This window comes from Ceratosolen solmsi, unplaced genomic scaffold, assembly GCF_000503995.2.
Source record: "Ceratosolen solmsi marchali unplaced genomic scaffold, CerSol_1.0 scaffold6, whole genome shotgun sequence".
Taxonomy (NCBI): Eukaryota; Metazoa; Arthropoda; class Insecta; order Hymenoptera; family Agaonidae; genus Ceratosolen; species Ceratosolen solmsi.
The window spans coordinates 449,314-507,204 of NW_011948414.1; the positions used below are offsets into that span (position 1 = coordinate 449,314).

Consider the following 57,891-nt stretch of genomic DNA (forward strand, 5'->3'; position numbering starts at 1 on the left):
TTATTAGGTTTGTCACGTAATCAAATATTTAAATTAAGTATATAATTTTCTAATTGTCGATTAATTAACTTTGAATTCGAGTTATGACTTGTTAATTTCTGAAAACATGTCAAATAATTCAAAAACGTTCAATAATATTAAACATTATTGCGATGCTTTAAATATTGTTCATGCTGTAAGATGTCCCTTAACTATTTCATTATAAATACGAATAAACTTACATAGTTAAAACATATCACTCAAAGACGAATCTTTTTACAAAAAAAAAAAAAAAAAAAAAAAAAAAAAGACGAAAAAAAAAGTGACTTAGAAGCTATTAACTAGTAAGTGGCTTTACAATTTGTACTGTCTTGCGTCGGTACATTTTCCGGCTTTAAGAATCGCTCAAAGCGAAAAAATATCACTAAAGTTGCATATATTTTACATTCATCATAACCGACTATACTAAATACGATAAATAATAATAATAATAATAATAATAATAATAATAATAATAATAAAGAAAAAAAAAATAATAATAATAATAAAAAATAAAAAATAAAAAATAAAAAATAAAAAAAATTTAAAAATCGGTAATAAGGAATTTATGAGCAACATTAATGTCGTTTGAAGTTTCACGTTTAACCGCGGGTAACTTTGAGAAGTCTCGGCATTTTTTAATAACTACCAAGAGATTTTTATATAAAAATACTCTTCCAACTTTTAACTTTTTACAATAGTTCAGATCTATTAGTTCACGTACGTCGATCTGATCTAGTATTGTTGCGTATAAAATATTATGCGTTTAAGTTTCTTTGATTCGCCAACATTTTGTTTAAAGGCACGTAAAGTATTCTTTAATGGTACTTATTGTAGTCTATTGGCGAGCCATTGATATCATAAAGTTTTGGTTTTGTTAACACAGCTTATCACGCGAGATTCCCGTGAATACGAAATCTGTAGAGGCACGTATATTCAAGCTGTCCATGGTTGCTGTGAATTCTCAGTTCAACATATTCGTACGGAGTTTTGACCGATGCATTCTGTATAAAATATAATGTACAAACATATATATATATAGATAATTATAAATTTTTAATCAGATTATTATTCAAATGAATGCTAAAATATTTGAAAGTTATTTTAAATAATATAACTTACTTGAACTGGAAAATATTGTAAGTTTTCATGGGAGTCTGAAAATTCATATTCGCCAAACAGCACAGGTTCCAAATCATTTTCCGCTTTTAATCCCTAAAATTTTATTATTATGGATAAATAGATGCTACGAGACATGTATATGAACATTAAAAATTAATCAACAAATATAAATAGAATATTCATTTGCTTCTCAGGTGATATATAAATATTGTCTTTAATTTTTCTTCTTTACTTATAAGTAGATTAATCAACGAATATAAAAGAAAGTTTTCAAGTGGCTTTGACATATTTAAAGATTCATACCCAGACATTAAATTTCTTAGGCGCACTCTTCATCTCCCCATTGGGCAAATTTAATCTCGATGCATGCTCAATCGTAAAACCCGTCACATAGATCTGACTACGTAGTTTAATTAATAAATAACCAGGAAAATCTTGGAAGGCCCAACACATGCCAGGTTGCAGGTCATTACCTTGTATTACGGTACGCGGATCATTAATGTCAGAGTTATAGGGTATCAGTCCTACAATGTGAAAGACTCGTGTATTCACGCTATATTGTTGGGTGCAGCGAATGCTAATCACCTGTCCACCTGCAAAATAAAACGAAATTATCAATCACCGTGTTAATTCTAATTTTAATTTAAACAAAAACAAAACAAAAAAAAAAACAAAAAAAAAAAAAAACAGTCGAATGTCCATAAGATGGTATGAATGGTATGTATGGTAGTGAATAAGAATTTGTTATTAATATTAAAACATCTTAACCTGCTGATTCCAATGCATAATCGACTCGACCAGTCTTATCAGCGTCATATACTTTCAAAATTCCCAAAATCATTTTACGTATCTCATCATTATCTAAATTTGATCGTTTATTGATATAATTTTCAGATGCTTTTACTTCAGTAGACTTTTTCATATCTTCTTGCTGAAGTTTGTTATTCATGGTTTTGAATATTCTGGCAACGTCTTCTTTTGAAAAAGAGTTCCCAAAATAACCGGCAAAAATTTGATCCGTCTGCTTTTGAATACTCTCGTCACTCATCGTACGTAATGTTGTATCGCAACAAGATTTCAATTGCGTGTAAAGCCGTTTTAATCTTTGAAATCCAATCTTTATATGATTGAACTCCTCAGTCTTACAATTTTCCTTCTTCCTATTTTGATCCTCCAATACTTGTTCCAAATTCAATAATTTATCCTATAAAATCAGTCGAGTAAGTTGCTTATTAAAGTATTTATTTGTAAATAATTATTTTTAAGACATACATCGTAATGTTTCCATATGTTACTATCACTATGCTGAAGTTCTTCTAAAACTTGCGTAATATTTAATAAGTGTTCCTGTGAATAAATATAGTCGATAACAATCTATGCTCATTGTAATAATTTCACAATCATTTATAAAAATTTAAAATAAAACCATCGATTCAAAATAGTATTATGATTAACAATAATAGTTTTAATCTTAAATTACATAAATGTATAATTACCGATTGTTCTACTTTAGTAGTCTCTAAACGTTGAACACGACTAATCAAGTGATTTACAATATTCCATAGTTCTTGATTTGTTTTCAAATCGTCTTGAGGGTAACTTTGTACTATTTTTCTTTCTTCCCTAACTTGAGATAATTGAGATAGCATCTGTTTAATGGACAATGGAATGGCAGACAAAATGTATGGCAGAAACCAGCAACCTGAAATAGGAAAAGATAAGTAATATAAATACTATAATAGTATTGATGATTGTAAAATTTGCTTATAGATCTTGCATATATTCATGATAAGTCATCGTCGTGTACGCTAATGTCACATTATCAAATTCTTTCATTATTTAAGACAAACGCCAAGAAATTAATTTTTTAACATTCGTTTCGTTAATATTATATTGATGTCCGACATAGTAGTTTCAAGTATTTAAAAAGTTTTCGTTAATGCTTAAATTTAATAACAAACGATGCATTAAATTCAGGAATCTCATATGACTTTCCCTTAGATATTATATATTTGATATCGCAATGAAAGTGATGTACGATAGAGCAATCGTCAATCTTTATAATGAACAATTAATTATATCATATAATATGAACAATAGTGTTTGTCTGAAAAAGATTAAACTTTTGTATATTTCTCCAATAGGCTTCCAATGATTAAAAACATTTCTCTTCGTATTAAATTTCTATCATTATATTAATTATATTCACTTGTAAGTAACTCTTTATCATTGTATTTGTAAAATTTTCCTTAAATTTTTTATTAGCTTCCTAATTATTAATACAGTTCGCTGAATTATTTTGTGCAAACTTTAAATCTGATTACATCTAATAAATCTTATTGTAATAGAATAGATAATAATTTAAACGCAAAAACAAATATTATTAATTAATAATATTCGACAATTTAACATGTATCATTTGGAACTTGTAACATAAGCATAATAAATTCATTTATGGCAGTGAGTTTTGATATTTTAACGTATTTATTTGAATACTTTCATATTTAAAGGGAAAGCATAAAGTGATATCGATATATTGTATTATGAATCCTAACTCAAAATAAAAAGAAAAAACAAGCGGGCAAATAGATGATTTAATGATAACATTCGAGCTCATATTGGCTTTTCGCATTGCGTGTATCAAATTGCTGTATTACGCAGCTAATTTCATGCCCAATGTTTATTTAATTACAAAATATTTATACCTTGTTTTTTCAATTTTTGAATAGTTGAGAGAGAAGGATAGACGAAGTTTTTTAACTCACCCGGCGTCAGGGGTAAGCAGCACAGCATCGATTGCAAATTGCCTCGAGTCCATGCGCGCGAGAAACAGTTCGAGCCTTCCTCTCGATTATAAGCCGCCACTTTAAAGAATTACAACACACTCCCCTCTATCCTTCTCCCATTAATTTTATAGCCCTTTAACATGTCCACGATAATTCGCTGCGAAACGTTGTTTCCCATTTCAAAAGCCTCCCTTACTTCTAGATTAAAACGAATGTGAACGTGCTTGGTGCTTCTCGACTCTATTATTACATTTATTGCTCACTGGAGTTAGTTTTGCTTTTGTAATAAGATAGCGATAACAATAATATGCATGATATAAAGGAAATTTAATTTTGCCTAAAGGACAAAATTTCAAGATATGCTGATTAGTAGACACATGCAAACGTTAAAATTAGCACATAAATCAAACATTATTTAATTTACTTATTTAGTGTTGTGTAAGAGGAGGCGCACACAATTATTTTGAATTTTATTCTAAAAATGATATTCAATCGATCGGCTCATTCTTCGTAATTTTATTACATTAATGATTATATTATTGAATTTAATTTTTCAGGATTATTTATAATTTAATGAAAAAATGAGTTCATAAATTGAAAAGTGATTGGTAAACTTTAATCCATTGTATTAAAGTACGTTACATGATCCCTTTATCTCTTCTTCAAACACTACTCTTTCCTATATTATTTATTATCTGATATTTTATAAATATTATTTCTTCTGTAAAAATAATTTCATTACAAATCTTATAATATAATGTAGTAAATACAATTGAGTTCAATAAATGCGTACAACATTTTCCATTAAATTTTTTAAAAATCAACATACTTCTATATTTTATAACAGATTTAATATTAGTGTTCAATAACTTCAACCGTAATTAAATAAATAAGTAACATAATAAATAAAAGTAAATAAAATAATAAATACACAATGTAAAATATTAAATCATTGCGCTAAACTTTAAAAAACTAAAATTATTTATAAATCAATTAGTATTATTAAGAATCTTATTATGTGAGTATACATTATATTAAAATCTTATATTAACACGTAAATAATTATGTAACACAAATAATTGTAATAATTTAAACATATACGTTAACAAAACACACAAAATTCAAATGTAGTGTTTTTTGTAAAGCATTAATAGAGTATTGTATGTGTAACAATTCTTAAGCAAATAATAATAGTATGCGTGTCTTAATAAAGGTCAATTTGCTTTATGTAAATAGAATCCCATCTACCATACTTAACTCCCATACCAAGTAAAAGTATCAATTAACATAATTAAGCTCAAAATATTTATTAAAAGCAAGATATTATTAATGCGCCAATAAGATCATTTTTTTATTTATCTTTTGCCAAAATTTATGATGAAAAATTCTGAATTATGAACAATTGAATTACGTAGTAATTATAAATGGTTAGTAATAATTGTGTTAAGCTGTAAAATATATCATTAATGAATAAAATTTATGAATATAAATGCAGGTAACTTATGGTCTAGTCCCAGCCAAAAGTTGGCAGTGACGGTAAAGACACGTTCACAGTGCCCAAGTTTGAGAAAGATACGTCTTTTAAACTCAACAAATACTTGTAAAGTATTTCATTATCAATAAATGGAAAATCGACGACATTGTTAGCTGTTTCGCTTACACTTTTACGAACGTTTCGCAGATAATCTAGGCAAGTAAAAGTATGCTTATACGCAATGTAAGCACCTGAAACAAAAGTAGGAGATCCGAACTAAATCCAAAAAAATAAATCCAAATACGCATATATATATATATATATATATATATATATGCATATATACATACGCGCGCGCACGCAGGCAAAATATTGTAAAAGAATTAATTAAAACATAAATTTACGTTCAAATATGAATGTTAAAAATTTAAGGTATTTTACTATAGATTCATATTTTATTTATTTATAAAAGAATTCTGGAATAATTCAATAAAGTGTGTTTATAAAATTGATTTTTAAATTCCGTTTAGTATATTTTTAATTCAATAAATTATATAAAATATGAATTTAAAAATATTTTCTATTTTCTTTCTATTTCAAATCTATCTTTAAAATTTCAAGATATTTTTGAAAGATTATTAAAAATGGCATTCATTTTTATTTTCACGTTAAACAGAATGTATTTAAAAGAAAATTGAAATATTTTTTATATTATTTACATTAAAATAGATTTGAATTTCGATAAGATCTTTAAAATTGATTTAATATATCGATAAGATCTCGTAGACTCTTCGCTTTTGCTTACTACAATTATTGCATTTTGCACTCAATTGATCTTGAAAATAAAAGATAAATAAATAAAAGCAGTCCGTTTAAAAAATAATCAAATTTGATTTAATCTGATTTGATTATTACCGATAACAAGATTATGTTTATTTACCAATGATGAGAAATAATGGAAGAAGTATAAGCCAAAGTATTTTTGTGCGTCGCCCTTGGGCTCGTTCACGAATATTGGAAGCTCTACTTAGTAACCATGAGTCAAGAAGTACAATTTTGACAAACAAAAGATATATGTATTGCATAGCAATATCTATCTGTCGTCGAAATCGACTCCATTTTGTCCCTGAAAATTAAGATTATGTTAAGCAATAGTTTTCTTATAAACGTTCTTATCTAGAAGATAAGTAATGATAGGTAGATATTAGAGAAAAACCAATTATAAAAATCAATTTAGTAAAGATTTTATTAAACGAAGGAAAAATATATATATATACTTTTTTAATCCTAATGCCTATAATTGATTTTTCTTTTATGTATTATTATATTTCGATATTAAGTACCTTCATAGCGACGATAATAATGACTAGTTGCAGAATACTCTCGTTTTTTAAATTGACCAAATGTAAGAAAATGAAATAGTTTGAGAAATAATATCGAGGTGAGACTAGTAAATTTGCTAAGCCTTTGCGTATTTTTTAAATAGTATTTATGATTTGATACTATTGCTTCATCAAGCTCAGCATCAGAATCTGCACTTACCGCAGATCTGTAACAATTAGTTTTGTGAGAATTCAAAAGGGGATTTGCCCACGACTCGTATCTAAAAGATAATAATAATATTATTATTATAAAATTAGTATAATTTAAAATTTTTAATTTTGTGATGCTTTTAATGTACCTCTCATTAATTTGGTTATCCTTTGATGAATCATAAACGAACTCACGTCGAGTTGTATATTGTTCAACATGTGTCCTTTTATAAATAATTGACTGGCCTGCAGTATCCGAACCTCTAATATGCGGTAAAAGTTGCGGAACCATGTCCTGTAAAATATTTCATAACACATCAGAATATATCAACGTCATTCTTATAAATCATAATAATAATCGTCGTTTCTGATGAAGTGAAATTTTTTATATAGAAAATCAAGAGATTTTCCATACGAAATATTCTTGAAAAATACTTGGTTTTAATTCAGCTAATAATATGGCAATTGTCTTTACAATTTCGTTTAAGCATAAAATTAATAGTTGTAAAAATTACATGCACAACAGTATAAATATTAGACTCGTAATTGTTTACAACAAAGTTGAAAATAATTGCCATTGCGAAGGTTTTTCATCGTGATTACGAATGAAAATTTAAAACTAGGCGGTTATTATTTTTTTTTTTTTTTTTTTTGTTTTTTTTTTGTTAAACTTTTAACAGATATTATTAGCAAAACACTTTGTAAGTATTAAAAATAACTCGATAAGATTGAATACAAATTTGAATAATTGAAACTTCCATGTGATTCACGAGCGCGATAATATAAAAAAAAAAAAAAAAAAAATTATCTAATTTTATCATTTCAGAATGGATGCTTCTTTTCAAATTTCAACTTGAAAAATAAAAAATAAAAAATAAAATAACACATAAACTAAATTGATTATTTCATGTTATATAAATGTTACAAATTGATAAATTTCTCATTGGAAAATAAAATATTATTATAGATGGTGGATCGTTGCATCCTAATGCAAAAGAAGCGTATCAATTTTCCAACGAGTTTCAATAAAGGGCGATTACACGCACGCACGCACGCACGCACGCACGCACGCACACACGCACTTTAAGAAATTCTCGTGTATTCGCTATTAAATCACAATCTCTACTCTTTTTAAATATTTTCTTTTTCTTTTCTTTATCATCAGGTGTAAAAATAAGACGATAGTTGTGTCCGGTCACTCAGAAATAAATTACTCTGCTCCGCAATCCGGTAGTGCTCGAAAATATCAAAAATTTCTTCACATTGATTCATCCACGAGCACAAAAAACACTCTACGCGTACGCAAATGAAGTAAATGATAAATTAATCTCTAAAATGCCAATATAATGTTCGATTTCAATAAGCGGGCAGACTACTAATAAGACTTGCTTATCGACTAAAGTGCCTAAAGTACAACTCACTGATAAGTCTCGATGAATCTCGTCCATGTTGCTGCTGTTCTCGTTGTAGCTGTCCTTCGACGACTGGCTATTGCTTTGACTATTCGATGCCTCGACGCCCAAGAAGCTGTTGTCCGAGTGCAGCGAGCGTCGCGACATGTTAGGTATGGCCATGACGCCCGGTGCGACTTCGTATCGACATGTTGACGCTTGTGAATACGTGTAATCCGTTTTTGGAAATTTACTGTAAAAATTGTAGTAACGGCGTTATTCGTTAATGGAATAAAAAGTCAGTTGAGTTATCCACGCTAAGATGCGTCTGGCGCGATAAGGGTTACAGGTTCGTCGCTGCTTAAGTGCGACGAACTATACCGAGAGGTCAACTGTCTTGGGAAATGCCGCTGTTTGTAAACACAATTAAATAATTGCGGAATATTCGTATTATAGAATTTTGAAATAAAATTATTTTACTGGCTTCGATTATACAAATCAAATTATACACGACTTTTATCCTATTTATCCTTTCGGATATGACGATTTTTTTTTTTTTTTTTAATTTTGTTTATTTTTTATATTATACACGCACGCGCCCGCATATATATATATATATATGTGTGTGTGTGTGTGTGTGTGTGCGTGTGTGTACATATATATATATGCGTATAGATATGTGCGCAAACACGAGTCGATGACAAAGTATGTGCACGTTTTCTTTTCATTTTTACTTATAGATAAAAATTTTTCTTTAACTTCAGTAGTGCACCGAGGTCTTAACAAATAGTACTTAAAGAAATTTTAAATAAAACGTTATGGTCTTTGTATTAAATAAAAATTGTTAATTAACCATTATCATAATATTTTGTAATATTGTTAGTCGAAAGTCGCATTAGGGAAAAAATGTTATCAAGATTAATAATACACAATACATAATATCAATAGTGAGTATTAATTTTCTAATAAACACTACATTGACGAATGTAGAGTATAAATTAAAAATTTGTCACAGGATTATTAGGAATATCGCTTCACTTCAAGTTTCTTGAATATAAATAAGAGTAAAATTTAAGAAGCTATTTTATAAACACAAACATGATAATACTGTAATTATAATATTTTAAAAGCAAAAGTAACAAAGTATTAATGTATAATATTACATAAGACTTCACATAATGAGCATAAAAACATTACTATAATTATTGAATTAAACATTGTAATTGTAATTAATTCTACTTTTATGAAAGACATCCTATGACAAATATATAAGGCTTTGATTATACAACTTCTTATACGTTTGTAAATAAAAATTCTTGATAATTTTACTGTCATTTTATCACAATGTGTTGAATAGAAAAGTAGAAATTCTTTCAAATTCCTTGATACTTTTGGACGTGCATTACTTTAAATTATTCTCGTTCATTCAAATTATTAATATTTTATGCGAATATAAAAAATTTACGTAATTGATATTATATCATTAATTTTTTAACATTACCACGTTTTTTACTTTATTATTATTATTATGACAATCATCATCATCATCATCATCATCATCATCATCATCATCATCATCATCATCATCATCATCATCATCATCATCATCATCATCATCATCATCATCATCATCATCATCATCATCATCATCATCATCATCATCATCATCATCATCATCATCATCATCATCATCTGAATATCGTCTTTGATTGAGTCTAATTTACTTAATTTTAAGAAACAATTTCATACTAATTTTTCAACTTATCATTCTAGTGTATAAAATTTGTTAATTGAACGATGCTTGTACTGACAATTATTCTAAGAGCCCATGCAAAATTCTAATTTTTTTATACATTTTTTGCAAACTATGTATACAGTGGTACAAAATGCTATATCATATTGTTGTATTTGAACATATTGGATTTTTTTCCCTCTAGTACTCAAACTTATCAATAACCGTTAAATAATCGATAATTGTAAAGTAAATTAATTGAAATAATTTCAGTATAATTAAAAATACATAATGGAAATATTTGTATTTTGCAATACTTAAGTTATTGAAATTTTCATCATTTGAAAATTGTATATTTATATTAAGCTGGAAATTATTTTTAAAATGCAAGTTTAATGGTAGAATTAAAATTAAACGATTATCGAAAACTTACTTCCAATATTCGCCATGTTGCTTATAAAACTCATAAGCAGATCCTACCCTATTAGGAACATCATCCCTATCTCCCTCCTCCGATGAGTAATCACTCGTTATAATCCTTTTTGGAGTTACGCTTTCCCTCTTACTTTCCTTGGTTTCAGACTTTGCGTCCGAAGAATCATCTTTAATATCAATTTGTCCATTAGCAATCATTTGTTTCTTAATTCTTTGGCGCTCCGAGCGACGCTCCATCTTTCTACTGCTTTTGGTAACGATCTCTTGTTTCTCTGAACTTTTGCTAGGTACATCCAAATTATTATCTACTAATGTGTCATCTGTTTGTTCGCTAATAACATCCATAGTTTTGTTACGAGCCTTCACTACACTGCTTGATCTACAGAAATAATTAGTTTGAAAAAATTTCATTATTGTAAAATTGAAGTAGAGCGTATTAGTATTTAAATGAATTGTTGATGATACTAATAATGTGTTTAATTGGCATATCGAGAAAGATATGTAATCGATGAATTTTGAAATGAAACTTTAAAAGAAGCCCACAATTATATCAATTTATTGAACGATATATCGTATAATCTCTGGTCGATCAGAGATTCATAATAATAGATTCATTTACCAAAGATTGCACATATTTTATAAATATAATAGATATCATTGATTCAGTTTGTAAATTAAGTCAGATGAAAAAAAACTGGATGACATCGATATCAACAGAATAGATTCGTAAGTAGAAAAAAAGATCATTAGAATAAGCAGGCAGGCAAGTTATCTTGCGTCACCTTGCTACTATATCAATAAATAAAGTGTATCGAATTAAGCTAGGAAAATGAATTGACGAAAATTAATGAGTTTCAGCGCTATAATATAAATATGAATAACTTACAATGATCTCGAAGATGATCTTCTGCTACTGCTAACTTCTCCCGGAGTCACGGATCTATCTCTACTTATACTTCTTAATTCATAATGATGATCCGCGGCATCGTTCTCTATTACCGTGCGACTAATAATTTGCGGAGTCTCCGATCTGGATCGACTACGACTCCGTAGCTCATAATACTTGTGCTGCTCGTTCTCCATAATTTATTTCGCTCTATTGAAACCAATGAGAAAGGGGACGAGTTAATTATTTATTTATTTCTTTCTTTCTTTTTTTTTTTTTTTTTTTTTTTTTTTTTTTTTTTCTTTCTTTCTTTCTTTCTTCCCGCCACAATGGCAGCTGCGTATTGGAATAAATTGGAGAAGAAAGGAAAATGCACGTAACATATTCGCGTCGAGTTAGTTCTAAAAATACGCCCTGGCCTCACCCTCAAAGGCGGCAATATCATAAAAGCGCGACGAGCAGGAACGACAGAATGCGATAATAAAGCCTCGCTCGCTCGCTTCTAACGGCGCTTCGTGAAATTTGAACTCGAACAATCGAACAATAACATTGACAAGTCTTTCTTCGAACGCCCAAAATTTTGAAAACTCTTATCCTCTCTCTTCAGCGCTTTATTATGAAAATTAACCTCCAAAACAATGCTTGCTGGGGCAAAAATTTCACAAAAAAAAAAAAAAAAAACAAAAAATAAATAAATAAACAAATAAATAAATAAAAAAAAAACAAAAAACAAAAAAAAAAACAAAATAAAGAAAGAAAGAAAGAAAGAATGAACGAATGAACGAATGAACAAAAACACCAACGAACTTTAATTATAAATATTCAAAACCTATTCGATCGTAACAAAATCCAAACTTTCATCACTAATGGGTGTTTAATAAACTTGACGATATGCCAATTTAAAATTCAATTATTGTGGAACCGCGAACTCTGTCATTTATTTAACTTGCGTTACCGATAAAGTTTTAACCTATATTTCGACAGCGAGCGAGCGAGCGACAACGTTACAACAAACGTCAATTAATAAACTCTCTCTTGTTCGCGAAATTCCGACTGACCTCGCACTCAAAGCATCTCAGAACTCAGTAGGAGCAGCTCGACTCTTCGAGTCCCCCTATTCAGCGCTTAAAAAAAAAGAAAAGAAGTTTCTCTCAGGTTAAACATGCTACTACTACTACCGAGGCCCAAAGACTCGCACGACTGTTCACGCGCTTAACCGCCCAAAAACTGGCATATTATATCGATACGCCTCGCAATTACGAGCGAGGTATCCCTTCGTCGCGGGGGCAGCACGACGGTTAATGAAAATCAAAAATACGTAGACGCGGGAATCGCGGGCACCAACACCACCACCAACACCAACACCGACGCAGCACAAAAGTATTTATAATCATCGCGCGCGCGCGCGCGCGCGCTGTCTCTCTCTCTCTCTCTCTCTCTCTCTCTCTGTAGGCACACATGTAGGCGAGCGCCAGTAATATTGACTAGAAAGCAGAAGAAGTACGTCGGAAAAGTTAGGCAGGTGTTTATTAATAGAACATTCGTAGCCTCTTTGCACTTACGCGCTAGTCACCAACACGGTCCCTCCCCTCGCTGCCCTTAAGGCTAGCACCCGCGCACTCCAATCCCTTTCCACTCTCGGCCACCCTCGGCATCAACGAACACGGGAATCTCTCACTATTTATCCGGCTCTACTCCTACAATAATTGTGTATTATTATTTACTATTCGTGTATGGTCTGCGTTACTCCTCATATCTCGCTACCTTGTCACTCCATTAGGCATTAAGTCGACCCGCACGCGACGCTTACCGAGTCTCGACTGCCTCGGAGAAAAAAGGAGAACCGACGACGATGACGACTACGACGACGACTATGACGACGACGACTATGACGACGACTACGACGACGATGGCTATGGCTACATCGATATTATAGCCTTTGCATTGTCAAATATTTCACGACTTGTCGCTTCGTATTGAACGTCGGCGCACGCACGAATATTCACACCAATACATTTCTAGGCGAATACACGGCAGTGCCAGTCGTGGAATTTTCATCTCGGTTTGTCGAATCGAACGAGTAACTTCTTTAAGCAATTTAGCAATTCAAGCATCGTCGACCGATCGTTACTTTAGCCAAATAACGTCACGTCCATAATCCATTCGCGCAAATTGCCGATCATCTCGCGTTCCCGACGAGAGCCCGGAATTTAACGATGCTACCTAGGGGCTCGCGGACCTTTTTATCCCCCCACCCCCAATATCACTCCCATCGTCCCTCCCCCTCCCTCTAACGATATCAAATCAAATGTACGAGCGCGGTCGAAAGAAGGGCAAAGCTCGGGAAGAAATACCTGGTCAAAGTTCGTGCGATAACGCTCGAGTTATGATACATATTTATGATGTCAGGCTGACTAAGTACGCCGCTCGGCTCGCACGAACTTATGCGTAAATAATACAAGACCACACCTATAGTGCACCTAGGCGTGTGTGTTTGCGCATCCTTGCGGCTGCGTGTGCGTGATTGGACTCGGGATGTGCACGGACGTACCCACGCGTCTGGCAGCTTATATAGCCTTGGGATCATCCATTTACACGTGTGTAACGAGCCTCCGAATGCATCTAAGTACAGATATAGAAATATTTATTTGCCGTCGCGCTTAACGTAAACGGCCAGTCCCAATGCTCAATCGCCAATTCGTCCGTCGTCTGTTCAAGCGCAACGTCTACTTTATTCCTGCTTCCTTCCTTCCTCCCCCCCCCCTCCCCCGCCATTTAAATGCAAACCATTGTAATATCGCAATGTACGTTGCACACAACGGGAATGTTAAGTGTAACGAGACATCTTGTGGTACACATCGTCGTAACGCTTGACTTTATAGGAAAATTAGTTTCACTTTGGCTTGTGCGAAAACATATTGCGCATTAGTGGTAACAAATATGTCTCTACCCAATGTGGGGAAACATTTTTTTTTTTTTTTTAACTATGCGAATGCCTAGGGCAGTCAACATCGTTTACACATTTTTCTGCAAGGATAACGAGATAAGGAATATTTTCTTATCTACCACGATCGATAATCAATATGTACACTGCTTCATAGGTTGTGTCATGGTGTGAATCTTGTTTTTTTCCTTCTTTTTTTTTTTTTTAAGAATTTTATGTAAAGTCGTATAAAAAATCTGACATTTTTGTATTTATTATTTATTTATTTATTTATTTATTATTTTTTTTTTTTTTTTTTTTTACTTAAGTCTCTATTGTACTGGCACATACATGCGAGCGGGCGCGCGCGCACGCACACATTACGATAAGTTCCAAGTATGAAATGGTGGAGGATACTGCGTGATTGAAATTTCATTGAAGTTTGCCTTCGGTAAACAATTTCAGGAATATTATAATCATTGTTTATTTGAAAATTTTAATAAAAATTTTAATTTCATTAAAAATAAATACAATAAAGACGTCATGGTTATATAAGACTAATTTGACAACAAAAGTGCTCGAGCATTCAAAATTCGAAATTCCTATATCATTATAAACTTCTTAACATAAAATCAAATTCTTTATGTTGGTTCATTAACGAAGATTTTACTTTTAAAAATATAAATACATTTTTGTGGCTGTTTAAAATTCTTTAAAGAATGCACGGAAAATTTTATGCTGTTTTTTGAAAGAAAAAATGAAAAAAGAAAAATGAAAAACAACACGGGTAATGGAGTAACCATAAATGTAGACGAATCAAGTTAAAAAAGTATTTGTGAACAACGTGTTCGTGTGCGAGAAAATTATTGAGTACAATTTTTCAGAAATTTGTTATACATTGAGCGATTTAAAAATTCTTTAAATTGAATTATTACGTTCAGGAGAGCATTGATTTTTGTCGTAATTCCTTGAAACGTTGCTTAGCAACGGAACTCCATACTCACAATCTAATCGAACAGAATACAGAATAAATTCTTATAAATAATAATAAATAATTCTCATAAAAAGAAAAATTGATTAAATAATTGACGATGAAATCTGGACGATGAAATCTGGACACTTCAAATAATTCGAAACATAAATTTACTTTTCTGAAATGATAAAAATAATATGTAAATATATGTAAATGTAATAGTTGATGAATGTGCCGGTTTGTTTATCATTAGTGTGAAAAACGTAACAATGAAAAATAATTAAAGAATTATTTATATCGAAAAGGCGGTTTTTTCATACATTAATAAATTATCTCGACAAGCTGAGAAACTGAATTTCATCTAAGGACCTTGAAAAAAGAAAAAAATAATCTTATAAATAAAGCGCACACAATTGATTCTTAATTATTTCAATGTTTATTAATTTTTTTTTTTTTTTTTTTTTTTTTTTTTGTAAAGAAATTGAAATTGCAGAATAAAGAGATGAAAATTTAAATGAATGTAATATAATAAATAAATAAATAAGAATAAATATCAAAATTGTACATCTGGGCATTTTATTGAAAATAATAGGAGAAAATGAGGTATTAAAAAATTTTTATTTCACTAATGCGATAAAATGCTCGATGACTGACTTTTCCGCATAGCTACAACTTATATAATGTAATATTTTTTAATAAAAATCTAGAATTGATATAATGATGGTTTCTGGATTATTAAACGATTGTAATAGAATCAGTTACTTTAACATATGAAATTGTAAATATTTTTTTATAATCTTAACTTACTATGATTATTAGCATACAATACGAAATATTTAAAGCAAATATCAAAATCACTTTTCGACGTATAATCTCATCTTTTAAAAAATTAAACTTAATCATGAGCTTAGCACGTTAGAATCTTATGTTCGATTAATTATTAATTATTGTAATAAAATTTACGCGTATCTTCAATATGTAACGAATAATGCAAGGATTTGACATAAAAAATGTGTTTTATGTTTTATCGATAAGTTGTACGAATTATTAGTAAATGAATTTAAAGTAGCCGATTAGTGTAATGGAATAGTAAAATAGATTAGAGATAAGTAATTTCGATGATATTCACTTTCTATCTTATTCCTTGACATATAAGAATTGTATTAATGATAAATTACCCAACTTTATTGTTAAATTAAAAAAAAGAAAGAAAAAAGAAAAAAGAAAGAAAAAAAAAGATAAAAAACAATAACAAACGTACCAAATGTTTGTATTGATATCTTAAAATTTGATTAAGCTAAAATCATTATGAAATTAGATTTAAAAATTATTTTCTTGTGTTTTTATCAATATTGTAAATTTAATAAATCCTCTGTTGTCATGTAGCGAGCGATTTCATTTATAATAGTTTCTGGTAATGAAAATGATTTGAAAAGATACCCAAGTATCATAGACGAAGTTTCTAATACAATTTTTCTTTTTTCTGCTTTATAAAATCGTTGCCTTAATAAATCATAATAAATTGGAAATTCATCGGCGTGGAAATTAAACTTAAAGATATTTATTAAACATTCGTTTCTGCAATAAATCATCATCGTGTCAATATCTTTGGTTAAAACTTTGTACATTGATATATTGTCGGATAAATTTTTTCTCTTCATTTGCGCTAATTCTCGTTGACAATTTTCATAAAATACATTCAATTTCTCATTATCATTTATTATTCTGAGATTTTCTCGATTCACGTGCCTTAGTTTAGCTACGTACTTCAATAGCAATTGAAAAGTATTATTGCTGCATTTAATTTCTAAATTAATCGAAAAGAAGCCGATCCAGGGATTATATATACTTCGCATATAAGCTAATTCAAAGGCTAAGGACAGCGGAGTCTTACCATTATTATTAATAAAATTAACGTCCGCATTGTCCTCGAGCAGGATTTTTATTATAGATTCGTCTTCAACTTCAATCGCTACATGAAGAGGGGAATTGCCATTATTGTCCCCGTTGTTTATTTCGGCCCCTCTCTCCAACATCATTTTCACAACACTTTTATTGCTATACTGCACAGCCAGGTACAACGGACTTTTTCCGTCGCTATTCTTTGCATTTACATCGGCTCCGTGTTTCAAAAAAAGTTTGATTAACTTCTCGTCACCATTAATTATTGCGTAATGAAAAGCAGATTCACCGGAATTTGTACGATCGTTAACTTTAGCTCCTTTAGCCAAAAGAAGCTTAATTATACATTGCATTGTATTTTTATCTAAGTAGCTCAATTGAACAGCTAGATGTAGAGGAGTATTACCATAATTATCTTTTGCGTTGACCTTAACTCCACAATTAAGAAGTAACCGAACGCCTGTTTCTGACCGACATTCTACGGACGCGTGCAAGGCTGGTAAGCTTTGATACATTTTATCATTTAATTTTGCCCAATTTTTTTTCTGTTTTTTTCTTTTTTCTTTTTTTTTTTTTTCTTTTAATAATATTTATGCAATATTTCCATCATCAAGCTCAATGGCGACGTAGAGAAAACTTTCTCCACCTGTCGTTCTTCGAATTAGTTTTTCATACGTATTTGTAAAAGTAACTCGATCAGTTACTCATTGCCATGTCTAACCACATATATACAAAGTAGAACCTTAAAAATATAAAAATTGCAAAAATTAAATATCCACATTAATTTAATTTAATGGATGATTATTTTTAATGCATGCAGTAATTAATTGTCATATTTAAAATAAAAGAAACAATGAATTTTTTTCTTTTTTTTTTGACATTGTTTATATCGCCATTATTCATATATATATATATATATATATATGTTGTTGTCTAGCTATTTAACAGTTTAATCTTGTTTATATTTAATGCACATACGATGAGAGTATCTATTTTCAATAATATTGATGTCAGTTCTAATTTATACATGTAATTTCATTCTATTTCTAAGATCAGACGAAACTACAATGTATAATGATACGTTATTATCACAATTATTTGTACTGATATTCGAAACTATTGAAACATGCCTAAAAAACTTAAAAATACAACATAAAGATAACTTAATGATAAATTTGACATTAATGCAAGTATATATATTCGATCTCTTTTTAATCTCTCTATGTTTATAATTGGAGTTATACTAAATTCAAATAAATTTTCGCAATACTTTAAAAATATCCGTAAAAAATAATAATCCAACATTTTGTCAATTACAGCATTGTTAGCAATACATCATAGCCGTTATTATCTTTTTATATTAATAATGTATAATTAAACGATAAATCAATGTCATAAGATAATCAAACAACTTTAATTTAATAACAATACGATTAATTTTTCATAAAATATATATATCTTAGCGTGACAACATTTTTTTTTTCAGAAAGTTTAAATTATCGATCATTTAATCAATAAGTGTAAAAAAATATCAGCACAATTATAAGACTTTTAATTTTTCATCTAAAAACATTTTTAATAATACACTTCTCTGTTTATCTTAGTTATCGAATGAAAATGTATTTTATCTGTTTCATGTTTCTTCTATCCAAATATAATTTCGAGCTTGACAAATGGCAAAAGCAATATGCCTGAAAAAGTATTAACTTAAATGCCAAATTAAGATTTCACAAGAAAGAAACGCTGTAAGGCGTACAGAAAAAGGACTGCATTATAGAGATGGTGATTAAGTCTGTTAAATCATGAGAGAAATACGCGTGTGCGTTTCATTACACTAATTAGAAAAGACAAAAGGTGAAACAACGGTTTTAAGTCTCTCGCGAGTATTCTTAAAAAAAAAAAAAAACAAAAAAAAAACAAAAAAAAAAAAAAAACAATAATGTACTTGTTGTAGTAGTACAAGAGATTTGGAGCATACCTTACTCAAGGTCAAGCGTCAAGTCTCTCGTATTGAATGAGTAAAGATAAATAAAAAGAATCAGATATTTTTTATAAATGGCAAGAAATTTTAGCAGATATTTAGAAATAGAAAGCAACGTGTAACTGATCCAATTATGATTATTAATTAATTACATTGAATCAAGGAAAATCTATTATTTTATGGGAATGTACGTTAAGAATAAGTTTTTAACGAATATTTTAATGATTAATTTATGAAAATCGAACGATTTGTCTGGATCTTCTATCAACATTTTGTCCGAATAATAATTACTGCATGCACAAAAATTAAAAAAAAGAACAAAAAAAAGGAAAAAAAAATTAAAGCTAAGGAAATTTGCGCTACTCACCGTTGCAATTGCGAACAGGAAGTTGGTTAAATCACTCGATAAGAAAAGATAATTTTATAAATAAGACAAAAAAGAAAAGAAAAAAAAAAAAATAAATAAATACCAAATCAAATAACAAAATAACGTACTAAAGTAACTAGAGGAATCTTTCACGAATAAAAACACTCATCGCGCTATCATAGTTCGTTACAAATGATCTATATATTTCTTGTTTGAAAAAGTTTAGATCTAGCATTAAACATTAAAATGAAATTGATTGTATACGCATGTGCACAAACATTACTAGGCGGAACATTCAATTGTACGAATTACGTGGAAAATAGATGTTTCTAATATTAAAAGGAAATTAATTTTTCATTAGCATTTTACACAAATATATAATGTGATTTTATATTCGACTTGGAAAGTAAATGAAGAAAGGATTTCAAGTAAAGATCAACTAGAGTTTAGTGAGGATTATTGTATGATTAAAATAAGACATTAAATTGACAATTATAATTAATGTCTTTATTCTATCTTTGAAAATTTATAATAAAATTATACAATAAATACATTATCGGTGCAGATCAATTTCATAAACGTGATTGGAAAAATATCACATTAATGAAAAATATTATATAAATAGATGGATTTATAAATTACATTATCAAAATTACCATTACAATATATCTTCATTAGTGAGAATTTAATAGTTTTCAGCTACTTTATATTATGAAAAATCAAAGTAATAAAGACATATTAGTTACATAAAGAAATATTAGTATTTATATAAAAAGGAAGTTTTTGTAGCTTATTGATAATCCGTGGGTTCAACGCTTTTGTATTTTTAATGTATGTGCAGAGGAAAGGGCTGAGCAAAGGAAAGGTGAATTAACGTAAAAAAAAGAAAAACAGTTCCATTATTTAATATATCGCAGAATGATTTATGACAGATGGAATTTAAATAACCTTTAATTGACTTTAAAACCTACTTATATCGACATTTCTTTTATAAAATTCTATTTTTATACAATATATTAACAGCTAATTGATTAATAAGAAAAGTGAAAATATAGCGAAAACAAGCGGGACACGTACGTCGCTTTAGACTCAATGTCCTCGGTATATACAATGCTTGCACAAATTTTTTATCGATTCGGCGCAATGAAGTTTTGTATTATTTTCGCATGATAACCGCGCATTTTAAAATAAACAATAAAAGCGACCGCTTGCAATGCTTTAGGAAAAAAGTTCAAATTTCTATTATTATAAGTGTACATTGTTTCGCGTGAAAAAAAAAGAAAAAGTCCTTTAATGCGAATAATCTTCTAAAATATCATTCGAGATCCCGAATTATTAGCATTTGAGTAGTAGTTCACTACCGAATGGGCTGAAGCAGTTCGCTTGTAAAAAGTCACCAGATCTAGTTATTTAACTGGTAAGTAACTTGAAATGATAAGTCCGAACTCCGATGATATAACATGTCTAATAAACTTGCGAAAAGTTGCGTTGGTTCTGAACATTGGAATCCACTAGCTCTGATTTCGCTGTTCTCGTCTCTTAAGAATTTTTGCCTCAAACTCGGATTAACTCGGAGAAATGGTATGCATCCAGATATTCGCGTGCTGATATTCATCTTCACCGTGAAGTATACGGTCTGGAGTGTTTATTTATGGCGTAAGCTAGATAATATCAAACACAAAGGCGATGGTCAACGTTGAGAATTGAGCTGCGTTCACAAGCTGAAGGCAAGAAATCGAGTAGGTAAGTGGCAAAGTTTTGGTCGTAGAAGAGACTCATTGATCTTCCTATTAAAATATCTCACGTCTATTCATCTTTCTTTGTCAGGCTTAACGTATTGTTTGTCGACACACGTTACCCAGACTATTCCCTCTTCGTTTCCATCGCAATTGGAAAATTAATAGTTATCCTTATTCCGTAATTGCAAATTTAATTTTCCATTATTGTTATTACAGTGAGAAGAAGTTTAGGTTATGATATTGGTTTTTCTTGTTATTTACATCTTTATTTATTTATTATATTCATCGGTTTATCGCTAGTTACGGATAGGATAAAGAGCTTTTTATTGAATAGTGTGGTTATTCATTTGAATCTTAGCCTTCATTTTAGCCAAATGCATTTTATAGATGTAATGAAGCGAATGTTTCGAAAAATAAAGAAAACAATACATCGTGGCTTGTTAATTATATACAATTAATTATGATTTTCTAATTAATATCATTGTATTTAAATATTCATTTTTTTCTTTTACCTAAATTAAAGTAAAATAAATAGACTAAAATTAATAATGAACTACAAAAAAATTATAAAAGATTTGTTAAATTTTTCTAATCTTTTTCTTATTGTGTTTTTTATACAGAAGTGTGAAGAATAATCTCCGCCCTCCCGCCCTCCCCTTAATGTATTCCTTATGCATTACATTACATTTATGTATTTTACAATAATTTTACATTTGCATATGTATTTGTTTAAAATAATGATATTTTATTCTTTTCACAAAAGTCAAGGTCAAGGATATGAGGTGAAAGGGCTGAGACGTTGTACTGAAAAATATTTAAGATGTACGGCGATGGAGAGCTAGAAGTCTCGGAAGGATGGAGACAGATCAGAGACTTGAGTACAACAACAGATCCAAATATAAGTTCCACTGTTCACGAGGAGGAGCACTTTTGTAAATTAATATTGTACAAGGATATAAGAGATTCAAGGTCACTCATATTTTCATAGTTTATAATAATATTTTATCTCCTATTATCGATATGTTTCTATTAGAGATATAAAAGACAATTTACCATGACATTCTCTTTTATTACAGAGTAAGAATATGGGATGTGATTATTTTAATACCGAATCTTCTATTTCTTCTTTTTATTGCTGTAAGATTTAATCGAGCTAGGCTAAAACTCAGAGCGACAAGTAGTCCTATATATTTAGCATTTTATGGCCTTGTTATTTGTAGTGTTGTGATATCAGTTATTCGATGTGTAGTGTCAATGACAATTAATGCGGCTACGAGTGTCGGTGGTAAGGCGGATAAGGTGTTATGGGTCACGGTTAGATTTTTCTTACTGTCCACAGAAATGAGCGTTGTCATTTTTGGCCTTGCTTTTGGTAAGAATTTTTATTACTAATTTAAATATGAGATAAGATCCTTGGAGAAACATCCTACGAGCGACATAAATTCTAAATTTATTCTCAATTTCAAACTGATTTATTATAATAAATATTTATTCCGTTAGATTTTTTACGTACTGTCGTTGATATTGCTTACTTATTCATACATTCGCTTAGTCATTTAATTATAAAGAATAAAGGAACCGTATTAGCGTCAAAGACCTTAAATCATTAAATTCTTTAGCAATCAATCAATTTCATACTTTGTGTATTTTATTCGAAGAAATAGCTAATTCATTTCATGCGTTATTTAATTGTAAATCGACGATATAGTGTATTATATAATTATATAATTTATTTTCTCTTATTCTTTAAATTTCTTTCAAAAGCCATCCTTTTTAATAAAAAAAAATGAGCATTTGCAAATTTATAATTTACCGATGAATCTCAGGTCATCTGGACAGCCGTTCGAGCATACGTAGAGTTCTTCTAGCAACATCTTTTATAGCGCTGGTTTTTACAATAACTCAAGGTACTCTTGAATTAGTATTACCCGATGATACGTTCCATATACCGAGCAGAGATTTCTACGTGTTTGGTCATGGTGGAATGATGTTCTGGTTTTGTAGCAGCATAGTTTTTACAATGGTAATGATATATTTCATTAATTTTGTAGACATTTTTTAAAGTGCTTAAAATAACGGTTCTTGTAAATTTTTAGATTTATGTATTTATACTGATTCTGCCATGCACAAGATTACGAGAAAGACTCCCTCTCCCTAGTAAGTAGACTTAAACTTTATAATACTTTAAGATTTTTTAAACTTATCAATTGTTTCCTTAATTTAACGATGCATTTAATAATGATGTTTAATCATTTTTATCAGTAAAAATCATCTTTGTGTAGTCTTTTAAAAGCATTGATGTCCGATAGTTAATTTGGCTTTGATGATTAATTGTGTTTTAGCTCGAAAAGGTTTTTATGTATATACCAGCCTTCTGGCAACATTGGATTTAGTTCAATCAATAGGGGCTGGTTTATTAAACTATACTCAAATTCCTGCAGGACTATGTGTTGTCGATCTAACAGCTGCAATGTACTTGACATTATTTACGCCTTTAGTATATCACACATTCCTTACAGAATTCTTAGGGTATGTGAAAGTATTTTAATATGGATTTCTTTTTATTTTATGCAATGATTATTTACATGCAATATAACATTGTATATGGAAAATTGATTAAAATCATTAAGAATAATCTCTATGCTAATTTATTTGAAATGATAATTTTATGATAAATTTAAATAATCTGAGCTTCTAAATTATCGTTAAGAATAATTAAGAATTGTCATTACCGACTCACATATTTAAATGTAACTAATTTTTCTCATAAATTCTTCCTAAAATTGTAATATCTGTTTATTCAATTTTTCTGGATAAATCGTTTATTGTTAAATTATTAAATTAATTATTCGATATTATTAGAGATGGATGGAACGGTGTCATAATAATACAAAAAGTTAAAAATATTTTTCCAAATAAGTGTCAGTGAACAATCGTCTTAGTCAATCAATATAAGTAACGATTTATTTAATTATCAATTGATGTAAGATTGGATCATATGAAATTGTACATAACAAACGAGAATGTATTAAATATAAAATATTACGTGATTGAAAAATAAAGGATATTAAGCTCTATTAAGGATAAACAAAAAGATAATCCGAGACAATTTAGTAATATGGAAAGTGAGCTAGTAGCGAATAAAGTATTTATAAGAATTCATATAATTGAGCAATTCTCATGACTTATTTCATATATATTGTAGTGACTGTTTCATTCTACAATTATTTAAAATAATTCGAAAAAATTCATAACAATAACGTCAATAATGATTATTATAATAATATTATGATAACGATGGTGGTAGTGGTGGTCATAGAAATGAGAATATCGATAATGTTAATAATTCTAACTATAACAATATAATAGCAATATCAATAGTAGTATTAATAATAATAGCAACAACGATAATAATAATAAAATGTGCTTTTCTAGAGTATCGCAGCCATCGATAATGTTCTCCTACAAGGCCCAGGTAGACGATGCGATGGATGAGGACACGGTTTCCCTACCCCACCAGCAGAGCTTCTCCTCCTTGAAGACGGACAGCGATTACATATACCAGGTCCATACCCCGTGTTTTCACGCTCCGCTCTTTCATTTCCAGTGTCTAATGAAGCCGAACCCCAAAAGCGCCGCGGCGAGATTAGCCGGAAGCTCGTCGCACGCGACTCTCCTCTATCCAGAATACTGCGCCCAAAGGCGAATTCATCCCACATCACGACTGGGTATCCAAACGAGTGCCCCGGACTTGAGAATGCTAAGCTTGACGCCAGATGCGAAACGTGGATTCAAGGAGGACACCGCTAGCGTTTCGAATTTGCTACTATCGCCAAGCACAGCCAGCAAATTCATTTTCAAGCCCGGGAGCAACAGTAGCAAAGCCAATCTCTTCTCCGCCAGCGGCAACAAAAGTAACCAAAGTCTGCCGATAGCGGGGACGAGTGGCGGCAGTCTAGCGACGCTTAAGCAAGATAGCGGCTCCACGAAGCTGGAGAGTAATTTGCAGAATTTTTTGGAGCGTAGCGAAACTCGCGTTGAGAAAAGCGAGAGAAATAAATATTCAGCCGCTACCGGGCTAAGCGAATATTTGAGTCAGATGCGCAATAGCGGTAGCGACGATAATGATGACAATGATGATGTGGAAGTGACGATGCTCCCGCCGAAATCTAAGAATTCGTCATCACCATCCTCTCGCAGTGAAGCGCTGTGAATTAATTCCTAATTCTACTTTCTTTTTCTTTTTTCTTCGTAACAAATTAACACAGTGGATCTGATAGTGATTGTCATTATTATTGGTGTTGTTGTTGTCGTTGTTGTTATTATTATCATTATTATTATCATTATCATTATCATTATCATTATCATTATCATTATCATTATCATTATCATTATCATTATCATTATCATTATCATTATCATTATCATTATCATTATCATTATCATTATCATTATCATTATCATTATCATTATCATTATCATTATCATTATCATTATCATTATTATCATTATCATTATTATTATTATTTTTTTTTTTTTTAATTTTCATTTATAATTTTTAAGATTCTAGTCTGCCGTACGTGGGTAAAGATTGTAAGTAAAATTACATTGTCCGTGACGTCTTTTCATGCAACATCTGTTATTATAGATATACTAATGCGTAAATATTTAAAATAATTTTAAACAAACAAAACTTGATTGGGATAGATGGTTGCCTAATATCTTAACAATTTTTATTGTAAATTGAGAATAGTCGACCATTTTTATATTATGTACAAAATACTGAGTATTCGATTATTTGTTAAAGAAAAGTTGAGCACGCGTTATTTATTTATTAAACTAAACAATTTTTTGTCTTCGTTATTCGTATTACTAGAAAATTGAAAGGCAATTATTGGTAATTTAAAAGTTTTATACTCCCATGATATGATTATTTTATGACAAGAACCTAGTAGGAATAACATTATATTTAGTAAAAGTACAAATTCTCATAATATTAAGTTTTTATACATTAGAATCGATTATTAATTGCTGTGTTTATTTTATATTTAGCGTTAAACGAGAATCAAAAGATTTGAACGAACCAAATTTTAAGGATAGAATATTTTCATACATTTATTAAGCGAATCTTTTGGATTTTCATCTTTTTTTATTTCTGCGCACACATTACATAAGTATAAAAGTCAATTGTAATTCTTTATTTTTAATTAAAAATTTTCAATCGCTTTTATAATAAATATTACAATGCATAATAAAAGTGGAGAATCTTCAATAATTCAATATTTAGTTTAAAATGCATTCTATGAATATTTATTAATATTTCATATAATATTATTATAAAATTTAATATAAAAATGAAATTAAGGAAAAACAATAATAAATGCATCAATATTTTATGGAATATAAATTAAAAAGTTTTTTTGTTTTATTTTTTTTTAATTATTTTTATTTTTTATTTTTTTATTTTTACGTAATTACGACACTTTACTATACAATAACCAAGGTTTTTATATAAATTTATAAAATGTGTGCACGTATATGTATATGTAATATATATATATATATATATATATATATATATAATTAAGCTAGTGAATATAAGGAAATGCTTTAAATTTTCGCATGTATTTATCAGGGATTCAATATAGAAAGTTATATAACGTATGAATAATAAAAATATAGTGTTTATAGTATTAATATATCGTAAGGAAATACTTCCACAACTAGAAAATTCCTAAAGTAATATATATTTGTTTAAATATTTCCGAAAACAGATATATATATATATATATATATATATATATATATATATATATATATATATATATATAATAATATATTAAATAACATATGTAGTACTATGTGAACTTATTAAAAAAGTAATGCCAATGATTGTTTCAAATATTACAATTGAAAAAGTAATCAAAAATCGATTGTCACATATATATTGTGTAAGTAAACAAGTCGAGAACAATCTGAAAAGAAAATTTATCTCAAGATTGGATAAACATTTTTCATTATGATACAAAATTGTGGCGAACAATAAGTTATTTGCAATAATAAAAAAGTGTACAGAACATTAATTCATGATTGTAATAGCGTTCGTTCGTTTTTGAAGTTACGTAATTTTTTTAATTAATTTTTATTTTTTTTTAATATTTTTTTTATCGAAGGTATGATATAATCCATACCTCAATTTCAGTTATTTGTATATAATTAGGTTGATGTCCATTTTCTCGATTAAACGTTTATTCTAGTAGTCAATGCAATTTGTTTCATTTATTTAAAGCTCGACCTCGAAAACTCGAAAATCTTGATCACTTATCAAAAATTAAAATTTTATTCTTTTTATAAATCTTTTGTTTGCTAAATATTTGAAATTCTTCCAGCTGTTTGAATGACTAAATATGAAAATCTTTATAATTTATAAAAGAATCTTTTAATCGCAAGCACTTATCCGTATGAGAAATAAAAAAAGAGAGAAAAAAGTGAAAGTGCTGTTAATGGCGAATCTATATATATTTGAAAAAAGAAAGGAAAGTAATTACATACATATATATATATATATATATATATATATATTTGTTATCAAGTATTATTTAATATTTAAGGATGACGTTAATCTGGCTTAATACGAACGTTAAAATTCATTTAAATTCGACGTTAGAGACATCATTATTTGAATGAAATATTAACGTAGACAATCTTTTGCAGAAAATGCCTCGATCTCTGCTGCTAGCTTCCTCAAGCGCTTGAATAGATCAGAATTGCAATAGGCAATAACATTAATAATTACACATTATCACATTGCCAATTTAATACTGTAACAATGTTAAAATATCGCTACATCGATGTCCTATAAAATAAACGATATATGCAGCAACACATCTGGAACAAGTGTAGACATAATGTAGAGTGTATTTTGACATGTTAGAGTATTATCCGAAAAACTATGTACGAATGCAGAGACATGCATCGAGCGATAAATCTACGCAAAAAAAAGAAAGTGTTCCCTCTTTTCTGCTTGCAGAACCACAGCGTTTACGACTCGACGCAGTTCGATATCAACTCGACACCGGTGAATCCGTTATATGCTGCGTCTCTCCAGAGTCCCGACAGCATTACCGGTTATAGCATTGATATCTGCAGATCTGAAGATCTGCATCAACAGCAGAAGGAGGTGAACGGCTATCAGCAATAAAAGGAGCCGCATTTCCATAGCTTTGGTGAAATTTAGGCATTTTTAATTGATGAAAAACGCTTGAGAAAGGCCAATTGATATTCATTTGTCTATTTAGACCTACTGTGACAGTCATTTGAATGGCATTTTGAATTTATCAACAAAAATGATAATTGGCCCCTATTCGCTATTAGGCACGCGGATATGTCATTTTAAGATATAATTGTCACTCGGTTGTCATAATCACCGGTTAATAATGCTCCAATGGCAAAAACCATTTCAATTTATATAAAATCGAATGTTCACGCATTTATAGTAACGATTTTCTTAATAATTTACCGAAGCTTCGATGAAGCAAAAATAAAAGTAATTGAAATTCGTAGATATTTATGATCTATCAAATACATTTGTATAATGATTTTATACAATTGAATGAATACAAATGAAAATCTACCGTGGGAGAGTGTAAATGAAAAATTTTATATAAATTTAAGCAACTTTAAATTACACATACGATTGCTTAATATTCGATCTAAAATCACTTAACGATAATAAACGAATTTTAAGATAATATTTAAACATTTTTATAAATTAGTTTATCGGACGTATTTATCTTAAAACTTATAATAATAGAAATATTTATTATTAAGTGCCGGACAACATTAACTGCAAATGAATATTTTCATAGCTAAAAGTACATGTAATTTATTTTATTAGAGATGGGACCTTTGTAAATTAAGACGAGATTCATTTAATGTAATGAAATCACATAATTGTATAATATTTTGCATTATTTGGTAAATATGTCATAATTAACTTATAATCCATGTCGATAATATTTATTTGAAATTATTTACTATTCCATAACAATTTTGTTTCGTTTATTTAAATCTATTTAAAAATCATTATTTAATAAAGTCTCTAACGATTCTAGTCGTCGGAGTAACAAGTTTTTCAATATTTAGAGGCAAATTTAGTCGATTTATATATACATACATACGCGTGTCTAAGGTTATATGTGTATTTATATATATAAACACATATATTTCTTATTTTATAATTTGGAATGAAATTTTTATCTTTTAGTATAAAAATTCACTTTGTGTTCATATTTAAGTATTGGATATAAAATTTATGAAGCAGCTATATACATAGACATGAATAACTTAAGTTGAATATTCTTCGTAACATATTTTATATTTTGACGAATATTACGGTAAATTTTACGATAGTTTTATCAAGGCTGCCAAGATATACTGCAAATAAATTGCGAGGTTTTAATAAAAGTACTTTATAGAATAGTAATTAGAATATTAATATTTATGTGTCTGCAATCTGTTCAAATATAAAAATTTGCTCTGAATTATATAAAGTTGAAAAATTGAAAAATGTGTTTATTAATTGCTTATGGAGAAGTCATAAATAAAAATTCAATTTATTTTATTTATTTATTTAGATTACGTAATATACTAGTTATTGCGTAAATGTAAACACGTGTTTACATACTGATGTATGCATTTTGAAAATGAACAACAGTTTCAGCAAGTTTTAATTGGTAACAAAAAGCTTTTCTTTGATTAAATTATGATATATACATGCGTATTTAGATTTGTCAATGCACGTGTGTACGCATATGTAGATATATGCATGTATTCACGTACGTATACATATAAGTTTGTCTGTATGTATATTTAATGAAATATTTATATATAAAGAAAACAATAAACAATTACATGCAAACAATATTTTAAACCTTATGTAAAGATGTTTAAGAAACTTTTTATAAATTTTAGACGTTCAAATTTCATTGAAAGAATATATTGCTTTTTAAATAAAATAATAGCACAGTCTAAACAATTCTCGTATATCTATGTAATTGTTTGTATTTTTTTTTTTATTATTGTAAATACATTTTGTAATAATGGACATTGGTGAAAATTATATTAATAATCAGCAAATTTTTATTATTTTTTAATTAATATCGTTCGGAGCATTTAATTGTTACAATGTAAAGACACTCGCTTTAATTGTAGCTGCGTAATTTAATTTATGTAACAATATGTTGGATTTAATAACATATTTCGTTTGTGCAGCTTAAAAACTTAAAAATTTTTATAACGAATAATTGGAAGAAAGTATTACTGAGTATTTATAATCAAGTCACGATTTTCATTATAGTTTATTGTTTACTGCACTGAGAAAATAATTGTATTAGAAATTTAGTGCAATATTAGAGAATAATACCAAATTTTTAATATAATAAGATTTTATACGGCTATTAATTAATTATTTAAATTTTATACGTTTTGTTGTGTACTTACCATCGAGACAATGCTTATAAATACAATATTTGGAAGAAAAAAAAATATACAAATTTGTTATAATTCCATTTCTTTTATAAATAAATATATAAATTTAATCTAATATATTTTTTATATTGATTAACTGTAAACAATTTTTTCTCAGTGCACATTTCATTTTTCAGATTTGACTCCGTCCCAGAAAGTCTCTATTTGTCCTCTACGAACTTTAATCTTCAATATAAATTAAAAGTTCTTAGTTTTTATGACAGAATCTGAAATTGACTATGAGCCACTTTTAATAATAGGTACTTAACAATAGCTCAATTATTTTAAATGATTTTTGCAGTTAACAGTATAAATAACGATTGTAAATTTTTTTTTTTATAAACCTCTTTCTATTGGATATGAACAAATATATTTTTAAAACATTCTTCTTCTAACGATAATGCGACATAATTTTATAGTAAATTAAAAATTATATTTAAAATCTATTATATATATATATATATATATATATGTATGTATGTAATGGATTTTGTGTGTGTGTGTGTGTGTGCGCGCGCGCGCGCGCGTGTGTGTGTGTATGCGTGTGTATTGCAACTAATGTAAATGATTCATAAACTCAAATTTTAAGACTATGCTCTTTTGTAATTGTGATTTTAAATTAAGTTTTAGTATATTGAATCGATAATATATCATTGCGCTTGAAACGAATATAAATAAGCTTTTGCTTTCTTATATTATTATTCTTATATTGCTTTCTTAAATTATTTTATTATTTTCATTTAAGTTTTAAGCTTTAAAAAAAAAAGTATTTAATTGATATTGATTGAAGATGTTAAATGTAAAATACAAATTTTTTATTTGAATATAGTTTAAATAATGAATATAATTTACTAAACAATATCATTTAATCTCATAATGAGTTCATTATGAATTTAAAAGTATCATTTATGTTTATATGGTAAACTAAATAGTAGTAATCGTACTTATTAAAATTTGTATATGATTTTGTAAACGTAATGTGACAAATGAGGAGGAATTGTCAATTGTGTAGGAATCTTCGTAGCTTATTTACGCAGTAAATAATAACGAATTTTCTTAAAAATTTCAATTATCTTTAATGTCAATAATTATGAATAAAGCCAGTAAAACCAAATAAATAATTGATGAAGAAATAAAAATATTTGACAATTTCTTTCGTTTTTTTTTTTTTTTTTTTTTTTTTTTTTTTTTTTTTTTTTTTTAATATTATATATAAAAATAGAATAATTATTCATAAGCGATTAATTACTGTAATATTTGATAATATGTTCGTACCTCATGCAAAACGAATCGTATGTTAGATTCGCTCTTATAAAACATTAAGGATAATTTGTAAATTAAGATGCTTAATCAATATTTATAATTGCCCTCCAAATAAAATAATCGAATTCGTCCATATTTTGAACAGTTTATTTAAAAGAAAACCACACGTATAATTTTCTATTTTTGTAGAATATTTGTCATTGAAAAAATAAAATTTGTGAAAAATAACATTGCTATAAATCCCTTTTTTAAAGTTTTTTTTTTAACATCGCTGTTTACAAACATATATGCGTGTGCGTGCGTGTGTGTTAAGTTGAGTGCTTTCGTGCACAGTGCGTATGGAAAAACATTTTAAGTATTTTGAAATTAGAAAATACAGAAATTTGTGGTGTTATTTAAAATTAAATATTCGAAAGACAATTTGTGTGGGTAAGTATCTTATGACTCAAGCCATTGAAAATTATAATTCATAAAAATCAGCTCATCTAAGAAAAAAAATCATGGTTTTTATGTATAACAATAGTAAACAGATAATAATATTTATTAATAATAATATAAATGAAACATAATATAATATAAATTAATATCAATAAAATATTGATAAATTTTTTACCTAAATATTTGAATGATTATAAAATAATTTAAAATTAATTCAAGCATTAAAAAAAATGACCATGGTTTTTTATTATAATTTATATTGTATATGAATTATATTTTCTAAATCATGATATTTTCTTATTTATATATCATTTATATATGTTTTATTATTATTTGCATTGATGTATTTTTTCTTACAAGTACCAATTATTTTTCAAATTTACTGTACTAGTATTTTTAAATGTTCATATTACTCATAAATTTCATGTTAATTAAATATTATATTACAATTTTGTTTTCAATTTTTTTTTTTTATACACATATGGTTCTATTTAGATTTATAATTCATAATCAATTTGTAATACATTTATTTATGTAATATATATTATTATGTTTTCTATATTTTTCCATATGATTGGTTTAAATTATTTTGCATTGGAATTAATTATTATGATTAAATACATTTTATGCCATTTTAATCAAGTGGTAATCAAGTTTTTTTTTTATATAAACACTTAATTATTAACTAGTGCTAGTAATTAACGCATTGGTGCTCTTTATTTATAATTGTTTTGTTTTTCGATTTGATACATATTTCTCATATTAAATAGCACTCATATTTAGTTGAAAGTATTTCTTAATCGTATTCCATCATTATTGTATATTTCATAACCTATGATTAATATTATTGCAAATTATATTGATAATATGTAATTTATATCATATTTATATAGTAGTAATCTTACGTTCACAATCTATTTATTAAGCTCATTGCAAAATAATAAATTTTAATAAAAAAAATACCATTGAATTTTTTAAAATATTGAATAATATTTGTTTATTTTTATTATTGAATTTTATTCATACAGAATTACAGTACATGGGGTTTCTTATTGTTAAATTATATACTTCAACTTTGTTTTTGCTAATATAATGCCTGATATAACGAACAATACAAAAACATATTAAAATATAGAATCTTGACGACTATATATGATAAATCAGTATTCTATGCATTTTTTCCTATTTAAAATCTTAAATTATTTTTCCAAAATATTTTTGGTATATATATGTCTGTATAATATTTGATTTTTTATAATTATATTATAAATTATATTTTATATTATAATATATTATATTATATATTATATTATTATATTATAATATATTAATTAATTATATTATAATTATATATATATATGTTGTTCTTTCGGCATAGGAGCGTGTGTGAAAAAAAGTTAAATGATGATTGTTTTTATTTTATCAAATTTGATACGCATATTTGCAAATTGATATTAACCATTAAAAGTAGCAACTAGCAACTTTGTTGTTGACTTACAAATTATATGTACGTCTAAGCATATATTTCATTTCTATTCGACTAAATTGTATTTTGTAATTTAGTAAAGTATAATTGCATTTAGTCTTTGAATAATTATATAAGATTTAATTTTAATATGAACTTCTCTATAAGAAGAAAATCAAATTATCGTGTATCGAATGAAGAGCAAAAATTCACTATTACTTAAATAAACAACTAATATTTATTAACATTCTTTTTTTTACCGCACATCACGTAGTCAAATTGAGAAATTACATTATAAAATCTATCGTTTTATTATTATTTCGCATTAAATGTATTATAAATGATATCAACATTCTAAGAGCATAGAAACATTTTTAAAAAGTCTGTAAAAATAATGTAAATACTTCCTTTTATATAACAGCTACATCTTTGATCTTGGTGTTAAATTAAAATTCCACGTTTCCCAAACCATGGGATCGCCACTTGAAAGGCTATCTAGGCACTTGACATCTGAAATGCATTAAATACATTTTGTTTTTTAACATTAAATCATGATATCAAGGGAGACACTCAAGAATATGTTTCATCTATAGTAGCGTTCAGTTAATATTCGTCAAATTATGAAATATTCTTTAAAATCTTACGACCACTAAATGCAATAGTTTACAGAACATTCGGAAATAAATGATTAAACTATTATAATTGTAGTATTATTAGTGCACATGGTAATTATTTAACAAGCTATGTCATTTATGATAATCAACTGGAACAATAGCTCGCTGTGAATTATAAATCATAATGGTCATAGAGTTGTTGATAAGTGAAAGCTTTTCCTCAAGTTCAGAGAAGAAAAACTATCTATAGCAGTGAAATCAGCTTGGCCAACATTTACCATGAGCAACGAGTTTTTGAAGAGCTTTTTTTTTTTTAATGATCTACTGTCATCAAATGCACGACCAATACAATTTCAAAGATCGACAGATTGATGTTCGAAATTGGCAATAGTTGATCGAAGTTCGCGATCTAAGAATAGCAACGTACCGCCAGTGTAGATGTATCTTATCAAGGGCTCTCGGATAACCGTCGAGGGTACGGCCATATTGAACCTTGGGTAGAGAGCACCAGATTCCGTGGTCGAGACGACGTTAGAAACAATTAGGCCGATCATCTCGCCTGTGTCGCAGTTGATGACAGGACCGCCGCTCGCGCCGCCCTGGACGCAGCAGGTCGTCTGGATCATGCAGCTCGAGTGATGCGAAATGACACCGCGACTACAACTCGCTGGAATTGCTGCTCCGAAGAATGGAAAGCCCAGCGTCATTACCCTTGTGCCTGCCAAGGTCAAGTAGGATACGATTCATTAGACTGTTTCGAGCACTCGAGGAAAATCGTCATTTAATAAGCGCGAGTCCTGCGCGCCGCCTTTCGCGCTCCCTTCTATGATGATCTCCCTTCAAATTAACGTTACTGCTTCACTATCCTGACGCATCCTTCAATAATCTTAAATATAACCATTCGTATAGATACCGTCGGAATCTTTTCAAACTACCAATAAGCGGGATAGAGTGTACATGTAAAAGTGATGTACAGAGATTTTTTTATTACAATGGAAATATTTTATGTAATAAATAGTACAGCGGAGTGGTTTCGAGTACAATCGTATACTTAATTTTGTCAATGATAGAAGGATTTGAGTAGGAGAAGAGGCAAATGTTGTAATCAAGTTTTTGCGCATAAAATAAAATAATAAAATTGATTAAAATTATTGTTATATTAATATATCTTTTGTTATTTGAAGTTTATAATTGCCACATTTTTTTTATTATATATTGAGCAATAAGTGACAATGTAATACTTACGACTTGTACATAAATAATATAAACCTTTATTGCCAATATTTAAGCAAAAGCTTCACTCTTCATGACTGCAAAATATTAATTTGACAGTGGAGAATTTAAAAAATATTGATATAAAGCATTAATTTTTTAAGCATTGTGTCGCTTAAAGTAATAAATGGCTTTTTTGACGCCAAAACATGGGGAACTCGAAAACACGTTAATCATTGACAGACAATTATTAATTGAAATTTGTGTTGAAATTTGAGAAAAAAGACGGCTGGTAGAACATTTTTTAAAACGATTGAAAATGGATGGGTCAGAATCTTTGACAATTACGATGTATTTAGTAAAAGTATGCATAACATTATCTATTACGTGCGAAAATAGTATATTCGTCGAGTTAAATTAAGAAAAATGTGTTTGTCGACTAGTCGCTCAAATGTTAAGAAGACGAAACAGAATTATTTTTCAGTTGCATTATTTTGTCACGAAGAGTCTCTTGGCTCTAATAAAATTACATTTCTAAACGGAAAGTAACTCAACGTGCAAATATCATCTAAACATTTAAACAATAAACATCATTGGCTCGATGCTTCTCTAATGCCTTGAAACATGATTTTGTGTCTGCGAAAATTGTCGCGGAGTGAAATGTAGCAAAAGTTAGATAATAACGAGTACGTTCGACAGTGTGAAAAGTGTGCGGTGGCACATGATTATTTAATAGTACAATTGTCGCTGAATCAATAATAAACGGATCTCTTCACTAACATGTTATTTTTTCAGGGTCTCGGATTCCTATAGGAATGCGAATCTTTAAGTTTCATAATATAAAGTTATACCTTTTAAATTAAATAAATAGAATAAAAAAAAAAAAAAGAAAAAAAATTGATGAAAACGTATTTCAAGTCAAGATAGACAATAACAAATTTTAATCAAGGATTGGATAAGCGACGAAGCACAAGGATGCTGCCAGGAGCAATGTGTAGTCCTTCGAGTCCATAATTAAACTATGATTGTTGCGTAAGTTATTAGGTGCTAGACAATTTCTCGTTCTGACTTTCCATTATTCTCTACGTTTTGTTTTTCCTTTTCATTCCTTTAGGCATTTCCTCTGTACATATTTGTCCCATTTATCAATAAACGTCAAATGACGAGCAATGAATGGCACGACAATAAGTTCATTGCCGAATGAATTGAATCTCATATTATTTTGAAATAGCTCCACTACTCTCAATATGAAATTAATATTATCATTAGTATTATTATTATTTTAATTCTTTAAACTCTTGAGAAAATGAACGCTAAAAGTCATTAATAATGAAATATGCATGAAAAAAAATTCCTTTTCCCAAATTTTCTTTCCAAATACACCGAGGTAATTACTTCTTTTTTAGGCAGGTTTTCTTTTTTAATCCGAATATATAATATTTATGGCTTAGTTTTAAAAAGAAATATTATTATTAAATCTTTTGGACGCCTGTACTTGATATTTAAAAGAAGTTCTTTCTAAATCAAATATTTCTAGAATCTAGAATAAATAATACCCTTCGATGTAATAAAGATAAAACAAAAAGTATCTATACCAAATTAGAATAGATTTTGAGTATTATGCTGTACATTTATAATTTATAAATATTTGTTATAAACTAACTAACTACTGACTCAAATAATTAGTAGGGAATATTAGAAAAATAATGGCTTCAGAAGATCTTGTTGTTCCCATACTATAAATCTAATTCAAGGTGCTCGTGAAATATGCTCGTACGCTCACATAAATTGTTCATTCATAACAATGGAAAATTTTCCGTAAAAAGATAAAATGATAATGTAAATTTTAAAAGCCGTAAGAAATATCTTACATTAAAAGAGATATTTAACCTCTTAAACTTTATTTTCGTTTGGAAAATATCTCCAAAAATTTCGTTACTTGCTTAGACTTAGTATATTATATAATGTCACTCCAAACTTTCAATAAGAAATGTATCCCAATCGTAACTTTTATACGCTTGGCTTTAAAATTAACCAAAATGTCACTTAATAAATGCGTGCATAAATAGGTGAGTGAATCTGTGTCTCAGGGAGTATCAGCAATTACCTTTGCTGGGTATCTTTGGCGCAAGTGACAGAGGTCTCAGATCGTTCCGCTGAGATTCGAGTCTGAGTACCGCGACGTCGTAGGGCTGATTGTTGCACGTTCTGTACACGAGTCGTGTCCACGCCCACGCCTTTTCCGCCTTCATTTTCTCACCTTTCTTCCTCTGCTCGTCCTCGAATAGGCCGACTTTCACACGACTGCCTAGCGGCTGCCACAAAAATATCATAAGAATTTCAAAATTGCGGAGGGAGAACCTAACGCCTAAAGAATCAACTCTCACGAAGATTTTACTAGGATATTTAGAGCATGAAATTGTCATTGGCTCTAGGGATCTAGATTTTGGTATATTTATTTAATTGTTCTCGGATCTTCATTCGTCTTTTAGAATTTTCAGACCTTCTTCCTGTAGTAGTCAATATAAATAAATCTATTATTTAATCTATTTAAAGGGATTCGTATTTTTTCTAATAACGAGAATATTTTGAAGTTGTGCAAAATATTATGAAAAATCGAATGACGAAACGAGCAAACATTATTATAGTTACAATTAGTTGAATGGTCAAAATGTTTTTTTTTTCTTCTTCTCAATATTAGGATGCATAATGTCATAAACACTTTAAATGCTGCTTCGATACGTAATTCATTAGTTAATAATAACACATACTCATTTTAAATAATAATATTAACTACACACGTGTCCATCCTATAATACAGAAAATGGCCGAATAGCCAAATGTTATCCTCACATTTTTCGTTCTTCGTTAGATTTTCAATTATTAAATCGGCAGTTAACGTTTCTTCTCCCTCGTTTTAAAGTAAAAGTGTACTAAAGATAATATATGTAGGACAAGCGTGACTTACCAGTGGAACAACATGAGAACACGTCAGGATAGTGCCAGTGGAAACGTCAACAACGATTCCGGTGCCCCAGCCGAAGTCGCGCTTCACGATAACGAGACTCTTATCCAACGAAACTGTAATTTTTCATCAATGTTAGCGTAATGGGAAATTGTAGTGTTAAAAAATTAATGGACAATTCGTTATGAGAGATTAGGAAGAAAAAAAGTTTTTATGCTTCATTTATTTTTACTTCAATTTTAACAATTTCAGTCCATTGAGCGCATACTCGCTAAAATTCCATAAATATTTACTTTTAAATATCGCATTCAATTAGAATTTTAAATTATTCTTAATTTATTTAGCTTTTTTAATTGATAAAGATAAATATATTGATATTTATTTTTCATCTTTATCGTTGCTTATGAAAAATTTCTTAATTAATCGACGAAAGCAAAAAACAAAAATATACAACAAAAAAGAAAAATATATTAAAGAGCAGAAGAAAAGAAGCCGTGAAAAATCGTTATATTGTAAGCTTTTATTTTCATAAAAATATGTTCAAGCTATTTTTCCAAGTTTGTTATACGAATGTATCATAAAGAAATTAAACTTTACCATTAACATAATCGATATAAAATATATTTGAACTAGAAACAGAATATTATGCTTACAATACTTAAGGCATAACTCTATGATATAGTGAGCGGTAACTTGCCTGACCAGTCACGTATACCATCTACTGAATGGTTATGATACATTTTTTTTTTCTTCATTTTTTATTATGAACATCCGACGATAAATATTTTGCAATTTGAAGCGAGGCGAGTAACAATTGAGTAGAGGATATAGAATTCGTCTTAACAGTTTCATCGCATATTTACAGATTCTTCGCAATAATTCAGAAAAGTAAAAAAAGGAAATTTCTTTTTCATAATTCGACTTTACAAATAAATTCAACAAAAGCAGTGTTTCAATCACAATAATTAAGGATAAACTTGAAAGCAAACATTTAAGCTAATTTTAACAATTTGTTAATTATAAGAGGATTGTTTTACTCGGAATTATCCCACGGGCTCCAACGTAAATCGATATATTATATTCGACGCAAACTTTTTATCTCTTCAAAGGGAGAAAAAGCTTTTTCACGTCGGTTTATACATCCGTTTTGCCTCCAGACAAGACAGAATGTTCTCTCACGTGTCGTCCCTTCCTCATATCCCCTGACCCTATCGCGCTCTCATCACAATTCTTTCTCTGACAAATTCGTCACAGGAGCTCCCTTCGCCCTCAGCCAAACCGAGTAAAACCCTCTCGCGGATAAACGTTTTTCGATAATGATTTTGTCACCTGGCAATAGTTGCTCCTCGAGTCCTTGGTCGTCATCGTCGTTGATATAACTGCCAAAGCTCGGTAAAGCGACACTCATATCCGATACTCGCAGCACCTCCTCCAGGCAAGGCCGCAAATTAGCGGCGAACGTGTAATCAACCCACTCGCCACGGCACCAACTTAAAGGAGCGATCACGATGCCGCAAATTTGCCTCTCGACTTCCCTGTCACTGTGTGTGCATGAGTACACCTTTCTTTTAGCATCGATTAACAAAAAAAAAATTGCTTTGTACGAGGAACGCGGCTCGTATAAGTCTCCGACTTTCTTACTTCTTCCATCTCGTGAAACTCAACGAGCGATACGTTCAGTTGTTAAAAATTAATGACAGTTTTATCTAATAGGGAGTGCCGTTGCTTCTGTGCCAATCGATCGTTGCAAATTGTCAAAATCCAGTGGCTAAAAGGAACGAGAGCGAGCAGACGGACGAACTTACGACTCTATTATATTTAATGCGTAAAATAAAATTTTTTCATCCCCGTGCAAGTTGTAAATAGACTAGCGTATCAAAGCATCACTATCATTACGAATTTATTGCTTGCTAAAGCTACAAGTGTCCGGGAACCGACGAATGCGATAGAATACAAATTTTTAGCTCAATGGCATTAAGTTGTTGCTGCGCATAATTGACGGATTCTTAGGTGAATTTGGGATTACGAAGTTTATGATGTGATTCAATAGCTCAAAGCATTTATTATTTACATATCACACATCTGTTGTATTATTATATTTATTCATTCGATATTTTGATTAGATTCTAGATTATGTTACAAAATCGTATTGGATAAAATAAATAATCATGCCAACGAGCATATTTAATCGAATGAAATGTGAGGGGAAAAAAAGTATAGAAATATCATGCAAGATTGATTAATCGTGCAAATAAACTGAGCAATATAAGTAAAATTCAAATAATGGAATGAAATTTTTTTCATCAATAATAAAGGATTTTATAAAGAATATTACGATTTTGTCGTATAAAAATCGTCGATATTACAATAATACTAGATTAATGACAAGAACAATGCCTAAGAGAATGAATTTAACCGCACCGTCATCGGCTGTTGAAAAACTTATTCTCTCTCTCTCTCTCTCTCTCTCTCTCTCTCTATAAGTAACGAAAAATGATATTTTTTTTATTAGTCTCATCAAAAGGAATTATTATCTTCGCGACACAATTATTCCCTTCGATCGACTTTGAGAATAAACTTCGTAGATCCGTTTTTAGGTGAGCCGAGTTATCAACGCTCTTCACTGTCAAAGGTATCCATCTTATCATCGTACTTACTCCGCTAAATGCAATGATAAATCAATCGTGCACTCTCAACCTCCTACTTAACGATCTTAACGATCACTCTGATAAAGGCATATAAAATACTCAACGGATGGCGGAAGGTGAAGAGTGGTGCACCCTCGCAACCAGGCAAGGCGTTGGCGTCAGTCAAGATGACGCAGTCCTCGGCACCGAACACATTGCTCACAATGCCGCGTGACACTGAATCCAGGAACGTCGCGTTACCGAACGGCGTGGCCTCCATTTCCACTAGCATGCCACGTCTCAAAGGAATTCTCGAATCGGTCAAGTGCCTCTTGTAAAAGTCGCTGAGAAGGGATGAAAAGCGAGGAGTTTTATCGGGCTTTTCTTTGACGTTCGTTTGCAATGAGATGGGATTACATAGATGGATATGCAATAGTCAACGCGAACGTGAATTTTGAGGGTAAAATAGTGGCAGTATACATCACTCGACTACTTTATATGGTATTTTTAATTAAGAATAGGATATGGCGTTAAGAAATTTCACTGCCGAGACTGCATAAGAGCGTCATTGTGCTGAATAAAGACAGAAGAGGACAGTAGTAGCTCGCTCGATACGGCTATTCTAGTATTTTCACCTTAAAACAAGCGTATATATATATATATATATATATATATATATATATATATATATATATATATATATATAAAGAGGGGGTTTTTTATAAATATTTATATATAAATTTAAAGAAGGGGATTAATTTAAAAATTTCAAATTGCTATATATAATAATGATCGTACATTGAAGATTTGCGGAATGTGTATAACAAAGTTAAGATTGTTATGGAACATTGGCCATTACTTACCCGATCATTCTGTATTATTTATAAAATTAATAAAATCGATGAAAGAATTTAAAAAATGCTTTTACGAATTTTCTATTCCTTTTTTTTTTTTTTTGTTTTATATATATATATATATATATATATATATATATATATATATATATATATATAAATTTTACTATATAATAGCAGGAAACTGCAATATTTTTCATTTCCTTGTCTTCGGTGTTTAATAAAAAAAAAGTTTTTATTATCGAGGCAGTTCAATTGAGGCGTGCAAGAAATTTTCATTCTTTTATAAATATTATATATTAAACGCCATTCATGAGCATAAAATTACAATAACTCGTATTGTATTTTTAAAATTGTGGATAATTTTTATCTCGATACATTTACTTTTTTTTGGCGTTTCAACACTAAGAGGACAGCATTAGCCATTCATGAATTAGGAATATAAGTAACTATTTAAAGTCTCTATGTCAATTTATGTGCTACAAATGTCAAAATAATAATAGTAGTATTAACGATAGCGGTAGGGATAATAGCAGCAATAGCAATAGTTATAGAAATTCTAATTATAAATGTAATATAATAAAGGAACTCGTCGTCTTTATAACTCATTCATTTATATTGTCAAAAAAAAAAATTTTTTTTTTTCTTCAAAAATTCAAAACGACCAAGATTTCACTGAAATAGCTTAAAACAAACTATAAAACCCCATAATAATGACTATACTTATGAATTTTCGATGAGTCAGACTCGCCAATTTGTCCTTTATCAACTTATAGGGATATTATTGTACCTTAAAACTTTCTTGCCCTCTGCAATATCATCCGCCCTTATTTCAGTTCCACTCTCCACTTTCAGCAATAAAAAAATCGACAATAAAGACTTGTCGAACTTGTCGACCTTCTCGAAACTCCAAGAATTCAAGCTATTGAAGGTTTGATGTAGCAACGAACATCGCCATATAATACGTAAAGAACAATTTTTATCTTCAATTATTACCTTTTCCATCACCCTGCGTAGAAAAAATATTATTGACAATCGCTTTACACATATATGAAACAATTTTGTTATTTGTTTACGTTATTCTATTGTTATTTAATTTATTGCGAGGGATAGATGGTTGCTGATTATACACAATGTCAAAATTATACTAATATCGTTTCAAAAATATATTCAATATCTTTGTGCTTTTAAATTAAAAAATTTATTACTATTATTCACTTCGATTAATTCAATTATTATCATAATCAATTATTCAAATTGATTAATCATAAGACATCGCGCAAATTGGTTTTGCAACACCTTTAAGCTACGATTTATTTAAGCCATTATTCTAATAAGCTTCATTACGTAGTAGCACGTTATCACTTTCGTCAGTATAAATTATATTTCTATCCTTTATTTATATATATATATATATATATATATATATATATATATATATTGAAATATTGACATTGTATAGAGAAGTAAGCTAAGAGGTATTAGGATGAACAATTATACCTTAATGTTATCTTGATAAATTTATTCGTTATTTGCTAGTATGTAAAATTTGAAAGGGATAGGGAACAAGTAGAAATTTCATGGAATGCCAATGAAATCATAATTTCTAAACAATAATAAATTAATCAGGACAATAATATTCAATGAAATTTACGAGCCCATTTCAAATACATTATATATTTTATATTATATAAAAGCCATATTACTTATTTGAGTAGTAATTATTTCTATCATAGGCCAATTAATCTTTCTATACTCCTTCGAGTCCAACGAATTATTGAATTCCAAATAAACGGAAGATTATCGATTACCTTGATTTCTCATCAGTGTTATTGGACAGACGATTATACTGCAGCTGCAGTTTTAAGGTTTGTGACAGGTCGCGCGGTACGACGAGCAAATCTCTGTCGTGCTTCTCCTGAATATCAATGAGGAAGCTTTGTAGGTCGCGGTCGGAAGAGTCGTCGAATGGTAGCGACAGCAAAGTCCCGTGACTAAGGATCCATCCATCGGAAAGAAAAATGCCCGAGGTACCGTAGGCGTCACCTTGGCGTTTTTTGGCCGCCTTGTGCGTTACCAGGACGCATTGAAGATTTTCTTTCATCCTCGACTAAAACAACGAGATCAAGGTAATACTTCGATCTAAAACATTCAATCTTATTACTACGAGTAATTTTTCTTTGATAATTATTCAAAATCAATTTTCCATGGATTTTATTTACACTTTTATTCATATTTCATATCAAAGAATCACAATCTTATCAATAGCTTAATAAAGTATGTGGAGAAATTTGCGGTGCGTCTTACATCTAATTGAAAAAAAAAAAAAAAAAAAAAAAATGGATGCTGCACATATGCTACGCTGTTTAATATTGCAATACTTTAAAACATTTTTCTCGATATAGAGTATGAACGCGTATCGTGTGACAAAAATAAAAAATATAAAAAAAGCTTGAGAGACATTATGATAAATAATCTGAGAATCGAGCAATCCAAATAGTTTGACCGGAATACTTTTATGAAACTTTGCTCAACAATTAATGGACAAATTGAGACAAGTAATCAGTTCTTATTTACATAGATATGGTGCGCCATATTAATTGACTAATCGCTTTATACATCAAACTCCACACTCGTAATTATTACTTCGTTCTTAAATACCCTTGTTATTTTTCAATTGATAGTGCTTATTGATTACAGCCAACCGATATCGCCCATCTAATTTGACGGATCTTCAATTAAATTAAATTTAAAGTAATTGCAATACTTCGGTCGTATTAATGTATAAATAATCATTCGGGCACAAATACAAAATAGATCAATTGTTCGGAAAATGTTCAATGTTAATTATACAAGTATAAAAGTCACGCGTATATAGTGGCTCCCATAATCCTGCAATGACGTGAAAAAATTAATGGAAAGGAAATGAAACGAGAGACGCGGCTATAAAGAGAAGACGAGTGTTTTGTGGTAATAATCGAAATATTCGATCTTGATTGGATACCACCAATTGTCACAATTTATGTTTGTACTACGCCATAGCTACTATAATTTCGCTCCTATGGGGAAAATTAAGTTCTCGACATTTTTAGAAGCTATAGATATTACGTATTTACTGTCCCATATTTTCTCGTTACAAAGTGAGAGGGAATTTCTCGTGTGATCCTTGAAGTGTCGGATATTTCTTCTAGTGCACTTAGCAACTTTCCTTCGACTCTTCTCAGTCCAACGCCTGTCGCTTTTCCAATCGAATTCGTAAACTTTATTGGAAAAGTACTTTTCAATTCATTAAGTAACAACTATTGAGAATTTTGCTTATAAATATATGCCAATAGTACTTTTGCCATTAATCGACATCAATTACGGCTAAATGTATGACAAATATACTTTTCGTCATAATACAAATTTAATTATTCAACTGAAAGTGCTCATTGAATCAAGTAATATATATTATTTATATATACTGATGCAGAATTACTAATACTTCAGAAAAACTGATAAAACTATTAATAACGTTTACTCGTAAAGTATAAAATTAGATTAAAAACAAATATTTATCTTAATTCCTATGATGATCTAATAAAGTAAAATTTTAAATAGGCGGTTAAAAATAAAAATAAGAAAAAAATCATTAAGTTTAGATAAGAGAACTCTGAATGTACTTTTGAATTTCTATTTGTATTATATGACTTTTCATCTTATATAAGATATTATGTAAATCGCAATGAAATTTTATAAGAAAATTAGATAAAACCTTTTATTAATTTAAATTGTTCTGTACTATTGCAAAATTTACAATAATAAGGAGGTTAATTTTACAATGATATTATCGTGTTATTTTAGCTAATTGAGATAATCAACGATAATTAAAATGAAGAAAAAAGTAACTTTAACTTTTAAAACGTTAACGTACAAATTATTGATTGTAAGCATTTTTTTAACATGCAGTATTATGCATGGACGCCTCGATAAATATTAATTTTACAAATAACTTTAATTAATTATTATTAACTAATAATTATTATTAGTTAGTAGTACTTATTTGTAATTACGAATAGGTACAAAGAATATTAAAGAATACACTTTTTTATACTATTATTCCTGATTCGTTCATGCGCGCTAAACAATGTTAATTAAATCATATTTGACTGAATATTGAACTTATGGCGTATTATTATATTTAAAATAGGAATGCAAAATTTCTTAAAATCCAACGACATGTTATTCTAAAAAATTATTCAATTACGTATTATCGAACATTTTTTAAATATTATTTTTAAATATTACAAGGAAATTCATTTTTGTAAAAAGTCAGTTAATACTCATTATTAAATATAAATTTCATCCATTATATCCTTAATAATTCTAGAGATAATCTATACTACTAGTTCACATTTATGAAATTTATTGACAAGTTCGCTTAAATTACTGGTTAATATTAATGAAATGCAATGAATTTTAATTAAACATGTGTCGAATGTCATTTACAAGTGAATAAAATTGTTGATCGAGAGATCTTTTTAAAACATTAATATTATCCTTTAAATACGTGATAGTGTACCAGGCAATTATTTCGAAGAAAAAAATTTAATTTTTATAAATAGAAAGTTTTTAAACAGCAGCTAAATATTTATAAGTCATCATTAAAATCTATTTTATTATATTTTTTATTATGTTAGGAATATGATTATATTTACAAATAAGGCTATATATGATATATAAATTATACACTCGTATTTTAAATTTCAATTTTCATCGTAACAGCATTTACTTAAAGTACATTTAAGCTAATTATTGTATATCTTTATAAGACAAATAATAATAATAATAACAAGTATTAGGTTATTAAATAAATCTTTGCAGCTACATTAAAATGTTTAAATATGAAAAATTTTTATATTTTTTAATATAATCATGTAAATTGTTTATTTATTATAATGAACAAGTGCTTACTTCATATTATATTACTGAAAAATATATAAATCACACGTATTATAATGAATAAGAAACAACTGTCTTTAACTATTTTAAGGTAGAGTAGTCACAATGATACTTTTATATTTTTAATTAATACTAATTATTATAAGCAAATATTTGAAAAGTTTACATCTTAAATCAATTATTTAGTACGTTGTTGTTAAGATCGTATGAATTGTAGACAGATAATTAAAAATTAATCTTCCAAATAATTTCAATTGCAACTAAATAAATTTATTTTATGCAAACTTTAGATTGATTAATTAATAATAGAGCATTAACGCTTGCAATGGTGATGATTTAAATGTACGTTTGAAATTTGTTCTACGCGTTATCTTAATATTTGGAGAAACAGGATGATTTAGAATTTAGAAGATTGATATTACCGCAATCTCATATTCAAGCAAATACTAGAAGATTATTTCAACATATTTACCTGAAAGTTTTCAGTGTGGCTGAGTATCGAACTGGTAGTTGAAATTATGACTCACGAGTTTCTATAAAAAAAATAATAAAATGAGAACAGAATACTCGATGCCAGGACGAGAGGGCATGACTTGCAACTCGACTGTTAATTATACAGTGCGGCACTTCACGTTACTATATAATGTCGAGAATGACGAGGAGCAAAAATTTTTTTCTACCATGCGATATTGAGTTAAAGGAGGATAGCGAACGGATCGAATCAGTAACTAGTTTATTAGTACAAGCGATTTGTATTCTATATTTGCACATTTATGTATTCGCGCGCTGCATATTTTTAGGAGGGGAAAAAAAAAAAAAAACTGTTCGCATTAGTAAATGTAGTCAGACGTAAGTCGTTTTCATACTCTTACGAGAATTATCATAGATTATATAAGAACAAAATTATTAAACTAAAGGCATATCTTTCAAATCAATAATAATATTCATACGTTAAAATAAAATCTAAATATCACTTGAAATTCGGAAGCGAAAACACAAAAAAAAAAAAATATTAAGTACTACGTCAATATTAAAAAATATAATCATAGCAGTATAATTTAATTATATTATTAGTACATTAAAAATATTCCGCCAGGATAACGTATTGATGAATTTATTCATATCAGTGAGGGAAGACATAATGACAAGACATAGATAAACAACAATATTTTGTTAATATATTGTCCATTATATTGGCATTACTATGTAATATATACTGTAAATTTCATTAAATTTTTATGTCTTAATATTTTCCATTAACTTGTTTTGTATTTCAAAATTCGCGATTCATAAATTTATATATTTGTCTGAATTGAAAACGTTGGGCTGAGCTCTTTGCTAGTTCAACAGATTTATAAAAATTATTTTAAATTATTATCATTAATGGATGAATTTAGATTTAAAAAAATATTTTTTTACGTAGCTTAAAAAAAAAAGAAACAATGAATTTGATGAAAAAATTAATACTATAATGTGACAAAGTGAGTTTTGAAAAAACAATATATATATATATATATATATATATATATATATATATATAACTTAGTATCAATTTAGTAAAAAAAATATGCAAAATTGATCGATTAAAGCATACATAAGTTTAAAAGAAATTATGAATAGTTTATTTAACTATAAAATAAGTTATTTAATTTTAAAAATTACATAATCTCAATTTTTTATTCCTCTGGAGCTATAGATTTAATACCAGGAAAAAGTGAGTTTACTCACTCAATGAATCTGTTCAATGAATTATGTAATGGAGCTGAAAAGAGTTCACGATCTTTTTGTATCAGTACGTAGTATACGCATTAGTATTACAATAAATTGCACAGACGAAAATATTAGTGATGTCATGCGTCAAATGAAATTGCATAATAGTTTTTTTATTTCGTTTGATAGACAAGAAACTTCATGAATATACTATCTTCGAATGATTTATTTCATTCTATTATATTCGTGAAACAGTTGTTTTATCAAATAAAATATCGAACACTTATTTTATTATAAATTCAAAAAATTTTTAGCTTATACGATTAAATTTTTAGATTTTGATTATTTTTCTTAAACAATGTTATTAGATTACTATTGAAATTACTAGATAAATTACTTTAATCAAAATATTAACGATAATGTATCATAACAATGTCAAATTAACTATTTTCCTTAATTATATTATATTAATAGACAATTCTTTAATAAATTATTTCGTATAAGCAATATATAAATGATTGTTTAAATAATATATATATATATATATATATATATATATATATATATATATGTATATATACACATATATGTTACGAATAATTAAAATATATTTTACAAGATATCATTCATTACGGCACACGTATTTGTAATAAGTTTTAATATAAAAGAGCATAGAAATAATAAAATACTACCTTATAATCATACAAAAGAAGAATAATCGAATTTCATTACATTTTAAAAATCTAATTATTATATATTGTTAATAAATTAATTTATCATTAGTAGGTTAAATTGCATATTCATTTAATTTCATTCAATTAAGAATTCTTATAGAAAATGATATATTCATTAAAAATTGATCAATGTAATTATTCAAATACCAATAAATTTTTTTCTATCATTGCGCTGATCAAATGACGTTTATAGAATAATGAGAGTAAGAAAAAAAAAAAAATTCGAAAATTCATTACCACTTGACTACTTAACTATAGACGATAAAATAACGACGAAGATTTATTTTTATCAAATTTTTTTTTTTTTTTTTTTTTTTTTTTTTTTTTGTATTTATTAAACATATTAAACGTATTGAAGATAAATAATATCTTTTTAGTTAAAATTAAAACCTCGTCAGAAGTAATGTTTAATTGGACGAAACTTTAAATCGAAACCTTGTCAAATATTAATTTTGTGTTAAACTTATACACGATAACAATTGGAATTATTATTAATAATCAATATTGTATTATATATTAAAAAGAAATTGAAATCACATTAATTATGAATTAAATAATTATAATGAATTCAATAATGTAACATAAAAAATTAATTTTTACAAGTAAATCGGAGAATTTCAATCAGTAAAAATTTCCTATTATTTTTAGGTATTAATATTTCAAAGTAATAGTTCAAAATGCTAGTTTGATTTATTTTGATGTGATACTTATATTTTTAATGATTCATTTTCAACATGAACTCCAATTCAGTATATAAATTCATTTTAAGGAAATTAAAAAAAAAAAAAAAAAAAAAAAAAAAAAAAAAAAAAAAATTTGGGATATTCGTGAAAAAGTGAATTATTATAATTAAGACACAACTCAATATGATGTAAGAGAATAAATAGTATAAAATATACATAATCTTCTAAATGATCTATGATAATACAATGTAATTATTGTAATATTTGCTTATAAGTAGGTCATTGGTAATTTATAAAAATACGAAATCAAGGAATTATGTATTTTAATAATTCTCAATGATAAATGGATATTGTATAATTGACAAATTTAACCATAAATTAATTATATGCTTTCCTAGATAAATTCCAACTTGATTTGTACATGGTTTTTACGAGTACCAAGTTCATAGGGAACGAAAGATGTGCCTCGATAGATATATTTCATAATCAGAGCAACGCGCGCTCAAACCGCTTTATTTATTTGTTCATCAATGACGCACGCTGAAGCATGAACTCACTGAAACGTCATAAATAAGACTGACGCAGTCCTCTGTATGGTCGAGTTGATTCTTGGCGTTTAGATAAATGGATAAGAGGGTGACGGGGGAGGAGTGTGATCTATAATAGGAACACGAGTGTATAAATACGTGATCTGAGTTTTCGCAGGCTAGGGAGTATGGAAAATCGCCGATTCCTATATGCATATCTGTAATGCCATAATATTCACGGCTTATCGATTTACAAGAGTCCTTCAACTCTGGAGAGTTTAATTCAATCGACGAATGTGTGATAGAGATCCGGTTTCTCTCTCTCTCTCTCTCTTAACAGCATACAATAAGAATTTATCTGTAGTAAATAAGGAGAAAAAGCTCTGGCACTGCTGATTTATCGCTATCACTGTTACACATTATATCATTGTTATAATGCATAATGCATACGTTCGCCGTATATTTTTATTGATTTGTCGATACTCGAGAGCGTAAGAAGTAATGAATTCCGAACATACAAGCGTGGGTGAGTGTTTTGTTAAGAGCGACATTAAATTATTACTTAACATGTAATCCAATATTTTTTTTATTGTTCATATAATGTTTAATAATGCGAGAGTGGTATTGATGTATAAGATATTATTATAATGAAACTTCTTGCGCTTATCATGTTTCGAAATGCTAATAGAAATATGCAAAATTTTGCACGTGAGATGCTATTCTTATATAAGAAAAGCCTGGCGACGTGAACTCGAACATTTCATATTCAGAATGAAATTCTCATTTTCGTTTCATTTCATTTCTCAGCGAGTTAATGCGTGTATAACAATTTTTAAGCTCGGCCACCGCCTTACCCAATCGAAAGTCAATATTAATAATGAATACTTTTAATAGACAAGTATGATCTCACTCAATAATTGCTTTTTATTAGATGAAGTTTTAAGTAGTAATTGATTAGCGACTGATCAATATCATCAATCAACCACTATTCTATCATTCGGCAATAATTATTGAATTGATCTTGACTGTAGTTTAGCTTGGTAATACTGATTTTTTAAATTCCTATCTATATTTATTAAATATCGTTGTTCGATTTTTCATAATAATTATTTATGGTGAAAAATAATAATAATAATTTTGTCTTGTATATTTTATAAACTGTAAATGCAAAACAATCAAATAAATTATTAATAATTCTTAATAATATCATTTTTTTTTTAAACTGAAGATTTATTAATTCTACCTTATAAAATTACTCAATCGTTATATTGTTTCATTCCTAATATCAGATTATACATATTATGTTGCATAAACGAATTTTTAAATAACTACGTTCTGATTATACCACATATGTATATTTCGAGAACAGTGCCTTGTATTAAATACACATGCTGTTTATGTTAAATCTATAATTAAATTTCTAATCCTTACGTTAGGCCAATGTTTTATAAATCAATTCATACAGAGATAGCGAATAATAAATCAATTATTTACTATCTCTAAGTAAATACTGGAACAATTCATTCAAAACTAATAGAGATTAATCTTCATTAAGTGTCTAGAAGTAAAAGAAAAGCGCTTATAAACCATAGTAAAATTGTTGTGTCTATTCGTAGTAAAAAAAAAGAAGAAAAAAGAAAAGAAGAAAGAAAAGAAATTTAAGAAAATATCATCGAAGCAAGTACCTCTATATATGTGAATATGAATTGATTTCATTTTACGCATTGAAATGCAATATTGTGATTTCATTGAATAGCCATTTTTTAATGATTCTATATCATGAAAGTCATTTACCTATATGAATTAATTATAACAACAACATATTTCCTCTCAGACTTTTATTAAATAAAATAATTAAGCAGTAAATCTAATCCAAAAAAAAAAAAAAAAAAAAAAAAAAAAAAAAAAAAAAAATTACAAAATATTTATACTTTCATAAGATAGAATTCAATCCAGATAATTTCACTCATTACGATTTCCCAAACATATTAATTTGACTTTTCTTTTAATAAAATTTAATTGGATTTCTAAACTAATTTTATGTGAGAGTTAAAGTAGTATTTATTATTTAAAATTCAATAAGCACAAAAATAGACCATCAAAAAAGAAGTATTACGGGCCAAATCAGAGTCTAATTACTATCTTAAATTATAATCTACTGAAAGTTCGCAAAGATTAGCAATCGGCAGCATAGAGATTTTTCAAGCAATTACTAAATAATAATAAATTAATGCATAGCTCGTCACGAAAAGTCGTACGAGAAAAAAAAAGTGTTGTTCTTTTCTATGGGTAAAATAATATATTATCATATAAATTATATGCTTAATAATATATATAATCAATCTCTGTGTACGTAATTAGTATAAATCAGATTAAAAGTATAAACTGATTTATTCAATATAAAATATGCAATGATAGAAAAATGCCAAAAAGATACAATATATTTTAGAGTGAAGTATGTATGTTAAGATTATATTACATATTTATATAATATGTAGTATAATTACTCTTTGTAGTTTCTAAAGTACAAATAGAATTTCCTCATGACTGATTTTGAATAGAAATACGAATTTTTATATCTTAAATGCAATACCTTATTAATATTTATTACTATTCTGTACTTTACTATTTTATTGCTATACATCTATATTTTATATTTAATTTAGTATTATGTATTCAAAGAGTACATGAATAAATACTATTAAAATAATAAATTGATAGAATGTAAAAACACAATAGAGTATATAAAATTAAGGCATGATTTCATGAAAAAACATATTTCAACTTTCAAAATAAAAATGAAGATTTTGTATGATTTTCACACACACACACACACGCGCGCGCCCGCACGCGCGCATATATGAAGTGTAAATATATGTCATCTGTAAATTTAAATAAATGCAAATATATAACATATATTTTCTATTCTATAAACTAAATATTTACAATATAATAGATTTTATATAAATTTAAAGCAGGATTTAATAATATATGCTATACAAATTTCTATTCCAAAATATAATAATATAAATAGTTTTTTTTAGCTTATTTTAAAGTAGTAAATTTATTTAAAGACGATAAATATGCATGATTATATTAAATAATAATTGATAAATATTCTTTATGAACTTTGAATTAATTTTTTAATTGTTTAGGATATTCAAAATATTTGTATTCGGTATACTTAATTAATATTTCAATTTTTATTTATTATTTTTTCTTTAAATGTATAATACTATATTATATGCAAAATATCGGTATATAATTACGAAATTAAGAAGTAATATATATATATATATATAACTATACTAATACTTTCAATATATGAAATAAGATCATTAATGATAAATCATTTAATTAAAAACATATATGATTTAAAAAGAAAGGAACGATTAATTATGTATAAACCATCGTTATTTGGTCTTTTATTAAGTGCAAATATGTAGGAACCGTTGTCTTTTACAATTGCAAGATAATATTCGTAATAATGAGAATTATTTAATGACATAATTCTACATACAACTATATAAAAATCTTGTAACAATGTTTCGCACAATTATTATTCATACTGATCTAGTTGTAACGTCAGAATTTGTATTTAAACGTGCATAAATATTTAATCTTCGATCGTATTTTAATCGTCGCATTAATGCGCTTTTTACAATCTCGTAAATTTTGATAACAGCCGTCGTTTCTCTATCCTGCTCACTTATGTTACTCGTTATAAATAGGTTTTTGATTTCTTTATCGTATCACGGTTTCAACCACGTTTTATCCTTTTTAACTCCATTGGAAAAAATGCATTCCTTTTTTTTCTTTCGAGCTCGTCGGCAACTCCTTAGCATGCGTAAGTGCGCAGATATCGCGCGAACATCCTCGAAGCTTGTGTTGCTCGTATTCGAATTTAAATTTTAAATGCTGAATTCCATGCGTTGTAAGTTTATCGCTTGACGTACGAGCTAATTATAATTTTGTAATTGATGTTTATTTGAATTAATTATTACTTTTTACTGTTGAGTGGAAATGAAGTCATAGGTGATATTTTGTAGATTATTGTAAATACAATTATCCAAAAGAAAAATAAAAAAAAAAAAAAAAAAAAAAAAAAAAAAAAAAAAAGAAAAGAAAGAAAGAAGTCTGTAAGATTATAGAAATTAAATCCGTTTAGCGTGTCTAATAAATTACTTAATGGATTAACATATAAAGACATATACTATTTATAATAGAACGTAACGTAATTTTATACAATTATTAATATTCACTGGAATAAATGAACAGTTCATATTATGAAAGTTGCCATTGTTTAATTATATACACTTTATTATGTAAGAGAGATTAATTTTACTTCATTCCAGAAGTTCTAAATTATTCACAATTCAAACGACAAAAATTTTAAAATAATTGAACTAAGATATTTTATAATCTTGCAACATCGTCATAATATGTAAAATTTTTAAATCATGTTTTTTAGAATTAACTGTTTTATACAAGGATAATATATATATATATATATATATATATATATATATATCAAATAATTTTATAGTTAATTTTGTAAAACTAATAAACAAATAATCACTATAAAAAATATTAAACTGTATTTTTGTTAATAAATATTTATTTATTGATTCATTAAAAGTAATAGCCACGTTCAATTAATAACTTATCTTATTTTAATACAAATTATTTTACTATGATTTAGGGAATTTTAGGGAATTGCTATTTATAGCGAGATATCAAAATATAACAAAAAAGTAAAATGTAATCGTTGCTGTAAAACTAATTGAAAAAAGGTTGTTCGTTACATATATACATTGCACATGTAATAAATACATGAGTTTTACAATATATAAATTGTAAAAATAAAATTTTAATTTTAATCATCGAAATACTGTTCAAACCTTCAAAATTCGTTTTCTATAAAAATGAAAAATTTCATTGTCTACAAAAGATATTATACAATTGATTTTAAATCTAAATTAATCTTGACTTTAAACTTGTATTATTAATTTCAATTCATTTTAATTTAAATATGTAAATTTTTATTTATTTATTTGTAAGGATAACAAATAAATATTAATCATATAAATGAGAAGCTAGAAATAAAATATAAATTGACATCGTTTATAAATAGATAGAATATTAATGAAATTTTCATAGTAATAAATTGAACGTATAATTTACTACTGCGCATTACGTCTACCAGATTTGGAAATTTTTTTAAACTACAAATAAATGATAACAATAAGACGAGTTTCTTGACACTGAACGCTGCTATTTTGTAGCCCAATAAGGCTACTTTGCGCGGAGGGAATACATCAACTAGTATCTCTCTCTCTCTCTCTCTCTCTCTCTCTCTCTCTGTCTCTCTTTCATGGATACAGAGTCTTATTTTCAGAGGAAAAAATATGAGTATTAAAAGTGGCAAAGGCTATGGAAGCAGTAGTAGCCGATTTCGTACGACAGCCCGAACGATCGAAAGATCTTCTTACACTTATTTGTATTTCAACCATAGTGCAAGTTTTCCGAGATTTTATGTAAATGATGTACTTAGATATATCACAAATTCCACGTAACATCGTCATTGGTGGTCTAAAAATCTACTTCACAGTTTTTCAACGAATCTTTGAAATTTTCATATAAATCGATTAATAATAACCTGAAATTTACTTTTATGTTTAACATTAGTAAAGCTATTTGGAATTTTACTATTCATAATAAAATTTTAATTATTTATCAATATTACCTATCGATCCATATGGATTTAGAATATTTTTTTAAAGAATTTGACAATAGTACAGTTTTTTAATATATTGATTGGTTGATAGAAGTATCCGGCAGTGAGTAGTTGATAATATTTTGATTTATCGTCGTTTTAGTTTTGCACCATTAACGAGAAATGTCAAGTTATTAACATATCGATATAAAATAAAATTTTTTACATTATTATTATTATTATTATTATCATTATTATTATTATTATCATACATAGATAATCTATTATGAAAATATTATTTAGAAATATTTCAAAACTTATTTCTTCGCGTAATATTTATTATTACAGAGTACGAAATGAAAATGTTGGATTATTCAAACTTTCATGGAGAATTCCTCGTAAGATATTATTTTTTGTGCTTAACCTAACAGTAAGGTAAATACGGTTACCGTTCAATGTAACAAATATATTGATATCAATGAATCAATCGACACTTAAATGACAATTAACCTTGTTATAACGTTATAATTATTTCGTAATATATGTCTTATGTCCAAAATTTTCTAAAACTTTTTCCAATTTTTTTTTTTTATTTACTGCAAGTAAAATAGCTAATTAATTGGATATTCGAATCGATTCAACGGATAACTCGTAAATCGCCCTAATATGAATTCTAAATGCCAAGGGAATATGTGGTCCCTTGTGAATAAAATGGAAAAAGGACGAAGAAGCGCAAAAAAGTGATCTGTAACTGTAGTCGCAGGCAAATTTATCGTCAACGCACAATTTCATCTCGCATTTCCACGATGCAGGTGCGATGATGGTGCACGAGGAAGCGCGGCAAGCACGAGCCCCCACAATGTGGCCCCTGGTGAAGCCTAGTGAGGGTCGACTTGGGAGCGACGTAGATGGTTATATGAAGAAAAAGAAGGAGAATCGAGGAGGCCGTGGCCAATCCCGACAAGTTGTTCAGAGGTGAGCGTGTCCTCGTCGTTTCGCGCCCGCATTATCCATAATACACGGCAGGTATTTGTCGCGCGCTATTCGCGGGACGCAGAGATCCTGTCGAGCGGCAGGCTGTCGGACTAGTTTTTGCCTTCGCGTATCGGTAGACCGCTTGGCACCTAGGCATCGCTCGTTCACGGCCAGCCTCGATGCCGATCGCGAGACTTCAAGACGCGCTACTCCCCACCATTGGCGCTTTGTCGCGCTTTGCAAGGATGCGAGCTCCGAGTTCCGAGCAAACGGGTTCAGGCGATTCTTTGTCGTTGCCGAAACTGCGCTTGCCGACCAATGCTTTTTGTTTGGATGATGACTTGGATGTGATGGCAGCGGGAGGAGGGGGGGGGGGGG

The 57,891-nt window shown here is 28.4% G+C and overlaps 4 protein-coding genes across 4 annotated transcripts; 1 reads left to right on the forward strand and 3 right to left on the reverse strand.

Annotated features, from left to right (window-relative positions):
• Positions 1-535: 535 nt before the first annotated feature.
• Positions 536-11,619, reverse strand: LOC105368334 (uncharacterized). Its single transcript, XM_011507335.1, has 14 exons — positions 11,377-11,619; positions 10,489-10,869; positions 8,354-8,576; positions 7,082-7,227; positions 6,744-7,003; positions 6,341-6,526; positions 5,436-5,651; positions 3,906-4,004; positions 2,637-2,842; positions 2,413-2,487; positions 1,909-2,344; positions 1,444-1,733; positions 1,141-1,233; positions 536-1,022 (listed from the first exon to the last, which is right to left on the reverse strand). Exons 1-14 carry the CDS (start codon positions 11,571-11,573, stop codon positions 909-911), a joined length of 2,922 nt encoding a protein of 973 aa, XP_011505637.1. The 5' UTR covers positions 11,574-11,619; the 3' UTR covers positions 536-908.
• Positions 11,620-16,618: 4,999 nt separating this feature from the next.
• On the reverse strand, positions 16,619-17,888 carry LOC105368335 (serine/threonine-protein phosphatase 6 regulatory ankyrin repeat subunit B-like). The gene is given in 3 exon segments (XM_011507336.1): positions 16,619-17,710; positions 17,762-17,820; positions 17,879-17,888. Coding segments are annotated over 3 exon segments (1,161 nt in total).
• A 4,185-nt stretch (positions 17,889-22,073) lies between these two features.
• Positions 22,074-25,503, forward strand: LOC105367767 (transmembrane protein adipocyte-associated 1 homolog). Its single transcript, XM_011506546.1, has 6 exons — positions 22,074-22,230; positions 22,338-22,633; positions 23,088-23,284; positions 23,358-23,418; positions 23,604-23,790; positions 24,697-25,503. Exons 1-6 carry the CDS (start codon positions 22,082-22,084, stop codon positions 25,472-25,474), a joined length of 1,668 nt encoding a protein of 555 aa, XP_011504848.1. The 5' UTR covers positions 22,074-22,081; the 3' UTR covers positions 25,475-25,503.
• An 8,823-nt stretch (positions 25,504-34,326) lies between these two features.
• On the reverse strand, positions 34,327-47,705 carry LOC105367768 (peroxisomal leader peptide-processing protease). Its single transcript, XM_011506547.1, has 9 exons — positions 47,641-47,705; positions 44,039-44,337; positions 43,018-43,236; positions 41,499-41,717; positions 40,076-40,287; positions 38,750-38,862; positions 37,889-38,096; positions 34,997-35,287; positions 34,327-34,465 (listed from the first exon to the last, which is right to left on the reverse strand). The coding sequence occupies exons 2-9, from the start codon at positions 44,329-44,331 to the stop codon at positions 34,377-34,379; spliced, it is 1,644 nt and encodes a 547-aa protein (XP_011504849.1). The 5' UTR covers positions 44,332-44,337; positions 47,641-47,705; the 3' UTR covers positions 34,327-34,376.
• Between the last annotated feature and the right edge of the window lie 10,186 nt (positions 47,706-57,891).

Coding starts and splice junctions, on each gene's coding strand:
- LOC105367767 (XM_011506546.1), top strand. CDS start 22,082: ATGTACGGCGATGGAGAGCTAGAAGTCTCGGAAGGATGGAGACAGATC. Junction 22,634..23,087: donor CATTTTTGGCCTTGCTTTTG/GTAAGAATTTTT, acceptor GATGAATCTCAG/GTCATCTGGACAGCCGTTCG. Junction 23,419..23,603: donor AGAAAGACTCCCTCTCCCTA/GTAAGTAGACTT, acceptor ATTGTGTTTTAG/CTCGAAAAGGTTTTTATGTA.
- LOC105368334 (XM_011507335.1), bottom strand. CDS start 11,573: ATGGAGAACGAGCAGCACAAGTATTATGAGCTACGGAGTCGTAGTCGA. Junction 7,004..7,081: donor GATAACCAAATTAATGAGAG/GTACATTAAAAG, acceptor ATTATCTTTTAG/ATACGAGTCGTGGGCAAATC. Junction 4,005..5,435: donor GCCAACTTTTGGCTGGGACT/AGACCATAAGTT, acceptor AATTCTTTAAAG/TGGCGGCTTATAATCGAGAG.
- LOC105367768 (XM_011506547.1), bottom strand. CDS start 44,331: ATGAAAGAAAATCTTCAATGCGTCCTGGTAACGCACAAGGCGGCCAAA. Junction 43,237..44,038: donor AACACTGATGAGAAATCAAG/GTAATCGATAAT, acceptor TTTTCTACGCAG/GGTGATGGAAAAGGTAATAA. Junction 41,718..43,017: donor GAGGGCAAGAAAGTTTTAAG/GTACAATAATAT, acceptor ATCCCTTCTCAG/CGACTTTTACAAGAGGCACT.